Here is a 72,089-nt window from a genome sequence, read left to right on the forward strand (position 1 = left end):
AGCCTCTAGGAAAAGATGCAACAGACTTCATCAAGCCTCAGCTGCAGCCAAACCTACAGTTACACAGTGTTTATGTTCTACCAGGTACTCCATGGAAAGTGCGGCTCTCCAGCCAGGAGAAGTGGCTAAGCCTGGGTCCACCTCCAGCCCGCTGTTAGCCTCCCCACCTCCCTGGGTCTGGCTCCAGAAGCTTCCTTGCTGTCCCTTCCACAGGGCCTCCTGCCACCCAGCCAGAGCCTGACCAGGTCCTAAGGTCTCTCTCCACGTGTCTGTTGGTGGGTGGGTCCGCCAGCACAGGCCTAAGCAGAAGCACTGCTACTGCAGCCAAGCTTCTGCCCCGCCCAGAGACACCGCCCCCTCCAAGGCCCCCGCCCTTCAGCTCCTGCTCACCTTGCCCCTTCCGCCCCCTGCCCCCTCTGAAGGAGGCCCCATCCCCTCACTTGGCCCTCCCTTCCAGCTCCAGACAGGCATGCTAGACCAGGAGTGGCAGCACATGGGGAGTGTAGAGGATTTGGAGAGTGGCCTCCCCTGACCCTGTTCCTTTCCCACCTGGATGCCAGCAGTGGCAGTGTCCTGAAAGACTCACCTGGCTAGGGGCACTAGAGGACCTGAGTACTGCAGGACCTGAGTCCTGCTATCCAGAGGTCCCTTCGCAGACTCCTGCCAGCTGGAAAGATGCACAGGCCCTTGGAAAACCCAACAAAGGAATCAGCAGTGAGAAGAGGGAGGCACAAGACTGTGCCTCTCTCTGGGAAAAAAAAAGCAATATTCAGTTTTAATTATTTAATACCAACATTTTCCCTGTCTTCCACATACTTTCTAAATTAATGCAGTAGTGAACCTTAATCAGACTTCTCTACTTTTAATGTATTTCTTCTTTGGTCAAGAAAATTTTCAGGTTTAGAATAGTTATTGATATTTACATAAAATCCTAACAATTTAAAAAACTAAAAGTTCTCTTTAACATGTCTTTTTCAGAGTTAAAAAAAATTAGGGAGAGGAGGGGAATTCTAGGATGACTGACAACAAGCAAATTTTCCGTGTAGTTTAAATCATTATTCATTATAACCTATATTAAGGGATAATCCTTGCTCTTTAAAAATTAAAAACATTTCCCAGCTTGTGGCTAATTACTTAAAGCACTTACTGTTCTTAGCAGTTTCAAATAAAGTTCAGAATAAATTATAGAAATCATGTATTCCATAACTGGAGGACAGTGTGGAGACAAGAGCAGGTAGTTCAGTAAAGGATCACTGTGTTCCTTAAAAATGTCAGTGTTTTATTCTGATTTACAAATCATCTGAGGATGGAAAAACCCAACATTCCTTTTTCGCTTTTAATTTGAAAAAAAATAAAAGATTCAATTATAGTATATAATATAGGATATGATATAATGATCCAAAATCATATTTTCAAAGTCATATAGATCTCTGACTTAGAGTTCATGATAGTAAATGAAAATTTTTAAAAGCTGTAATACCAAACAGGCATAATGTTGCATGTCTATAATGCCACCTTTGCAGGAGGCTGTGGCAAGAAGATAACAAGTTTGAGGCCAGTCTAGGCAACTTAGCACTTAGCAAGTCCATCTCAAAATACGTTAAAAAAAAAAGACTGGGGACTTAGCCCAGTAATATAGTACTCACCTAGCATATTCGTGGCCCTAGTAACACACACACACACACACACACACACACACCACACACATACAAATATAATACTCAATTGTTATCAAAATAACCACAATGATAACATCATCACCATCACTATCATTTTTTGGTAGCCTGGCAGGAATTCTCTCAATTTTTACTCCTAATCATATGATGAGGAAGTTGATACTATCATCCCATTGTACAACTGGCTAATTTTGAAAAAAAAATTATACATCCCTAATATACATAAAAATCTTGAGAGAAAATACACTAACACAATGTTGAAAGGATTGTGTGTTTAAAATATTGATCCAAGGAAAATATAATACTAAAATCATCAACATTTTTTTGATTTTACATTTTTTAACTTTATATTAATGTTGAGCAATATTTATTTAGGAAATTCAATAAATATTTTAAAAGTTAATAAGATTTATTATAGAAAATCACTTAGTATTTAAATAACAAATGCTCTCCTGAATATTTTGGAAGCTTTGGAACTAGAAGAGTCTTCTTATATGAAAACAACATTTTACATTTTGGGGGGATACAAGGGTTTGAACTCAAGGGCACTCAATCACTGATCCACATCCCCAGTTCTATTTTATATTTTCTTTTCAGACAGGATCTCTCTGAGTTGCTTAGCACCTCACTTTTGCTAAAATTTCAAACTGTTAATTTAAAAATACCTATGAAAAAAGACAGCTAATTTGAAATGTTTGAATATATTGTTATTGCATTTTTAGATCAAAGTGTTTAGAAGAATTTTATAATGCAAGACATGTATGAAAAGAAACTTGAGGAATGGACACAGTCTTTAGCACCAAAGAATATGAGCAATGTGCTTTGGAAAATCATGTGTGGGATGAAAAATACATAGTTTATGTTACTCTGAAGTATTTACGTTCTTGTATCACACATGAAGTTTTACCCGAGAGAGATGGAAGCATGTCTATGTCAAATAATTTGTACATAATCTCAGTCATCAGTCATATGTGTTAAATATGATAATCTTTTATATTGTTCCCTTATAAAAGATGTCTATAAAATTGACAATCTTGAATCCATCTTCAATGGAGACAGTGAAAAACTAACCCTATCTTCAAATTATGTCCAATATAGGGTTACAAACTAGATTTATCTTGTCACTTAAAATGGGAGTATGGAGAGATAGAGGAAACAATAATTTCCAAGTAAATGGGTAGCAGGAATCAAAAGATCAATTCCTGAGACATGGTACAGCAAAGAAGTAAGCCTTATGATCTACTCAACTTACTTCATTCAGAGTTCCCAGGCCATCAATTTGGACAATGAACATTGAGGGACTAGGCTGACTCTTGGATTGAGGATCTGGGGCTTAGATTGCAGGGGAAGAAAATGACTAGAATTTGCAGCACATAGGTTAAGAAGTGTGGGAATGTATGCATAGAGACATGCTGGAACCATGTTGGGGATCTCCCTCAATTTTGTATTTGATCAGTAGATATGTATAAATAATTTGGGAAAAAAATCAGAATGATGAGAGATCACAGTGTCCAGGACTCACACAGGTTTAGTAATTGTACCCTGATTCACCTATTACAGAGGAAAATGTTATGATTTATTGTACCTTAAATAGAGTACACAAAGTTCTTTCACTCAGGGTAAGAAATAAAACTCATTAATGTTAGCATTACCCCATTCTCTTTGACCTGGATTTGTGTGACAGAATCCCCAGCCAGCCTTTCTCTAAGAACACTGAAAAGAATAAATACCTTTCTGAGTAATCATTTGCATCCTAGAATAAAGATCTCCACAGCTTATGATGGTGCTCTGTGCTCAGGAAGGACTTGCAGCCAGACTCTACCCCAAAGTGGATGGGGAGCCTGGGCTAAGGCCAGTGAGCAGAACCACCGGGACTGGGCCCTATGGGGCTCACAGCAAGGATGAGCATTCCCTTGCTGTCTCTTGGGTGCAGACTGGTGATCCTCTGTGTGTGTGTGGGAGGGGCACAGGTCCTGAGAAGAAATGAAGACCTTAGTGCAGCTGTTGTGGAAGGACAACATCCATCCCAGACAAAGATCTGATCTGGGACACAACTGTCCCTTTTACAGACCAGGTTACCCAGCCTCAGGAAGTGTTTCAGCGAACAGCAGCTGTGGTTCATGTCTAGCCTTCCTGACCTTCAGGTAAGCCACAGCCCCACCATGTCACTCCCTCACCAACCCTTCAAACATGAATGCTCTAATGGCCCTGGGTGACTAGGAGAATGGCTGGCTGGGGATGCTGTCACACAAATCTAGGTCAGCTGGATTTGCTAGAACATGACCAGGAAATCAGTGACCAGTAATAGCAACAGCACACAAAGACAGACACACAGTATGTTCATCGAGGCCTTCATGGCCACTCCAGCCTCACATGGGGAAACTGAGGCATGGCCTCACATTGTTTTTTGGGTTCCCAAATATGGTTTTTTTCTTAATTTATTCACAAAAAGTTAAATTTCAGAGTTTATAGGGGCTGTACATGGGCAGAAGTCTGGAAAGCTCTGTACACAGGGCTGAGTGAAAAGGGAGCCTCCAGATGGAAAGGTACTTTTAGTAAAAAAAAAAAAAAAAAATTAAAATGGGAACTACATCCACTCCACCTTGCTCCTCAAATAAAAATACAGAAAAAGAGATAGCTCAGGTGAATGGGGACCCTTGGACTTAAGGGTGTTTTAAGGGTTTCACAGATGGCAGGGCTTACAGGGGCTGTCCTAAGTATTGGGAGGGCCCCTACATTAGTTGATAGAACAGCACATAGCCTTCACTGGATGCCACTTGATTTTCACTTACAGGGGAGACACAAGAGACATCATAGACATGCCAACCAGTCTGGCTTTGGCACAGGGCTGTGTAGTGGCCAGAGTGGACTCTGCCTGAGTGATTGCAAAGGGCATAAAGCTCATAAACAGGGCTCACAGTTTTGTCACTGGTAAAGTCCCCTAGGCTCATTTGCTGCAGTGGGAAGTCTACATCCCCTGAAATTTTTGTGATGGTGCCTTGGGAGGTGGAGAATCGGTTCAGATGGAGAACGAGGATTGAGGGGAATCTTTGTATTGTCAACTTTTTGGTACTTTGTGTTTTCTGGCAACATCGGTCACACACTGGGGCATTCTCCAACTCTATCTCTTCTTCCTTGGTGAAAAGGTTGAAACAATCCCACAGAGAGATCTTCTCCCCAGAAAACCCTTCCTTGGGGATGGGCAGGGACAGATCAAAAAAACCCTCAAAGGTCATGGAGCGATACCCACAGGCCTGGCACATGCAAAAACTTTTCAACTGGCCCACAAACAGGTCCACAATCTTGCTATCCTCTCGTTCTAGGTAATGCTTCCACATTAGGTTGGCTCGATCATCATCACTTAACTCAGGTTCTTTGAGCAGAGTCTCTCTTCTGAGAGGTGGAGAAGGAGCTGGATCATTGGCCAAGATTGGTGGAGCCCGGCAACCTTGTCTGTTGAGTTCAAGGTGTAGTCTTTCCATGAGGAGTCTCAGAAACTCTTGGGCATCCTGCTGGTTGTTTCCAGAGAAGAAGGGAATGTATTTCTGGAAGACAGCTTGGAATTCAGTAGGATCCACAGCTTCACAGGAGTTAGGGTGCCAGAGGGCACCAATCACATCTGCAAAGGCTTCAGTAAGTTCTTGGTCCTGGCCCATTTCAGGCACCTCTTGACGGAAGTCTCTTCATAGACAGAAGTCTCCAAAAGGCCGAGTGCTGCTCAAGCACTGTAGCACAGCATTCAAGAAGCATGTATTTCCTAGATTTTGTAGGCCAACATGACCAGAGCCCAGAAGTAGTGTAAGATGGGCAGATGTTAAATGGGCTAAGTTGGTCCAGAATGGGATGGGCAGAAACAAAGTTGGGGGTGGTGAGACAGGCAGGGGAACCCCATGATCTGCCTGAAGGGGATGAGGCCCCAAGGTCTCTCGTGATCCAAGTTCCAGTTACTTGAGCCATTCATCAGTGGGAACTGGCAGGGGAGAAAAATGTCATAACATAGAGTTTGGCCCAGGGGCTGAGTTCCGGTGCTCCTTGCTGCAGGCCCAGGGTATAAATTGTAGCTTAGATCTCACATGGGATTGGACATTGACAGGGGTTTTCAGGTCCTGCTCATGCAGTGCTGAGAATCCATGGACATTGTGGAAACCCAGGCTGGACCTGTCCCACCATGAGGTGGTTTGAAGGCCAAACAGGGCCAGGCTCTAGCTCAGGTTCACCCCACCCCTTTACTTCACACAAACCCCTGACAGCCAGACAGCAGCTATGGCCAGAGATGTTGCCCAGATAACTCCTTCTGCAAGGACCACTGCCATCTTTTTTGGTCCAAACCACTTCACTGTCTCTCACCAAATATGTTTTTTCTTACTTTCTATAGTACCCACATGTGCAGATCCAAAATTAGACACATGGTTTAACCACAGGTTTTTTTCTTCCCAGGCTTATAATTTTATAAAACTAATCAAGAGGCTGCATTTGAAGTGGACTGGTCACTGATACCACTCCCCACCCTCCTGGGCAGGCTGGCTAACCAACTCTGGAGGAAGGTGGCTCCACAGGCCCTGAAGCTTGAGCTCCACAAACTGGGACTAAGTGGCTGCTGGACAGACTCATGGCTCTTTTTGCTGGTGCTCTTGCTCCTGTTCCTCCCCTGGACTCATGTCAGTAGTCCTTGGCCTACAGGACAAGGAACTGCAGACCTGGGGATGGGATCCCTTCCTCCTGGCTCATGCAGTGGCCATATCTTACTGCAGTGGACCATTTCCTGTACTGGGGTTCTCCTTCCACAAATCTAGGGGCAGGCATGTTCCCTATTTCACAGATAAGAAACACGACTGAGGTTCAGTGATTTACCCAATGTCTAAACCCCAAATCCAGGATCCATATGTTTCCTAATAAAGCAACAGAGCCTGGGTATTTTCCAGATATGGGACAGGGAAAGACTGGACTTACCTTGCCAGCCTAGCTTGAGGCTATACTCAACATACGGTGGTGGGATCTCACTATATCTTACAAGACCTTTGTGTGATGGAAGCACTTCATGTGAGCAGCTATAAGAGCCAAAATGAGGGCTCTCTGGGTTCCTGGGATTATGGATATTATGGGAATTCCCACCTGTTTTCTGCATGGCCTGCAGTGTGAAGGGATCTGTGCTCCTGGGCAGGTAGTCATCTTCAGATGCAGCATGATTCAGCATGATTCAGATGGCCCACATCCACTCCTGCTGGCTGAAGAGAAGACAGTGAAGAAACAGCCTTTACTGACCAGAAGAAACAAGGAGGAGGTTAAAATCTGTATTCAAGTCAAGATAGCCACCACTGTGTTGTGGAGCATGTGGAGACCAGGCAGGAAGACAAGTGGGAATGGGAATAAAGGAATGGTCTAAGTTTGTTTCAGCTTTCCTGGATCCAGCATCTGGGGTAAGTCTCCTGTAAAATGCTCCTAGTGGCTGGGTCCACCCAGCCCTGAGGTCCATTGGGCATGGACAGCCCTGGCTGCAGACTGCATGGGCTATATGTGCCTCCAGCCTCACCACGCCCTGCCAGCCTCCCAGAGCTGATCAGGAGAATGTGGGCAGTCCTGTCCCTGAAAGGTGGGCTCGGGGCCATGGTGCATGCCCAGAAACTTTCAGTACAGGTCACAAGCTGCACTGGAGGTGAACAGCTCAGCTGCCTTCTCAGCCCTGGCCATACAAGCAGGCATTTCACAGTACTCAGTGCACCAATCTGCTTGTTGTCACCTTGGTACACATCTGAGCCTTCCACCTGACTCATCCTCTGCTGCACCACTGCTATTCTAGTTGAGACTCTGTGAATGAGGCTGTTGCAGGGAGTAGCACAACCCAGGCTTTCCTGCTCTGACCACCAGATGAGTCAAGGTGCCAGTGCCTCAGTCCTTCCAGACCAGGGACTGTGCATTGACCAGGGCCCTGACCTGAGGTATGAGCCCAGACAGGATCCTTTGAGGGAGGGAGCTCCCAGCAGTGGGGATGTACTGACAGCTCTTAGGATGTGGACTTACACCTGTCCAAACAGTCTGCAGAGACATTAAAAACACACTCACCTGTTGAATGCTAACTCCAAGGCTCCTGGACTCAGCAGAGGGTCTTGCTCTCTCCATGCCCCACAGGAAATGCTTGCGGGCCTCAGGGAAAGTATCTGTGATAGAGGAAATCAGACCAATGTGGCCCCAGCTGGTTGTGCATGGACCTTCCCCATGCCCTTCAGTCACTCTGGGTCTTACTAGTCCTCCAGAGGACACAGGCCCTGATCCTCCAGCATATGATTCACCTCTGACACATCCTGCCACAGCTGAGAGTTTGGAAGTCCCTCCTAAATACAGGGATTGCCCCAGTTGAAATCTACAAAGACCTCTTGATTTCTGCCTTCTCTCATTCACTTCCCCTTTTACTCTAAAATCCTGCTTAACCAGCTTGACCAGAACAGTGGGCAACATCAGTTTGAGGCCTGTGCAGCCCCCACAAGCCATACTGAGAACATGGGCACAGGTTTATATATGTGTGTTTTACCTTCCCTGCTGGAGTTGAATTCTGGGGTGGGGGGGGCAGGAGCTTGTTTTCAAAAACCTCTGCCTTAGTTCCAGACCAGGGGCATGAGCACAGAGCTCCAAACCAGATGAGTCATCTCTGCCCCTGAGGATGCTGAATATGTGTCCTAATCTCAGGCCTCATATGAAGGGGAGATGAAGCTCTGTCCTGCCCAACTCTCCTAAGCAGCAGGTTGGAAGAAAGAAGGCAGTGCAGGTTGCAGGTTCTCAGGTGGAGTGCCAATGGGAGGACCCGATACTGTTCCTGCATCAAGAAGATGAGGAACGCACAGACCTGGAATGCACACAGGGAAAACCAGTAGCAGTAGAAGGAAGGAGCTCAAAGAGAAATTGAGACTTAACATAGAGAGGTAAGTGTCTCAGAAATTACCCTTAATTTCTCATGTTGTTGTATGAGTACTTCTAGGTTTGGCTGCATTCTGGGCTGAGGTAGATTTCCTTTGAAGTCTTTGGTTTGATTTATAAGTGAATGAAATGCTATGATTTGAGCCACAATGAAGCCTGTGACACACTGCACTGTGGTTAACCAGGAGGGCCTGTTTCCTTCAGTGAGCAGGAACTTCTCCTAGAAACAGCTGGGGTGGCATGGAAGGCCTGCATCCCAAATGTCAGTGACCACAGGTGGATTAAAGTCTGCCTGTGGCCTGGGTGCTGAAGGCCAGCAAACTGTGAGTACCCTGTCCTTCCTCCCACTCCCCTGACCTAGCTGGGGTTGACACTGACCTTGTGGAAGGAAGCTGCTGTCCACTGCAGGGAAGTCTCTGTGTCTGGGTATGGTGGCTGCAAAAGACAATGATCTATCCTTCTTCCTGACCACAGGGTCCTGCAAAGGACAGCTCTGCTGAGGTGTTTCTACCTGGCTTGTGTTGTGGGATTGGCATGGGGTAGCCATGACATTATTTCCTGGAGCAGCTGCTGCCATGGTGCTGTGGCATCTATCCATCATGAATTTCTTAAGGATCTGGAAGGCTGAGAGTGGTGTGATTCTGAGTGTTGTGCAGCAGGATGAATCCTCCCTATGTCTCTCAGGACATGTGAGAATGCCTATGGTCTGGCTGTTGGAGGTCAGGTACTGGGAGAAACTGCCACTGAGACATCTGAAGTCCAGGCTATGCCTCTGAGGCTTGGACTGGATACAGAGGTCTTGGACATGACCACAGATCCAGCTAACACAGTGCCCACTGCCCTGGGAAACTTCTGGCTGGCCATGTCACTCCTCATTTGGAATGAAGTCCTTGAGTTTTGAGAGAAGCTGTCACTCCTGAAAGAGGAAGAAGGGAAGGTCAGAACTGACTCCAAAAAGGAATCAGGGGTTGTCAAAGCCCCATTCACCCCGTTGGACTGGAGGAAGCTGGCTGAGGCCTGGCAGCTCTGAAGTCTACCTGGGACATGTATTGCTCATCTGTGACTTTCTCTCAACCTAAGATACAACTGCAAACCCATGATTCAAAACATGTGGGATGTTTCTCCTGAATTGCACTCCAGTGCATCCACTAGCTGGACACTCAGCCAGTGTTTGCCTCATCATCCCATGAACCTTTGTTAAGCTGGGTCAGCCTACTCTGCATCCCAGCAGGTGTCTCTATGCCCCTCACACTGCCTGTTTGCTGACAGAGTGTCAGTCTTCACTGCACCCCCAAAGGATGTCCACATTCATCTCATACTGCCTACTTGCTCACTGTGGCTGTAATCCCTGCAAACCAGCAGGTCTAGACACACCACTCACACTGCCAGATTGCTCACTGTGGCTATCTTCCCTGAATCCCAGAAGGTTTAGATACTCCCTTCACACTGCTTGCTTGGTAGCTGTGGCTCAGTGTTACCTGCACTCCAGCAAGTCTAGACACAAACCTCACAATGACTGCTTGGTCACTGTGTTTGTCTTCTCTGCACACCATGAGTTCTAGACCCACCCCTCACACTGCCTGCTTGCTCACTAACATTCTTCTCTGCACCCCAGCAGGTCTATAAAGACCCCTCACACAGCCTGCTTCATTACTGTGGCTTTCTTCCCTGTACCCCAGCAGGTTTAGACACAACCCTCACACTGCCTACTTGGTCAATGAGGATCAGTCTTCTGTGCACCTCAGCAGGTTTAGACACACCCCACACACTGCCTGCTTGTTCAATGTGGCTGCCTTCCATGCACCCCAACAGGTCTCGACACCCCAGTCACACTGCCTGCTTGATCATGGTGGCTCAGTGTTCCCAGCACCACAGCAGGTTTAGACACACCCATCAAACTGCCTGCTTGCTCACTGTGTCTGTCTTCCCTGCAGCCAAGCAGGCCTAGACACACCCCTCACACTGCCTGCTTTCTCACTGTGGCTCAGTGTCCCATGCACCCCAGCAGATCTAGACACACCCTACACACTGCATACTTGCTCACTGTCACTGTCTTCCCTGAACCCCAGTAGGTCTAGACACATCCCTAACATTGCCTGTTTGCTCACTAAGGGTCAGTCTTCCTTGCAGCACCCCAGCAGGTCTAGACACACCCCTCATACTGCCTGCTTGCTCACTGTGGCTGTTTTTCCTGCACCACAGCAGGTCTAGACACATCCCTCACACTGCCTGCTTGCTAACTGTGGCTCAGTATTCCCAGCACCACAGCAAGTCTAGACACATCCCACACACTGCCTTCTTGGTCACTGTGGCTCAGTCCTCCCTGCACCTCAGCAGGTTTAGACACACCCCTCACATTGCCTGCTTTCTCACAGTGGCTCAGTGTTCCCTGCACCCCAGCGGGTCTAGACATATCCCACACATTTCCTGCTTTGTCACTGTGGCTGTCTTCCCTGCACCCCAGAAGGTCTAGCCACACCTCCACACTGTCTGCTTTTGCACTGTGGCTGTCTTTCCTGCACCTCAGAATGTCTAGACACACCCCTCACACTGCCTGCTTGCTCACTGTGGCTGTCTTCTCTGCACCCCAACAGGTTTAGAAACCCCTCACACTGCCAGTTTGCTCACTAAGTGTCAGTCTTCCTGCACCTCATCAGGTCTAGACACGCCTGGTGGCTCACTGTGGCTTTCTTCCCTGCACCTGTCAGGTCTAGACACACCCCTCATACTGCCCGCTTGCTCACTGTGGCTGTCTTCCCAGCACCCCAGCAGGTCTAGACACATCGCTCACATTGTCTGCCTGCACACTGTGCTTGTCTTCCCTGTACTCCAGCAGGTCTAGAAACACCCATCACACTGCCTGCTTGCACTCAGTGGCTCAGTATTTCCTGCACCCCACCAGGAGTAGACACCCCTCACACTGCCTGCTTGGTAAATGTGGCTGTCTTCCCTGAACCCCAGCAGGTCTAGACACTTCCCTAAAATTGCCTGCTTGCTCACTGTGGCTGTCTTCCCTGCACCCCATCAGGTCTAGACACACCCCTCACACTGTCTGCTTGCACACTGTGCTTGTCTTCCCTGTACCCTAGCAGGTCTAGAAACACCCCTCACATTGCCTGCTTGCTCACTGTGGCTCAGTATTCCCTGCACCTCACCAGGAGTAGACACCCCTCATACTGCCTGCTTGGTAAATGTGGCTGTCTTCCCAGAACCCCAGCAGATCTAGACACATCCCTCAAATTGCCTGCTTGCTAACTGTGGCTCAGTGTTCCCTGTACCCCAGCAGGTCTAGGCACATCCCACATACCCTGCTTGCTCACTGTGGCTGTCTTCCCTGCACCCCATCAGGTCTGGATACCCCCCTCATATTGCCTGCTTGCTCACTGTGGCTCAATGTTCCCTGCACCCCAGCAGGACTAGACACACCCCTCACACTGCCTGCTTGCTCACTGTGGATGTCTTCCCTGCACCCCAGCAGGTCTAGACACACCTTCACACTGCCTGATTGCTCACTGTGCATCAGCCTTCCCTGCACCCCAGCAGTTCTATACACACCCCTCACACTTCCTGACACCCTTGCACCCCAGAAGGGTGTCCACACAACCTTCAAACTGCCTTCATGCTACTGAGTATCAGTCTTCCCTGCACTTCAGCAGGTTTAGACACAACTCTCGCACTATCTGATTGCTGACTGTGGCTGTCTTCCCTGCACCCCAACAGGTCTAGACACGCCCCTCACACTGACTGCTTTCTCACAAGCAGGCAGTGTGTGGGATGTGTCTAGACCCAGTAGGTCTAGACACACTGTCTTCTTGCTCACTGTGCATCATCCTTCTCTGCACCACAGCAGGTTTAGAAACACCCCTCACACTGTCATCTTTGCACTCCAGAAGGGTGTCCACAAAACCCTCACACTGCAAGATTGCTCACTGTGGATCACTCTTTCCTGCACCATAGCAGGTTTCCCCTAGCCACTCACACTACCTGGTTGCTCTGGTAGACCACATGGAGGAGACACGTTGGAAGGCAAATATTGAGAGGTTGAAAGCAACCTGATATGGTGTCAGAGAGCATCCAGCAAGCACAGCCAACTCTAAGTGTTCACAGGATCCAGCTCACAGGCTAGAATTCAGTACACTAGAAGATGTCTGAACCAAGTCACAGATCTGTTTTCTATCATGAGTTACAGTCTATGAAGAGGCATTCAGAGGGATAAATACCTCTCCATAAAATGTAAAAATCTAAAGCAAAGTTTCCCATTTGGGAACTATATTTAGGTTAGAAAAGGTGTGGATCACTGTTTTTTAAACTCAAGTGGTAAAGAAGAACAAATACACAAGACTCTGTCAGGCTCCACATTATTCAGTCCTTCTCCTGGGCAGCACCCTCTGGGAACCTTGTTCCTTCCCCTACATAATTTATTCTGCTTCACAAGAATTTTGTTTCAATATGGGTTTGGGGAACTGGAACATAAGATTCTGATTTACAGGTCTCTTTTTTCATTCTTTATGTTAGGATTCTTAATAGGATTTTGTTTTTGTGAAAGAAAGTCGATATTCACAATAGCATCTCTCAGCTTTTGGAGGCCTCAAGGGTCTTGATGCACCTGAGATCTCAGAAACATACCAAGGTACAGCTGTCTCTAGAGGGCCAGGGCCTCTCAGGCCTACCCACGGAATATCTGCCTAGTGGAAACTCCTCAGTTCTCAGGTCACATAGAGAAGTAGCCACCAGTGTGTAAGAAGACAAGCAGGCGTGCAGGCCAGTGCTGTCTTCTGTCAACATGAGCCCTTGATGGTTGGAAGCTCCACTTCTGTTCCCAGGCTTCACTGGCCTCCCTAGGCCTCTGCACTCCTTATGTCCCAGGCACACATCAACATCTGTGTGTGATAATGATAGTCAACCTTATTTTGTGTTTTTCACAGTTTACTTTTTAATATTGTTTTTAGTTGTAGATTGACACATTACCATTACTTTTATTTACTAATTTTTAGGTAGTGCTGGGGATCGAATCCAATCCTTCATCCATGCTAGGTGAGCATTTGACCACTTAGCCACAACAGCAGCCCTTCAAAGGTTATTTTTTATAAAGAAGATAAAGTAATTCAGAAGGAGAAAGAATTAAGAACAAAAATAATGTTGATTGCCCATCAGAATCAACTGGGGACAGGAGGCTGTAGAATGGAACTCTTTTCATGCCAAAAGAAAATTAGTTTTGAAATTTGAAGCCAATAGAGTCTCTCATAAAATGAAGATCCCCAAGCTGAAGCATGGTGGTCTTACTTGTAAACTCAGCATTCAGGTGGCTTAGGCATGAGGATTGCAAGCTCAATGCAGCCTCAGCAATATAGTGAGACTGTCTCAAAATTTAAACAGAAAGGGTGTCCTATATGCATACATGATTATATAACCAACGTAATTATACATCATATACAACCAGAAGAATGAGAAGTTCTTTTAAATATATATATTTCAAAATACATTCTACTATAATGTATAACTAAGAAGAACAAATACAAAATGATAAAAGAGGGGCTTGGTATAACTCAAGCTCCTTTAGATTCAATTGCCAGAACTGAAAAAATGAACATGACATGAATTTACATGAGATAAATGGACAATGTGTCACAGGGGCCTCATGTGGCTGCAGAAGGTGAGGGAGCAAAGAAGAAAGGAAACCAGAGGAAGCCTCACTCAATAATTTATAAATTTTGCTTTCCATAATGTTTTAATCCATTAAGTCCCCTAGATTTTCAGTCTTGTGAATATTTCAATGAAATGAACACAGGTGCATTACAATCACATGCTAGTGATATATACCTTTTATATGTATTTTCCAAATACATGGAAAAAGAATATATATATATATATATATATATATATATATATATATATATATATATATATATATATATATATTCAAATGCTGCCACCATTCTCATATTACTTATATCAATAGAAGAGAACTCTAAGAATACAGCGTTTATTTCAAAGTGACCATCAATGATGCTTCATAGGTGTCCTGTATGCTAAACAATGGGTTAAATGAATTGGAGGACTTAGAGGAGGTGGGCTCTCTTATGTCATGAACACTCCTGGGGCTACCTTTCCTTCTGGTCCCCTGCTTCTGCCTGAAGAGTACCCTGATCATGCCCTCAAGGCAGATCTCCTGGAATCTCTCTCACCTCTCTTTCTCCTCAGAATATCTTTGTTTTTACATACCTTAAGGGTCCTCTCACAGAACAGACTTTGGGGGGTTTCTCCATCTTTCCATTAATCTCAGGAGTGTTTTCCTTTCTCATGTGGAGTGCTGTTAAACAGGGCTTTAGAGTGAGCATCTGACAACTGGAGTCTGGTTGGCCTCTGACCCTTCCTTTAAGAATGATTTTTATATCACTTCATCTCTGTATCTTGGGAAAGTCTGCATTCTGTCCTGAATGCTGTGTTTGGCATGCTGTGTGGACTCTGGGTTGTCATAATTCTTTGGAGAATGGACATTTTTCTTTCTGCAGGAGAGTGTCTGGTATCTGTCTCGCCTGGGTGTGCCAGTTAATCTTTGTCCCAGACTTTGCTGTATTGCTTGGTAATGGACCCTGGGGGCTGTTTTGCTCTCAAAGAGCAGAGTCAGAGAAAAATCACAATCATGTCAAGAATAAGACTCTGCATGGTTATGCTAGAGCATAAGGAAGGCAGCAATAGGAGACAGAGCCCAGGGTAGCACAAACAGGAACATCCATATGGCAGGCAGGGGCCAGCCTCCTGCTGCTCCTACACATGTAGCTTGTTTTAGGTCACACTGCACTCTTCATGGGTCTTCCCTTGTGACACATGGTTCACCACCTGAAGTCTCACCACAGGTTGTGTTATTTCACTCAAAGAGGAGGTGACTATATTTAGTGGCTATCATGCATGTAGGTGTGTCCCTTGCCATCTGCAATCTGCCCCCTGCCATCAGGGATGATTCCTCACTAGGTTCTGGAGAAGGATGAATCATAGCCCAGCTTTAAAGATTGGGCATCCTGATGTCTCTACTGTTCACACAGTTTTGAAAACTGAGATAACTTCCCAACCAACCATCTACTTGTGTGTTATCTTAACTCTATATCCTAGAAGACTCTCTTTTTAATGTCTAGTTTGCTAGTGCATCTGATAATCCTGAAAGACTGAGTCCTTGGGCCCAGCAATGCTGCCCCAGCTGTGTGTGGGTCCAGGTCCTCTGCCACACTCCTTCGATGGCATGGACCATATGTCTATCATTCATCTATCATCTGTCCCGAGTTCCTGTCTTCCCAGAGCTGTAACAGTAACATAAAATCCATAATACCAGGAAGGAAGTTTCAATTTCTCTGAAAGATCATCAAAACTGGCTAGAGTAGGGGCCACACCAGAATTCCAAGCTACTGAAGGACTTGGGGAAGGAAGATCTCAAGTTCAAGGCCAGCCTGAGCAACTCTCTGACACCCTCTCTCCTAACTAAAATTTTAAAAAGGCTTGGGGTGTGGCTCAGCAGTAGAATGCTTGCGTAGCATGCACAAGACCTTGGGTTTGTTCACTATTGTCTCAAGAAATCTGGCTAGGGTAACCCAGAGAGGAGTGAATTCCTGCTGGAAAGATTAACAGGTTTACAGAGGGAGCCGACACAGAGAGGGCCCTGACTTCCACTCCAGCAGGGACACTGGCACATCTGCCCTATGACCCTGAGCAGGGTCTCAAGAGTGAGTAGTGCAGTGCCAACCTTGTGCTGGGCCTTCTGCACTAGGTGTGACCTGCAGCAAGCTTAACAATGATGTCTGTCACTCCCAGGAAGGTGGTCTCAGGACCCCCAACTGCCTGCATCAAAAGGAGCATCCCACAGTTCCTCAGGGGCATGCCATGAACATTAGTTTCAAGGCATAAATGTTAAGTACTTTGTATAGAAATGTGGTTTTAAAACCTGGAACTCTCCACTCCTTGGTGATTAATGGGAGGGGATACAGCCTGAGGACAGCAGGACGCAGGACTGATCTGTCATGGACTACTTGATGGTCCTGGGAAAGCCTTGCATTAGCTCTTCCCATTCTGAAGATGAGTGGATATGAAGTCCAGGAGTTGACAATGTAAACAAGATTGCAGACAATGACAGAACCTGAATCTGGACCCCACCGTGACTGAGCAGAAGCCCCAGTGACCCTCTACACAGGACCAGGGAGCTGCCTAGTATAGGGGCCCTGACTTGCTGGCCCTCTTGTCCTGGACTTAGCCCCTCTCTCCATGAGTGCTGGAGGTTGAGCTGTGGACCATCAGAAAAAGGTGAAGGGTTTTTCTGGGGGATCCGGTACCATCAGATGGAGTCTAAGTTGAATTCAGTGGTGTGTGTGTTATCCAGTTACTCAAGATTCTGAGACAGAGGACTTCAAATCCTAGGCCAGGCTTGGCAGCTAGTAAAATGAGGACAAATCTGAGGTGTAGCCCCTACTCTGGCAGCCAGCATCCCCAACCTGAGGCCATGCTGCAATGGAACCTGCCCTGCCCTGGACACTGCTGTCCGAGAAATGTGACCAAGGCCCAGGGTTTGGTGGCTCAAGAAAGATTGTGTATGAAAACATTCCCACAAATGACATGAAGTGAGCCACCTCAATCTGCCTTAATCTTTGTAACATTAATTAAATATTTCTAAATCAACTAATAGGAAGCATGACTTGAGATCTGCTGGCTCTGGGAGCAAACCAGAACTAGCTTTGGCAGAGCCAAGCAGCTCCATGGTTTTTATTGCTCAAACAATGGTAATAAAACGAAATATAAGTGTGTGCAGGCTACAGGCACAGTGCCTCTGAGAGGCAGCTGGGGCTGGAAAACAGAGGACTGTTCCTGGCAGGGAGTCCATGCAGGTGGAACAAGCAACATGAGGCACAAAGTGCTTTAAGTGTGGCTGTTACCATTGAGGCTCAGGATTTTATTTTACTTTATAGCATGTTATGTCATCTTATGTTATGTTATTTGTTGGTATCAGGGAGAGCACCCAGGGGTGCTTAAACATAGATCTACATTCCTCAGCCATTTGTTTATGTTTTATTTTGAGACATTATCTCACTAAATTGCTCAAGGCCTTGTTAAGTTGCTAAGTCTGGCTTCAAACTCACCACCCTCCTACCTCAGCCTCCTAAGCCTGTGGGAAGACAGACATAAGCCATTCTGCCTGGACAGACTCTGGACTTTAAATTTCATTTAATTTAAACATTTTCAATCTAAGAAGCACTTGTGGATAGCAGTCACTACAAGAAATGGCACCGCTCTAAGCAGAAGCATGGTAGGACTGGTTCCTACCGGCATAGGGCAAGGCAGCCAGGTTTTGTTTTCAGTTCTGAAACTCCAGACCCTGATGTGTTTGTAATTCTTGACAAAAGGACATTTTCAGGGACCCAATCATCACTTGCTACTGCCAAGCAACTGTGAGGGTTAATTTAGATGGCATTCTGTCATGTGCTTACCTGAAGAGAGGTCTTCTCTCTGGGCTTTACAGTTGCAAAGTAGGATCCCAGGAGCCCAGGGTTGGTGTGGTCACTGGACATGTTTGTTCCAGCTTATTCAGGGGCACAGGGGCACCTGGCCTAATGTGGTCATAGGACCAAACATGTCATATCTTATAGCTCTCAGGCAGGAACACAGGAGCCCCTGGCCCGGGGTGTTCACAGGACCCTGCCTGTCACATCTTACAGATCTAAAGAAGGGACACAGGAGCTCCTGGCCCAGTGTGGTCACAGGACCCTGCCTGTCGCATCTTACAGATCTAAAGAAGGCACACAGGAGCCCTTGGGCTGGTGTGGTCACAGGACCATGCTTGTCCAATCTTATAGCTCTAAAGCAGGAATGCAGGAGCCCCTGGGCTGGTGTGGTCCTGGGACCATGCTTGTCCTATGTTATCCCTCTACAGCAAGGGCACAGGATCCCCTAAGGTGGTGTGGTCACGGGACCATGCTTGTCCAATCTCATAGCTCTAAAGCAGGCACACAGGAGCCCTTGGTCTGGTGTGGTCACGGGACCATGCTTGTCCTAAGTTACCCCTCTACAGCAAGGGCACAGGATTCCCTAAGGTGGTGTGGTCACAGGACCATGCTTGTGCCATCTTACTGCTATAAAGCAGGGGAACAGGAGTCCTGGCTGGTGTGATCATGGGATCATGTTTGTGCCATCTTGCAGCTAGAAAGCAGGCACACAGGAGCCCCTGGGCTGGTGTAGTCATGAGATCATGCGTGTCCCATGTCACAGCTATAAAGCAGGGGCCAAGGCGCCCCGAGGATGGTGTGGTCACAGTACCATGCTTGTCCCCTGTTACAGCCCTAAGGCAGGGACACAGGAGCCCCTGACACTCATCCCTACCTTGCACTCTGTGGGCCATGGCTCATGCACTGGTCCAAGTGGAGGTACTGGTGGAGGAACTCGTGTGGGGCTCTGGAGGACCATCTGGGCCGTCCTTCCTCCCCCACAGAGGAGCTGCATGTGATCAGCATGGGCTTCCTGCAGTGTGCCAGGGCGGAGAGTCTGTTTTCTTGGCGGTGCTGCTGACATGAGCGGTTCAGCTGAGCTGTGGACGGAGTGGAGTGCTGACTGGCTGAGGAATCATTTGTCAGGGAGTCTGTGGGTAAAAAGTCAGGACAGGTGGGTCAAGTACAGTGGCACATGCCTGTGATCCCAGTGTCTTTGGAGTTTGAGACAGGAGGATTTCAAAGCCAGCCTCAGAAACCTATAGGTGCTAAGCAGTTCAGTGAGACCCTGTATATAAATAGAATCCAAAACGGACTGGGGATATGAGTCAGTGGTAGAGTGCCCTAGTGAGAAGGTGGCCATGTCCTAAAGTGGATCCTCAGAAGGACAGATACTAAGTACCTTGGTGACACCCAGACTCACCTTCGCACCTTACATATTCCTGCCCTCCCTGCAAGCATGATGATTCTTTGGTCATCTATCTCTTCCTGCTCTGAAGTAGCCCCAAGGTGTGTGGTCAGCCTTGGGCAGGGAGGGCTCCCATGTTGATACCAGCTTAATACGCCTCCTCAACCAGGTCACAGCATGTGTCCTGCCGTGTATGTCATCTAGGTCCCTCCCACCTGTCCCTGCAATACCCCAGGGACAGAAGAGCACTCTCCAAAACAGTCCCAGAAACAAACCCCACCTGGGATACAGAATCTTCATATTCGTTATGGTAACTCTTCTCCTTTGTGAGCATCATCCCCAGACTCTTTACAAAGGGAAGAGCTGTCAGGAAATTGTTTCCTTCTACCTGAAGTCAAACTGTGTCCCTCCCAGCCTCATCTTGATGCTGCAGGCTTTATCTTGGGTGATTTTTTGTGGGTTACATGAGAAACTGGAAAGTGGCAAAGGAAATAAAAACACAGGGTTGACACGAAGGGTTAAAAAGAGATGGCTGAGTCTTAGCACTCAAGAGGCTAAGGTGGGAGGGAGGCTGGAGTCCAGCAGCTCAGGCTAGCTGAGGTGAAACCTGAACAGACCACCTCAAAAACAGAATGGACAAATTGTTTAAATTGTTTTTAGATGTTAATGGACCTTTACTCTATTCATTCATTTATGTGAAGTGCTAAGAATTGAACCCAGGGCCTCACACATGCTAGGCAAGTGCTCTACCACTGAGCTACAACTCCAGCCTCAAGACAAAAGTTTTGTAAAGAAAAAAGATCCCAAACGCCATGAAAATCTTTTCAGTGAAACCAGTGTTGAGGTGGGTCCCTCTGCATCCCTTAAGAAACGAACGATACCAGGGTGTGTCTGCTGGGACCTTGCAGGAAGTGTCTCATGGGACTGAGAAATGCAGGATCTCTTCCTCCACAGAACCACCTTTCAGGAATACCAGCTAGAGACGCTAAAGACCCATCACGCACGCCTAAACCACTGGGTGAGAGCAGAGAGCATTTGATCCAATTTACAGAAAGAGTCAGAACCTCTGTCAAAGACTTGCTCATATCATCCGGGAGGTGATGTGAATTTCAGCAGGTTCACCTCAGAATGCTGAGCCATATGGGTCAGTGAGGAGGGAGCCGGGGTCCGGATAGGACCTAGTGGAAGGTTTTGGGGGGAGCTTCCAGTACAAAGGGGCTGATGCACACAGGAGTGGTTCTGGCAGAGGCCAGGTTCACAACTTAAAATCATACCTGGCTGAGGCAGAATCCCACTGTCACCCAGATATATGTCCTGGAGTCAGCCCTGGCTAGCTCTAAAATCTGTCAGTTATGACCTGTTAGCTGGGTTTATATTATGTCTCTGATGTCAGGGAGAAGCGACAGGCAGAGCTGCTGTCACATCCTTCTGTGACAGTGGAGGGACGGTGTGAGTGTAGGCTTCTCCTCACCAACCACAGGTGGGTCCAGAGAAAAGATGTTGGAAGGCTCTCGACAGGCCCAGCCATGCAAGGGGGCTCCTCAGGTGAGTTTGAGGCAATGAAAGTGGAGCGCCTATGAAAACACAGCCCAGGCCAAAAGAAAGACCCTCAGCTCTGCAAAGGTTCAGAGTCAGGCAGTGAGTAAGTGCAGTCTCCTTAAGAGAAAACCAGAAACTCGTGTCAGAAACATTACTCAAACGGGCTCTTCCATGAGCCGAGGTCAGATGCTGACTCCTTGTTCCTTCACAACTCCCAGCTCAGCTGAGAAACCTGAGTGGTGACAAGGTGGAGGGTTTTTGTAGCCACTGTGAACTTTTTAAGAAAGCTGCTGGGCTGGGGATATAGCTCAGTTGGTAGATTACTTGCCTCACATCCACCAGGCTCTGGATTCAATCTCCAGCATCACAAAAAAAAAGCTGCTAAAGGTACACACAGTAGACTCTCCTCTGAGAAGGATATATCACCTGCTCGCTTCAGGAAACACCTCAGAGTTCTGAAGCTCTCACATGCCACTCATGTCCTCCATGCAGCAACTGAACCTGCAGCTAGCTAACAGAACATCCCCTCGTGAACAGGAATCCAAGGGCCCCAGGGAACACACTCTGTAGAAGACCGTGATACTGACCAACTACTCAGTCGTCCCATTACCAATCTTCCTGATGGTGTAAAACCTCACCTCACTGAGCCCTTGGTACCCACGACAGTGTCCCTGCCCTGGAAATGAACTCACCAACGCTGTCTGGCTTGACACCTGTCCCTACACCAACATGACCCCAAATCAACTGACTTTGAAGTCAGCTGAGCAGATCTGCAGCAGCATCAGGTACAACAGGGTGCAAGACATGCATGGAGAACCAAGGAGCTTCCCACCACACAGATCACACAAGGCAACTTAAAACGGACTGAAAAGCTGAGCTACTCTTTATGGAGTGACAGAGGAAATGGATGTGTGATGCTTCCCAAGGAAGGTGAGAATCAGAGATCCTCAGCAGCACTTGACCCCAGGCCCACTGCCCACCCACTTTCTAAGGCCTGGTGTAATATGAAAACACAGTTCCCTCCTTTCAAAACTCACAGGACCTCAGTACTACAGCAAGAAGGACTGGCATGACTGCAGCCCTTGTACTTCTTCACTACCTAACTCTGCTCAGGGCACAGTCCAGCCAGCTGGTTCCAAGTCCTGAAAAGGTTGGTGTTCAGTAACCTGAAGAAATTCTTGTAAAAAATTATAGGTAATTCACATGCCATAAATACCACCATTTCAAAATGTAAAATTCTGTTATTTTTAGTGTATTCCTACAGCTGTCTATGTGTCACTACAATGTCCAGACTGGCTGACCACTCCAAAAAGAAACTTGTCATCAAAATCCAAAAGTAAATTACCATTCCTCCCTCACCTGTCTTCCCACAGGTGGAGGTGGTGCACCCCTGGATTCTTCAACTATAATCATCACAGAGGAGCTGGGCATGTGGCACACCCTGTAATCCCATGGGCTCAGAAGGCTGAGGCAGGAGGATCACAAGTTCAAAGGCAGCCTCTGGAAAAGCAAGGCCTAAGGAATTAAGTGCAACCCTGTCTCTAAATAAAATACAAAATAGGGCTGGGCATGTGGCTCAGTGGCCCAGGGGACCTGAGTTCGATTTCTGGGAACATAAGGGCCATCTCACCTCCACAGAAGGCCAGTTTCTCTGTACCTTTGCTCTGCACCAGCCGCTGGAAGCCACAGACCTGGCAGATGCTCTGCACCCACTCACGCATGTCCTCATTTGTCTGTGCCACTGGTCTGAACGTCGAACACAAAGCCACGTGGCAGCCCCTTCTCACGAAAGGTCACGTATGCATGCACCTGTTCACAGAGGTCCAGGCTGATGATCCGCAAGGGCTTCTTAGACTGGTCATGCTTATAGTATTCCAGGACAGCGGGGTCACTGCCTTCCTGGCTGCTCCTCAGGATGAACCAGCATCTCCTCCAGGCCTGAATCCCACCAGGAAGGAGTAAAACAAGTAAGAAATTCACTCATTACTTCAAAGGTTTGTGTCCTAAAATTGATTTTGAGACAAGGTCTCCCTAAGTTGCTCAGGCTGTCCTGGGGTTTGTATCCCTCCTGCCTCTGAACTGCTGGGATTCCAGCCGTGGCCACCACCCACCAGGCCAAGGGCTTCAGCATTTCTCCTGGGTTAAGACTAGGGAGTGTGGAACCTGCAGTCTGCTCATGGCACCAAACCTCTCCTGTCCTAGAATAAAACGACACAGGCTTGACATGATGGAATGGTCCTCTCCAGCTATGGCCCAATTTTTCTAGTCCTCTTCACAGGAAAATTATTTTCTACACCACCACTCCTTTGAATGACAATAAACTTTTCATCACAAAGATGAATACCAAAGGAAACTGGCAAACATTTTTCAATTTCAAAAAGATAAGAGCTCTCATAATTCCCCATCCATTGGCAATCCTCTTCAGAATACAGAGGTAAGGGAGACATTTTCCTGTGAGGGCAAACAGATGACTTGCCACCAGCACACCTGTCCCCTGGAAGGGTCAGAAGAAGTCTCTGTCCAGAAAGGACTAATGAGAGGAGGGACTGGCAGGAAGAAAGCACCTAACAAACAGAAGTGCATGTTGACATAACAGGCACTCCTCTCCAAAGGTCTCATGACTCTGGTTTGATGATTAAGGCAAAAGCCACAATACCATTTGATGAAGGAAAAAACTTAGGACCAGGAAACATGGAGCAAAGAAATCCCTATCGAAATCACATCAAGACTTTTTGGACAAAAACAACATCACTGCCAACTTTGTATTGATAAGGCACAAGAATGACAACAGCTAAAATAGTTTAAAAACAAGAATAAGCTGAGGAGTTGGTCCACCAGACTTCCAGACTCATCCCATCTCCACAGTCATAAAGACCAACTGTGACCAGTGAGGAAGGTAGAGACAGGGTCAATAGACTGAGAAAGAGCACCAGGAGAGCCAGAGAAATGTGCCAGACCACTTTGCACAAAGCCAAGAGAGCAATTCAGTGAAGGAAAGGCAGCTTGGTCCACAATGGGTATCAGGGGCAACAGGGATCATCCACTAGCCAAAGGAAACGAGCTAAGTCACCATCCTTACACAGATATAAAGTGGGCCACGGATCTGAGAGAAAACAACACAGATGCACAGGGTGTGGTCAGCTCCTCGTCACTGTGACCAAAATACCTGAGGAGGGCAACTCTGAGGAGCAAGGGTTCATTTTGACTCACGGTGTCCGAGTGTGGTCAGCCAACTGCAGAAACCTCCTGGTGAATGGGCATGAAAGAGGAAAGGTGCTCAGCACTTGGCCTCCAGAAAGCAGGCAGAGAGAGAGAGACAGACAGTAAGGGACCTTACAGTCCTCCAGGCCACACCCTGGGACCCACCTTCTACAGACAATCTGACGTGCTTCTCTTCTTCAACACCTCCCATGACTTCCACTCCAGTCATTGATTTATGTTTTATTGTTGGTACTGGAGACGGAAACCAAGACCTCACACATGCTATGCTGGTGTTCTACCATGAGCTATAAACCAGCCTGCTCCATTCAGATTATTAATCTATTAGAAGGGTTAACCCACTGGTGGAAGTCAGGGCCCTTGTAATCCAGACTTTTCACCTCTTAAAACTGCAGCACTGCCACCTGAGCTTTGGGGGACATTCTAGACCCAAACCATGACATTTATGAAAACAGAATTAAAATAAATGGGGAAATCTTATAATCTATGGTTAAGCAAAACATTCCCAGATTTGACAATGAAATGAAACCTAGAAAAGGGAAGATGAATACAGTGAAAGTCCTGATTCAGTGGATAAAAATATAAGTTACAGACTGAATGAACATGCCTGTCATACCAAAAATGTGGGAGGCTGAGATAGGAGGATGGCCTAAGGCTCAATTCAAGGCCAGCCTCCACAACTTCCTGAAACCCCATCTTAAAAATAAAAAAAAAATACTGGGGATGTAAATCATTTGTAAATTGTCCTAGGGTTCAATTCTCAATACCCGCCACTCAAAGAAAAAAAGAGAAAATATAAACTCCACTTTGAACAAAGTACTTCTGTTTTGAATGTACAAGATATTCTCAAAACTCAACATAAAACAAAAACAAACAATCCTTAAAGAAAAAGGCAAGACTTGAGGGCATTATGCTCAAAGAGAATACAGTTACAAGGAATGTGTTCACTGTACTTTGCCATAAGAATTCCTGAACTAGGATGAGTGGGTCAATGGTCGAGCCATGAGATTGGTACATCCATGGACCAGGATACCACGTAACAAAGAGAAAATACACTGCTGACACACAACAGCTTGGCCAAGTCACCAGAGCCTCATGCTGAAGCATCTGAAAGGAAACAGGATAAAACTAGAAGGCGCTGCTCACAACATGAAAAATACTGAAATAACAAAGTTGAATGGTCCAAGCACAGGGCCAACACCAGCTGTGAACCACTGGAGGTGACCACAAGGGCATGAAACTTCAGCCTGATCTTCCGTGGTAACATGGCACCCCGCCCTGAAAATCCACACTTCGCCTCCAACCCTCCATGTGAACTTCGAAAGTGGCTGCGTTTCCAGGGAGACGCCTGGCCCCGCCTACTGTCCCCCCATTCCCCAGCACTCAGTACCAGCCCGCACTCACACAGAGTCGCAGCTTCTTCTCTGGGGGCGACTTCCTCAGCCAGCCCGAGTGCACCGATCGGCTGCTGTCCATGCTGCCCGCGGAGGTAGACCTGGGCGCAGAGTCAGTCGCAGAGGCTGGGAGAGGAGACCTGGGCAGGCTTGGGTTCTCACCAGCCACGGAAGTCCTCAGCACCTCGGCCCCTGACCAGCTGCCTTATGCACGTCTGGAGACCTCCAGGCCTGCCACAGAAATGACCCCTTCCCTCTGGGAAGGAGGGGTGATGCGAAGGCCCCCTGAGCCTCGGGGGCGGGGTGGATGACTCTGCATTTTCTAAGCCATCTGAATGCTAACGTAGAGTACAACATGGACACTGTGTAACAGCTAGACACCTGCTGGTGTGGCTGGGGCGGAGGTGTGAGATGAAGTCAGGTGCACCCCATCCACCTTTCCCTAGAGGTTGGTCTTCTGCATACCCGTGGACGTTTTTGCAACATTTTTGCAACAATCAAGACTGGCAGTTAGTTGGGGATAGGTCACATTAATTCAGAAGCTCCTCTGGGTCTAATTTCCTTAAACAAAAAGTCCTGAATGGTTGGTTACAATTCCATGTGGAAACAGAGTCTTGGAAGGATAGTGTGGCTCCATGTCTTCTGTGTTCACATTCTCCTTCTCTGGCTCTCCCACCCGCAATGCTACTGTGAAATGAACCTCCATTTGCAATCTATTTTAGTATTTAGAGGATTGAAATGAAGCCAAGAGAATTCTTTTTTAACAGAGAGTCCCAGCCAATCACAGTAGGGAGGTTTGAACTGACCAAATGAGACAAACACCATTTGCAACCTGCAAAGCTGACTTTGTAACCAGTTGAGTTGTTTTTGAACCTTGCATCTCTTTTCTGATTGTAAATGCCTCCTGATCCTGTGGCCCTATTCTTCTGCTTTTGTGCTGCTGGATTGTGAATTGTTCTTTAAAAAAAAAAAAAAAAAAAAAAAAAAAAAAACCTTGTTCAATAAATTGCTTTGCTTCACTTGGTAAAGTTTCTTCATTTAAAAATCACTTTTGGATGTTTATTATTTTATTTTTTGCCAACCTTTCCCATCCCTCCTCTGAACTTGTGTTATTCTTCCTTCTTAGATATTTTTTTAGAACTTTATTCATCTAAATGAACTTTGGAGTTTTACACAAAGTGCTCACTTTTTAAAGAAATCATGTTGGGATTTTAAAAGAACATGTATGAAGCTGTACAATTAATTTGGAAAAAATACATTGTAACCAAAATATATATTCCTTATTACTCAGCCATAAAGAAAAGTGAAATTGCGGCATTTGCTGGAATGGATGTGTCCAGGAAGCACAGTAAGTTTGAATTTCAAATCAAAAGAGAGTTTTATTTACCTGGCCAGCGACTGTCACCCACCACAGATACTCAACCTCTGTGGGAGGACAGCAGTTTTCTGGTCCATCCAAGAAGAATATAAGCACAAAACCTACAACTTAGTGACTTGCTGATGGTCATGTAAGCTAGCCAATCACAGAAATTAAAACATTAATATGAGGGACCTGTGGGCTCTAGGCAGGCCTGGGAATTTGCAGTCAGCAAGCAGGTGATAAACAGAAGCACTAATAAGTATCTGAATAATAAATAAACATATAGAAATAAATGTTTTTATGTATGTTTTTTTTATTTATCATAACCAGTTAGGAAAAAATGCATAGGTAAAAACATTGCCTTCATAACAGCTACAGCAAATTTATAATACATTAAAAATTTTTATTGATCTATAAAAAAATTATAAATCTTTTTGCTGAGATGTTTCATAGACCACAAGTTCTCATAGGAGGGAGGGCACGGGTCTGGAGAGGAATGCCGTAATATGTGGTTTTTGCTTAGTTGTGACAGGGTCTATGTTGCCCAGGCTGCCCTTGAACTCCTGGGCTCCACTGATCCTTTTACCTCAGCCTCCCAAGCAGCTGGAACAACAGGCATGCAGCACCATGCCTGGTTAATAAACCTTTCATGGCCATGACTCTGTTTTATATTTTCTTAATAGATAACTTCTTATTTTTTATAAGTTAAAAAATACTAGAAAAGGCAAGCAACATAGACTTTCTCTTCATTCCCCAACCCCAACTTAAGCCTCTGGAGATGGGGCTGCCCAGGGCACTCCCCTGCACAGCCAGATTTGGCAGTGACTCAGAAGCCACTTCTTGCAGAACAGAGACCTCCAAATTTCTTAGCATTTCTGCCAAGGAACAGATTTCAAATAAACACTTAAGACTTTTTTAATGATTCAAACTATTGAAGAAGCTGTACTTACACAATTCAGCAATGTCTTCACAGAATAGTTATGTGCAATAGTGTCTGAATTATTTTTCTTTATAGGGAAGCTGCATAAAAGATTCTACAGCAACCCGGCTGCTTAAAAGTGAAACAGAATTTGCATAATATAGTCATTTAACATATACCTATATAATTATTATGCTTAATGTAAAACAAAACACATACAAATACTTGTTTCTAATGGCACTACTACAGGCAAGGCAAAAGCTCTTTCTTGAAAAGTGACAAAAAATCTTTTTTTATGTAAAAAGCACAAATATACATATAGTACATAAATTGATAGTGAGCATATGTTGGTATGAAAATTTCAACAAAAAAGCCCAAAAATTTAAGGAAAAAAAAAGTGTTTCAGAGAGGATTTGGTTGAGACATAATGAACAAATCTGTGAAGAAATTCTATTTATGATCTTTAAATATCAACATCAGTATAAGACCAGAATTACATGAAAGTTTCTATAAATAGATGGATTTTGCAATAATTAGTATTTGCCAATTTTGAACAAAGAAGTAAAATACTGAGATTGGATAATAAGTTCAATATCAGGCTGGGGGTGGGTATGCAGCTCAGTGATAGAGTGCATGCATGAGGCTGAGGATAGCATGCATGGGTTCAATATTACAAAACAAAACCAGTACCAAAAAAAGTACAATGCTTTTCTTCAGATTAAGGCAAATGACAGCCCACTTTACCAGATGATTTCAATGTGAACTGGTCTCTTCCCTGGATCCTCATCCTGCCTGTATGTACACCATCTTTTGTCTCATAAAGTTTAGGAAAAGGTGGTTGCCCAATTTCATCATCTTATTCTCCCGCCTCAATAAACCTAGATCAAAACACCAAATACAAAAAGAAAGTCCCCAAGAGCTCAAAAAAAGTCATTTTGATAACAATTGTGGTTATAAACATGCAGAATTACAAGCTGGAAAAGGATCCACTTTTTCCTTAAGTACCTATAAATCCCCAATGTCTGGAAATTCCTGCTGTCACATTGTTCTTTCTATTCAGGAGACCCCTCCTATGGCAACTGAAGGTTACTTGGTATTGCTCCTCCTTCAGTAGAAGAAGAGTACTCATATTAATTTGTTAAACTGACAATCTCTTACTCTGAGAAGGAAACTAGAAACATTATCACAATACACTGAGACTGACTTGTTGCTCATGTTTTCTAGTAAATGTGACATGTGGCCCCAGAGTCAGTGAAGACTGCCCAGTCACCACCCAGTTACCAGCTCATTACGATCTCTCTCTCCACCTGAAGCCACTCTGGTAAGCAGGAGAATAAGGAACGCACTCTTGAGCATGCAATCTGATCTCTGCAACCTGAGGCCGGGCCAGCAACCTACCCTTCTGGGGAGATAAGTGTTCCTCTCTACTCCTGTTACTGTCTTTCTTGCAGCCACCTTCCCTAATGGACTTGCCCCATCACAGGAGCAAACTGAGGGAATGCAACAGAGACCAGCTGGTGAAGGCTCCAGAAGATGCAAAGCAAAGTGCCCGAAACAATATGCCCTTTCCAGGAAGGAAGGTGGAGAAGAGAGAGGCTGCCCTGCACCACGACTTTAGCTCCTGGGAATATACCACACAAACCTACAAAAGAAAAGGAAGATTTGGTTTTTATGTTTGATGTCAAGAATCTCTAGTCACATAATTGGACCAAAAGTTCTCTCTGGAAACCATCTCAGCCTACATTTTACCTTACAGAGAGGAGAGATGTCACCATCTGGGTGTGCCTAAGTTAAACACAGTCTCCCAATTAAAGAATTGCAGGAGGAATACAGGTCTCCCAGATTCTGTTCCACTGTTTTTCTTACTACAGTAGTCCCCTCATCCACAGTTTCAGTGCTCACTGGTTAAATGAAACTTGAACATATTAATAGGAAATTCCAGAAATAAACAATTCACAAGTTTTAAGTTATGCTGCATTCTGACTAGTGTGATGAAATCTCACCATCTCCTTCCATCAAGCCCAGAATATGAAGTATTCCTTTGCATTGCATTCCCATGCTGCATGTGCCACCTACCCATTAGTCACCCAGTAACCATATCCATTACAGAACTGGTATTGCAGATGCTTGTGTTTAAGTAACCATTAATGACCTCAAAGTGCAAACTATTAAATCATTGTTATTATTATTATTATTATTATTATTATTATTATTACTATACTTGTTATTATTACTCGTTTACTGTGACTAATCTATAAATTAAACTATCATAAATATTAATGTACATGGAAAAACCCAGCCTATATACAGAAGTTTTCACTTGGGGTCTTAGAACATATCACCCACAGGTTAGGGGGAGTACTATAAAACCATTGTGACTCCTTAACTAAGGAAAATTTTTAGAAAGTAAAAATTTAAAAATGCATTGCTTTAACTTCTGAAATCAGAAAGCTTACAAATGATTGTCAGTCATGTCATGTGTGAGACTGATATAAAACTGCAACCACACGTTTATCCTCTCCATTCACTTGCACGGCTTTTTCCACCCTCTAAGTTTGTTTGCTTCCTGTCACAAGCGGATTTTGGCTCTATGAAGATGTGTATTTTTATTTGTTTTGCTTAATGCCATATTTCCAAGACCCATCACAGTGCCTGGCACATAATAAGTCTTCAAAAACTACTTATTGGGTGGCTGAATGAATAAATACTTGCAGCTTCTCTTAAGGGGAACCACTTCCACTTAAATGACATTCCTAGACTTCCTGACTGAAACACAGGATCATCATACTCAACAGATGATCCAAAGCCTAGCCAATCATGTGTGTGTGTGTACATGTGTGTGTGTGTGTGTGTGTGTGTGTGTGTGTGTGTGTGTGTGTTTATTTTTCTCATCCCTCTTTGTCCCTCACTGGAACCTACTACTTTGGCCATGGCTGGTTGTGGCATCACACAGTGGACTATGAGCACTGATATTGCAAGAAGTCAAAGAGAGGCAGGCCATAACATGGTGTAAGCAAAATACAGAAGCATGCATTGGACCTAAGTCTAAAGCCACCAAAAGAGCAGTGTCAGCACTAGACTGAAAACTCCAAGCCCTCTGCTGAAGTGTCTACACCGGCTGAGGATTTAAAATAATTTTCTCATCCCAATACCCAAGACTATGACACTAATGCCTGGATTTGGATGCTGTGCCATTTCTAATTTCCCCACATTGATCTTACAAAACCAGTCTTTGTATGGCTATCTTCCACCTTGTGCTGAAAATCTTAACACCAGTGATAATTATAAACAACTGGCATTACCCATAAAGCCTCATCAGCTTAGGTGACAAAGTATGCTACATTGTGAGTAGTGTTCCAAGACACAGTGATTAAAGCTCATATAGAACATAACTGCCCCTCTTTCAGTATGCATGGCTTTATTTCTGTATCTAGACACATGCTGTTATAAAAGTCTTTCATTGCAGTATTTCGTTTTCAGTAGTCAAATTTTAAAAGTAGAACCATAAGATTATAAACCTTACAATCATGATAACTACTTCTAATATAAGTGACCAAACAAATTCTTAACAAGTAATTTTGTCTTAAATTGTTAGACCAAAGGTAAATAACAAATTGTATAACCAGCAATAAGTAGGTCATTTTTAATGGTGTGCAGAGATGCCTTTTATCCCCATATTTTGAAAATATCCATAATTATATTTACAAGCAGGGGTCACAGCTATATTTTAACATTTTTTTAAAAAGGAAAAATAAGTAGAATACATGTATATTATACTCATATTAAAAAAGAAGTAATGATAAAAACCAAAATAAATATAAACTATTACCTATAATGGAACAGAGAATAAATTTAAAGAAATAGAATCAAAGTCAAGCCTGTTGAAATATATCATGTTATATGTTATTGTTATTAGAAACCCAGAATCTCATTGTTAGAGACAAAATTAAAATATAAAAAATTAAATTTGAATTGACATTCTAAGAATTCATCACTTTTCAAATGTATTTCCTTGTTCTGCCTAATGAAAGGGCTTAGAAGAAATGTTGTCCTAAATTTTGAGATCCTAAATGCCAAGAAGCAAGAACACAGGTATCTGTAGTCATATTATATCTACTTTTCCAATTATTTAAACATTTTTATAGTAAAAAAATTAAAAAAGGACATTGGTGGGCTGGGGATGTGGCTCAAGTGGTAGCGCTCTCCCCTGGCATGCACAGGGTGCTGGGTTTGATCCTCAGCACCACATAAAGATAAAATGAAGATTTTATGTCCACCGAAATCTAAAAATAAATATTAAAAAAAAATTGTCTCAATTATCTCTCTTTTTCTCTCTCTAAAAAAAAGAGAATACTGGTCATTCTGATTCTAATAAAGATATCTGCAGGTAAACCTTGGGGCGGGGGTAATGATCTGAAGTCACTGAAGTGGTGCTCAAAGCAGACAGGTCCTAAAAGACATTTGGTTCCTCAAAGAAGGAAACCTCACGAAAATCCAGGTTTTCGTAGCTTTTCCCAGAAGACCTCCCACTGCTCTGACTCCTTTTCTTAATGTTGGAGTGGTGGGAAGGCCTTCCTTTCTCTTTATCCCCATCTCCTGCTGGCTCACAATTGCCATAGAGTCCATGTATAGGCTTTTCCTTCACTAGGAATGACTTTCTGTCAGCCCACCTCCAACGTGTGATCAACACATAGCCCTATGTGACTTCCAATCTTAACTAGGATCTTCTGAGGGAGACACTTCCTGAATTCCCAAACTTTATCGGGTTCTGTTAAGATAAAGAAAGCTTATTGCAGAAATAAGGAAGACTATTGTAACACACACTTCCCATACTCCTGTTTACTTCCTCCTCTTGTCTGGTGATAAAGGGATACAGCAATTAATTTTAGGAGGGGCATATCTAACAAAATGGTCAATAAAATGTTTAATTAAATTTAGTTACATTAAGATAAGGTGGTTTCACTATCCTATGATTTGAATTTCCCACCTACTTTTGAGAAAATGGAATAGACTTTCTGCTATACAAGAGTATAGAATATATGGATTGCATCTGCCTTGAGATGTGGTCACTGCTGGCTACATTGAAGTGTGATGCTTAACATTATGTGTCAACTTGGCTTGAATAAGTCCCGAAATTTTGGTGAAATTCCCATACAGAGGTTGCTATGAAGATTTCTTTAGATGCGATTGATATTTAAATAGACTTTCAGTAAGACAGAATACCTGTCATAATTGGATCCAATCATCTGAAGGCTTTATGAGAAAAGACCCAGTTCTTCTAAAGAAGCATGATCTGCTGCCAGACTTCCTTTAGACTGAAACTGCACCATCATCTCTTCTCTAGCCCACAGGAGTTCTCTGCAGATTATAGAATTATCAATTTCAGCATAGGCCTAAAACTAAAGCTGTATCCCCACTCCTCCCCCTCCCCCTCCCCTCCTCCTCCTCCTCCTCCTCCTCCTCCTCCCCCTCCCCTTTCTCCTCCTCCTTTCTTCTTCTTCTTCTTCTTCTTCTTCTTCTTCTTCTTCTTCTTCCTCTCTCTCTCTCTCTCTCTCTCTCTCTCTCTCTCTCTCTCTCTCACACACACACACACACACACACACACTCATATGCAAACAATCTGTTGATTCTGTTTTTCTAATGAACCTTGACTAATACAGAGAGAATAGAGGGAAGTAAGAAACTAATTTACCAAGTTCAAGAATCACTCTTTCTACTAGTTATTTTAATTCCCCAGGAAACCCTTGAAAGTAAGTTTAATTATTATTATAATTTAAGAGGAGAAAAACTGAGTCCCAGAGAAGGTAAGAGGTACTTTCCTGTGTAATGGGAAGCCATGCAAAGAACCTAGCACGACAGTCTTTATGCCTTCTGCCATTTTAGATTACCTGTCCGTGAGAGGCACTGGCTCAGGAAACTTGTATTAGCCAGAGACAGCACTATGCTCCAAAAATGAGAGAGACTCTTTGGATTAGAGGAGGGCAAAAATAAACCTCAGAGTTTTTGTTATTAAGCTGTGATTGTTGCTGTGGTTTTATTAAGCAATATTTTTTTCAGACATTGTGCTGGTTTTCAGAGATTATGAGATAGCCCCCCATTTTAAAAAAAAACACAAAAAGTTTTTTCTTCATTCCATTAGTGAACTAAGAATAGTTTTTATTTTTTTTCAATTTTTTTGCCCAATTTTCTTGATGCAGCCCCCACATTTTTTAAAGAGGGAGAGAGAGAGAGAGAGAGAGAGAGAGAGAGAGAGAGAGAGAGAGGAGAGAGTTTTTTAATATTTATTTTTTTAGTTTTTTGGTGGACACAACATCTTTGTTTGTATGTGGTGCTGAGGATCTAACCCGGGCTGCACACATGCCAGGCAAGCGCACTACCACTTGAGCCAGCCACATCCCCAGCTTGCAGCCCCCACATTTGTAAGTTTCACTGAGGCTAGACTAGGACAAATCTTTGTCCTCCAGATGTAGCATGTGTTTCTATTTCAAAGTCTGTGTCCAACGTGTACCTTGGGTAAGAACAATGAATGGAAGAGTTGCCAAAATTATAGTATCCTAGGGGAAAAGCAATGTAGACTAATTGTACTCTCTAAATAGTAAAATAAGGAATAGCCTTCTTTTCTCAAAGCCAAAATTATTTCTATATATCTCTAGTATTTAAAAGTTCCTAAGAAAGCATCCCAAATTTATTCTTAGGACTATCAAATATGATGGCCTTAAGGCACTACACTAGAGATAGAAATGAGTTTGAGTGGATGACATCTTATTAAATAGAAAGAGTTTTCTGATGTTAATATAAATGTACACTTTGATTGATTTTTTTGGAGACCCGTCAAAATATTTTAGATGAAAACATGAGTTAGTTAAAATATGATAATAAAATCAAATCTTTTGTACATATTTATGTCACTATATTTTTATTTTGGAACTGGTTTTAAGACTGAACTTAAATTTTATAGCAATGAGTTATCAATTTATTAATTCTGCTGTTTTTTTTCTCTTTTGTATTGATCACCAGCAAAACACAAGCTTGCAAGAGGAAGTGTCAATATTTCAGAATCGAGAATGGAGGCTACCCCTAACTTTTCTGACCTTAAATTCAGAGAAATATATTTGATAGGAGATATAGAAATCAAAAGAAAAAGAAAAAGAAAATTAGTACAACTGGGCTTAAAATCTGAAAGTAGTATTTAGAGATAAGAAATAAATTTGAGTGAAATGTATCTTAGAATAAAAGCAAAACCAAAATTCCAGTGAAGAAACCAAACCATATATGTAAGATGGAGAGAGTAAAACAATTCATTGGAAAAGCTAAAATTCTAGAAGAAATGAGATTAGAAAGAAAAGGAAGATTCAAAATGGATGGAAATGAAAAGAGAAGGTCGTGGGATCTGAATGCTGTGAGAGTTTCATTTGGCAGGGCAGAAGCCCCTCCATTACCTTCAGGTTGGATGAGTCCCCAGGCCTTTCTAACGAAAGAGCAGTACATGACCATGTCGCCCCTTGTGATTTCCTCATTTCTCTCTAATGATGACGCTTTCCAAAAGTTCTTCCTTAGCTCTGTTATTTGGAACTTTTTCCCAGTCACCAAACCTTAAAATAAGTATTAATTGGAGAAACTGTATTTTTATGAAAACAAATGCTGCTCTTTGATGATTTTCTCTATTCACGTTAGTTCCAATATTTTTACAACTTATTGCTATCTTTCCCCTTACTAAACATGACTATTTTGTTTTAATTTATTTTAGCATTTACATGAAAGAATACTTTGTATAGGTTTATTTATTCAGTGTTTTGACCTTAATAACACTCTCTGGGAATAAAGTTATTTTCAATTATTTTGTTATTGTTGTTTTTATAAATGAAATTATGCTCTTTTTATGCATGGTATTATATTTGAAGGATGACTAATGCAATAATGAAGCCATAATAAAGCTAATTCGTAGCCAAAAAGATGTTGTTTAAGCACCCACCAATATTGTGACTCTCTTTTAAGCTACATTTTTATGCACTTCCTTTTGTTTGCTGTTATTTATAGGGTCTTGAATTTCCAACTAGACTATAAAATCCTCCATGATAGGGAGAGTGTTTTAATGCTTTTATGACCCCCATTGGTATTGGTATAGTGCTCAGTAAAGTGTGCATTTGAATGAGTGTGTGTTGAATTGATACAGTTCTTAAACATGCACATAATTGAGGCATGTGACATCTCTGAGTTGCCAAGATTTTGAGTTAAATGGTACTTAAATGAAAGTAGCTAGCTTCCTTAAAAATGATAAGATTCTTCTAAAATATGATCATTCCTAATTCAATTTGTTAAAAAAGATGCAGTATTTCAAGAGCCAACAATTATAGAATATGACTTATTCAATTGCATTTTTGCTATTTGATTTTAGAAATCTTAAATAAATCCAATTTACTATAATCTTTTCTTTTTGGCAAAGAATATACATAAAGAGTAAGAATTACATACATTAATTTTTGGCAAGAATTCTTACTATATTGACAAGGTTCAGTTGTTTCTTTTAAGATATTTGTATTTCTTAAAAGCTCACAACAAACAATAACAATATGTGAATTATGTGAAACTGAAGTTCATTCTGTATGTTGTGTATAGATTTATCTTCTCATATACTAAAATATTTGCTGTCCTCAGCACATTTGTACTGGCTCTGGTGCAATGTAAACCTTTGGTATCTCTCAGTTTTCCTAAAAAATTTTTAAGTGGTTTTTTTTTTGTTGTTGTTCTAGCTCAGAATTCTTTTTTTTTGTGTGTGAAAGATCTTGACTTAGAATTAAAAAAAATCTGTAAGAATTGTAAAAACTTTCAGATTCATGTTGTTTTAGAGATTTATTGTTTAAAAAATTAACTTTTTAATACTCAAAGCTACTCTTTTTTTAATATTTACTTTTTAGGTGTAGATTGACAGAACACGATGCCTTTATTTTTACGCAGTGCTGAGGATCAGACCCAGGTCCCACCCGCCTAGGCGAGTGCATCCCAGCCCTCAAAGCTACTTTTTACGTGAAGTTGCCTGTGTGCTTCTCTCCTTCTCTCCTTCCCTCACTGAATCCTGATTTCTATGTTATCTATTTGTCAAAGCCATCAGATTTCCATCTGTTTAATAAAAATAGTGTGAATGAAATGTTAGTTTTGGTATAATTAGTTGGTACCTTAATAACTTTAAAGAATTTTTTATCAATTTCTTTTGGTATTTATGCTTGTAAGAAAAAATTAACATTGACTTTTATACAAATACTATTAACATTCTGAAAATGGTGAATCCACATAATGAAAGATTTTGTGTTCACTTTTGTGCCAAATACAATAATTAAACATTTTAGTGTAGTTTGTCAGGGCTAGTCTGTAAATTTTCACCCAGGAGATGAGGCCTGAACGTATTTTGAAGCACCTGTGTTCAGGGAAGTGAAAATATAATATACTGGAATTATGTGTAGAGGGTAAAGAGATCAAGAAAGTTCAGATCTGTCATTATTTAGAGTTAGACTTTATCCTTTAGTTGGTATAGAATTGTAAAAAAAATATTAAAAGACAAAAAATTAAAAATTGAACAAGACAGTGCATTATGTGAAATTGAAAACTGAACAGGACAGTATGTGATACGTATTGGAAGGTAATAAGAAAGATAATTCTTTTTGTTCTTTTTAGACAATTTCTAGGGTGGCTCATGGGCCCCAGGAGGAGAGATCAGAGTAAGGTGGAATTACATTATGTATTAAAAAGAAATAAGAACTCAAGAGAGAAAGAAGGAGTTTAAATTTACCTAATTAAATACCTTCCTTAGCTTTTTTGTTGACAACAGATAAATAATGTGCAGATGTAGTGACAAGGTGTAGAGCAAGGCACATCTCCCACAGCAGCCACATGAACACCCAATAATCATCACTCTTATGAACCAAAAGGATCTTTATTCTATTTTTATAAGTTATAATAAAGACTGTTGTCATGATGAAATAAATGATTAAAATTTAATTAATTTTATATAGGTCATAAAATCCATGCAATCAATTATATCTTGGTTAGTATAACAGACTGAATCATTTCATAACTTTATTATAATAATATCATAACTTCATGATATATAAAGAAATTTGATGTCAGGAAAATATCTAAAAGAATTGTCTGAATACTTCTTTTCTGGTATTTTTTTCCATTTTTCTGAACCTTTCATTTTGTTATAATTCAGTTATCAATTTCATTAATCAATGGACATGTATGCAGTTCTAACATATATTTCAAACTAAATGTACTTGAGAAGTTCACTTGAAGTATGCACTTTAGCGTAAAACAGGAAGTTGTATAAACTTATCTATGTCCTTCTCGATTCTGATCATCCTTATTGCTATTCTCCTTTCAGTACTCAGAATCAAACTAAATATCTCTGCTCAATCTTTGTCAGTGCCAGATTTAGTATTTATGCCATTAATTATTTGTGCTCTATTAAGTTTCTTAACCTTTTTGAGGCCATAGATTCCTTCTGTGAATTTTGCTTAAAAATATTTACATCATAAAGTAGTTTTGAGACTTAGATAAAATAAAAAATTATTTAGAATATAAAGTGCCTCAAAGAGATGCAAACTTTATATGTCAATAATATCTTGGTGTATCTTTAATATTACTTGTTTGAATTTTAAATCCTATCAGAAATATGTTTTAAAATTTATTTTTATAAAAGAGAAAAAAATCTAGCACTGATTGAGCATAGATGAATTTTTATAAATTTGAAATTTTAAATAAAAAATTTATGTGTTATCATCATAGGTTGTTTTCTCTGTATGGTTTACCATATCAAATTAAACAGCTAAAATTGATATTTCTAAATATGAAATAATAGCCAACTGTGGCTCTACAGTGATCTTTAAAGAATGTTATAATGAATGATGTTCTTATTAAGATAGTATGTCCAGACATCTATGCTGATTTTCTATTTTGAAAGCCAAGATGAAGAGCACATGCATTAAATTTGACATTAGGATAGGATACTTTTTCCTCAGTTTGCCCTTGTTTTAAATAAACTATTTCCCTCCCACTGTGGCAAAAGATGTGTAGAATTTAATCATACTTTACTCTTCAAAAAGTTCTTAAGAGTAAAAGAACTGTCATTTAATATTTTATGACATATTAGTTGTGAACTATGTGAATTCTCCTTTAACATCTAGATGAATTTTCCCTCTCCCCGCATCCCCTTAATATGTGGAAGAGCTAAATAAGGGTTGGAGCATTACAGAGTGTTTTATGGATCACTGCAATTATGTGCATATCTCCAAGCAATATAGAGCCATTATGCAAAACCATTGTGAACAGATGATACATTAAGAAGCACAGCTCTGCTGTGTAACTAGTCCTTAGTACTGAGAAATACTGCAGTTGAGATGGAATATGCAAATAGAAAATCCACACAAGGTCAGAGTTAGAAAGCCAAAATACCACCCTTTGTTGGTTTCAAAATGAGAAATCCATTTCTACTGCACAGTCAAGTTAAAATAGAAAAAAGAAATCAGTCAAAGAAAATTCAGATATTTCTCCCCCCTTTTTGCTTCTTTGTAAAATAATTCCTTGATTTTTGCCATTAGAGATAAATAGGAGAATTATTTGCACTGTGTATTATTCCTCTGGGATGATTTTATACTTTTATTTCCTAACATTTTTCCTCTTGTATTTACTCTAATGAGAGAAAATGGTGATGAACCATTACTCAAGAAGTAATCCATGATCATTGCTTTATTTATGCTTTTCCACTCTCTGAGTTACCTTGACAAAGAAGGTCTTTTCATTCTTTTCTTTCTCCATCTTAAGTACAACAATAATAATAAACAAATAAATTTATATACTTTATTTTCCTGACAGGATAAAATGATTAATAATTTGGTAGTTGTTTGTGTTCATCTCAGGTGCACAGGGGTCATCTCATGATATTCTGCATTTTGTCTCACGCTGTTCTCCTGACTCACCTTTTTATTATCTTCATCCCTCATCCCCACTTCTCTGTTTACGCAGATTTCTAATGAGTTTTATGTATGTACTTGGATAAATACTTATGATATAAAGTATGGCTCACTAAATAAGTCCTCTGTGCTTAATTCATATAGCTATAATTCAATTTTATACATTTGAAATTGTACAAATGCAGTATAATTACCTTAACATTGTCTCCAACATCTCCTGATTCTCTCTAATTCTGGCACTTCTGTGAACAATGCCAAAATAAAGCAATCATGTCTATGTTTTTTCCAAACTTTTTCAAGAATTGCTCTAATCTTAAATCTATGAGTGAAATAACTATATCAAAGGATATATTACATTTCACTTCATTTATAGCCAGATTTAATTCAATGATCTAAATTTTCATTTAAGTATTAATGTTTGTATGCAAAAAATTAGAATATTCATATATTTAAAGATTTTCTGAGCATGATGTAGATACTATTTATTTTATGTCTCCAGATATATGGATCTCTCTCTTTTCATTTTAAGAGAAAAATTGAGGGAAGTTACAGAGATTTTTTATATACTCCTTGCCCCACATGAGCAGAGCTGCCTCAAGTTAACATCCTGTGCCACTAATAATACATTACTATTTGTTATGAGTGTGTGTGTGTGTTATAGTCCTTGAAATTATACTGATATAATCAATACCCAAAATAGATAGTTTGTTGGAAAAGACAAAACTCTGAACATAGTAAAAACATCAGAGATTACCATCTATCAGTGAGAAAGGAGTAAGGAAAGAAAAGAGGATTTGGGTGGGGGGAGGGGGTTATGGCGTATTGAACTCAGGGGCTCCCAATCTCTGAACCATATCCCCAGGCCTATTTTGAATTTTTTATTTAGAGACAGACTCTCACTGAGTTGCTCAGCACCTCGACATTGTTGAGGCTGGCTTTGAAATTCTGTTCCTCTTGTTATAGCTTTCCAACCTTCTGGGATTCAGGCATGCACCACAACATCTGGCTGAGAAACAAGGATTTTGAGGGAATTGTAACTATTCTGTATGATATTCCCATGGTGGAACAATAGATTAATTCAAATTATAGTAGAAGCTTTAAAATAATAATGGCTAGACAGAGCTTTTAATAAATAAATATTTTACCAAAACTGATATTGGAATGGTAAGAAACATACAAAAACATGCTAACTGTCATTTGGCATTAGGAAAGTAAAAATTGAAAGCACAAATCGATACTGCAGGAATGGCTATCATCAAATGACAAATAATACTGAGTGTTGTCCAGAATGTGGAGAAACTGTATCACTTACACATTGCTAGTGGAAGGCAAAGTACTTCCAAAGCTTGGGGAAACATTGATTGACTACAGCAAAAGCTGTGCCCTCTAAACCTGGCTGCAGCCAAATAAAACTGTTTCCTGCTGTCTTCAGTGCCTTACGTCTTCTGTACCTACAACAGTAATAGTTTAAGATTCATACATTAGTCTGAAAACAATCAATAAATAATTAGAAAACTTGCATTTTCCACTTTATGCTAAAATGTACTGGGCATTTATTACATGCCAGACAGTCTTCTAAGCCTTTAGCAACATTTTCTCATTTAATTTCCCTAAGTTATAATTTTTCCATTGAGAAAATTATGGCACATAAAGATTATAAATTTGCATCAGTTATAAGTGGTGGAAGCAGAGTTTGAATCCAGGCTATATGACTTCAGAGTTCAGGCATTTTTAAAAAATCCTTATTTTGCTTATTTATTTTTATGTAGTGCTGCAGATCAAACCCAGTGTTTCACATGTGTGAGGCGAGTGCTCTGCCACTGAGCCACAACCCCAGCCCCAGAATTCATGCATTTAACTATTCTGCCTTACCTTTTGATAAGCCCAGGACATTTATGACCCCTAAGACATTGTTTAATGACCTTACAAATTACAGTGTCACAAATACCTGGGCTCCTTTAGTTCTCACATATGAAAATTGCTGAGAAATTATAACTCATTTTTCATGTACATCCCCTAGCTTGTAAGGGATCCAGCCTAACTCCCTGCAAGGTCTAACTGTCCATGTAAGATTAAAATATTTTTGAAAAGTGATGCCCTCTTCACCAATTCTCCCTACCTACCTGACTTCCTTTCTGCCCTCCTCCCTCTTTCCCTTCCTTTATGCACTTGTTTTTTGACGTGGGTACCAGGGATTGAACTCAGGGACACCCAACCACTCAGCCACATCCCAGCTGTATTTTGTATTTTATTTAGAGACCTGCTCTCACTGAGTTGCTTAGTGCCCCGCCTTTGCTGAGGATGGCTTTGAACTTTCATCCTCCTGCGTTGGCCTCCCTAAACAAACCACTGGGATGTCAGGCAAACACCACCACTCAGGCCATATATTCATTTTTATTCTGACATTTAATATCTCAGATGAGAAGACTTCAATGCATATACAAGGCACGCATGATACCAACTGTAGGAGGGACATAACCCAATGGTGCCAGTCAAATACTTCCCAAAGCATAAACAGTCTTAAGTCAGTGTGGACCTAATTAAACGTCCTCAAAACACATATGTGAAAACCAGACAGAATCAAAATGAAAAATGGACAAATCAGTCATTGTACGCAGATGAGGACACTCATTCAGGCCGTGACCGTCACCAGTGTGGATGCACTGGGTGCGTGCGGGGAAGGGCTCTTGGGAACGAAGCCTCCTCCTCCGGATTAGAGAGAGCCTAGTGGGAAAGCGCTCAGCCGCGAGTCCCGCTGCCTTGTCCCGGAGCTGGCCGCCCTGGGAGCCGTGGGCGAGGCGGGACGGCCAGACCCTGCCGCGCGGGAGCCTCCTCACCTGCGGAGCTAGCCAGCCCGGGCGCGGAGCTCAGGGATCCCGCCTGGTCTTCCCCTTCCCGGTGAACCGGCGGGATCCCGCACCTGTGCCCATCGCCCAGCTGGTGCCCGTGCCTCTGTGCTGCGGTTGCTGGAGCAGCCCCAGCTGGTGCCAAGGTGACCTCCCCTCTGCGCTTAGGCGGCCACCCTGCCACAGGTGGTGACCACAGGACCCCCGGAGATGATGTCTTGAGCGACTCAGGTAAAGCCTCTGGTGGTCTCTCTGCCTCCCTGGAGCCATGGAGCTGAGGGTCCTGGTCCCTTTGATACCTTTGGTGCTTTGACTCTGGGGACCAGGAGCCTTGGTGGTCCTGATGATTGCAAGCGTCCTCCTGGTTAGAGAGAGGCCTCCCTGAAGCTGTTTCCACCTTCTTTGGGGACCTTAATCTGAGCTGTGTCTATCCTCGCCCTGATCCCGCATCTTCATTTCAAGGAAAAGTTGGTGGCCAACCCGTGTCGGTGTTAAAGGGCTGCTGCATGCTTTCCTGGGCAGAAACCTGTTAGTGCCCAAGTGGAAAGGGACTCAGGCCCTGGTTATAGACTCAAGACACAAGAGCTGTACAAGATCCTACTTAGGGCACAAGAAGTTAGAAGGAAACTGTATAGATGGTGGCCACTGATTTTCTTTCTTTTTGCCCCCCCCAAAGTGCGTCTTCCTGAAAACTGGACCCAGTTTTGCCTCCTAGCCATAATACCAGCTTACTTTGAGATCTGAGTTGTGTTTTGTAACCCAGTGCTCTTGAAGATGAGGGTGAGCACTTAGGACCCCTCCATAAATGCAAATATCCTGGTAGGACTCACAGATTATTTCTTTGTGAGTATTTGCATCTTAAATGGACGGGAAGTGTTAAAAAAACAAGCTTTTACCTGGAGCTCTGAGAGTTCAGAACTCCACCCAAATACTAGAATAGCCCTTGTCCTTGGATCCTGAGGCTGGGCCTCCTTGGGACTTGAGAACCACTGTTTCCACATTGCACATGGATAAAAAGTGTGAGTTTCCTTCAGGGCTGGGAACCTACCCTTCTGAGACCACAAGTCAAAGCACAGATATTAAAGGGACAGAGCCCTTTCAAACTGGGGCACATTGCCACATTTTGATACATTGTATAATGTGCAGTGATCAAATTAGAATATCAATGACATCAAACATTTATCATTTCTTTGTTAGAAATATTCAAAAACCTCTTTTCTAGATCTTTTGAAACAGAATAAACTGTTGTTTACCATATTCATTGTCACTATAGAATATAATAATTTCTGTCTCATAATAAATTTGATTGTCCAGTTATTATGTTTCTCCATTTTTGTTTACAGATATGATCATATTTTACTTGAATATGCATCAATTATCAAATTATCAATTCCCATTATATAGTTGCCTTTGATTTAGTTTCAGAGTAATTTTATCCTAGTCAGTACAATTTGTTAAAAAAATTCTCAGCTTTGGTACAAATCTTAGGGTTAATATATCTCATTTCCATTTGAAGAAAGGATCTACTTGAGCAATGTTTAGCTGGGAAATTCTTGGTGTGTAACTTAAACAATCAATAAAATTATCTGAATACTGACTTAAATTATTAAGATGAAGAAAGAGGAAAAAGGAAGCACAAAAGAATGTTCTCATTTATGAGTTCATTTTCATTAATGTAAATATGTTATGCCACTAGGACTTGTATATATCTATGCTTAGTTACATGCAGTGATAATGATAGAGCTGGTGGCAAAATGTCAAATTGACAAAGAATGTTCAACTCCTGTGACAGCTGGTAGCACCTTTTGCTTTTTGGTTTTAATTCTGCTGCAGTTTTCATCTCTCTGTTACAATTTAGAGGTAGTTTAATTATTTATCATTATGTAATAAATCTTTAAAAGACTTTTTTTTCTTTTTGAGAATAAAATTTCTGATCTATTATAGAATTTTAGAATCTGTTTAGAATTTTTATTTACATTTTTATTGAAGGAGAACTTTCAGAAATACTTCATAGATTGCTAAATTATATGCATCTATACATAGAAATGACCACATAAGTAAACCAAACTGTGGTGAACATACATCAGATTTTTAAAAATTAGAGCCCCGGTTTCTCAAAATACCTATCTATTCAGAGTGGTCAGGGTTTATCCTTAGAAAAAATACTGACAGTATTCTTCAGATTATTGATGGTGTAGAATTTTCCAAGAGTACAGCACTATTCTCTCCATTATGAAGTTTCCAGTTGCTGACATCCATTCTGCATGCAGAAATCATGGTGCCTGGCTGTATTATTACATCTCAGTGATTGAAAAACACTAAATATGAAAAAAAAAATGTACAGCTCATGAAAATTAATTAAATACAGTTTTAGTTTTTATTAAAAGTGCTTTCCAGAATATCAAATCTGTTCCAGGCTTTTGAAACAAATCAGAGGAAAGGCAGTGAAAAAAACAAAACAATAAGAAAAACAACCTGAAAATAAGTCATTGTTCTCATGAACTAATAGAGAACATTTGACTCTTTTATTTCCTTCTTCTAAAAAGTTAGTAGAGATTATTACAATTACTCCCAGTAATGTATTATGCACTTGCTAAAATTCACATAAAACTTTGTGTAGCATTCTGAGCTAATAGTACTTAAAATATTTCTAATTATTTTCCATTTAGTGTTCATATGAATATTGATATTGTGATTTCAATGTTGAATATAATATTGTGGATCAAGAAGATATGTTAAATCAAAAGATGACATGTAAACTAAAAGTAATTACATATTTCCTAACTTCAATATAAATAAATTTAAAAAACCAATGAAATCCCAGTGATGTGCTTACTTATTTCTGCATTTCAAAGCAAATGAAACAGTTTACATCTTGTTATCATGGAAACTTGTCAAAAAGGTAAGTTTTTCCTACAACTAAAATAAGAATGAGCAGTATTTAAAGGAATACCTTCTTTTATTTTCAATATAAAATTAAACTGGAGGACCTGTTATTTATAAGTTGCCCAATGTTGGCTGCTCCATTTGCAGTTCAGGGAAATTGAATAATGTAACATGATAATGTGTATGGATTAAGTGCATTCTTATTGCTCATAGACTCTACAGTCTGATATTAAAACATTATAACATGTTGCCTTTGCTTTTCTACAATTCTCTGTAGGGTCACTCTTGTTTTCATCCCATAGAAGTAATTTTGACTAATGCTTCACTGGAAAGCAGAACAAGTGTATTTAGACATATATAGTTACCCTGACAATGAAGGTTCAGATTCAGTAACATTTAATAGAAGACAGTCTTTGAAACACACAAATATATGAGATAAGCTTGCAAATTGAATATTGAGGCATGAGATAGACTGATTTTAGTATTTAGTTTTTAGTTGTAGTTGGACACGGTATCTTTATTTTATGTTTTTATTTTTATGAGGTGCTGAGGATAGAACTCAGGGCCTTGCATGTGTTAGTGAGCTCTCTACCTCTGAGCCACAACCCCAATCCTATAGGATAGATTTAAATTTTCTACAGTCATTCTTAATTTCTGAATCATTTCTGAGCTCTACTCATGTTCATAGAAAACATTACTAGTTAATTTCTTGTTTTTGCCATATTCTCAGATTTAAACTAACAATTCATAATTTCACCCTAAACATGAATGCAAGACCCTTTCCCATTCAAAGCTTCCTACTGCTGATGTAATAAATTACCATAAATTCTGTGACTTAGATACATTTTATTCACCATACTACAGTGTGTGAATGTAGAAGTGGTTATGACTGGGCTAACCAAAGGTGTCAATATGGGTTCCTTTTTCCTCCATAGAAGGAGCAGAACAATACCAAACAAGTGTAGCAGAATTTAACTGGTCATTTTGAATGAGTTACACCAACGTGCTCAGGGGCTTGTTAATATTCTGAAGTTTTATATTTGAAAGCTTGCTATGGTTGCTTTATTGCAAATCAACAAGAATGATATGTAACAAAATGGCCCAAGCCAAGTGGCAGGAAGAAAAGACTTGAACATGAGTATGTACACTGATTTTGAAAGGCACAGTGGGTCTATTGGGATGACAGGTGGGATGGGGGGGCAGCAGGTCACAGGTCACAGCCAAAGCTACAGGGCATAGGTCCTGGGCTCCCGATGCCCAGGAGCAGCAGCTTATAGGCCCCCTCTTCCTGTTTCTGGCAGGTTCAGTTGAGTGGCACTTGGAGGTAGGAGGTGGGCACATAGCCTTCACCTCCCTGTTTCTGCTGGACCCATGTCCAGCCATTGCCTTTGTCCTCTTCCATCAGACTGAAGTCCTCACCCTGGGTCATAGAGATGGTGCCCTCGCTGGACCCTGTTGTGGGGTCGGCACAGATCTCTGCATTAGAAAAGCTTGAACAAACTAACCAGAGACACCAGAGCAACTGATGTCCCCCCTACCTCTCCACCCCCATGTGTTCTCACCTTCAAAGTGGTAAATGGACACACACTGGCCTATGGGGGATGCGGGCTCCTCAAAATCCTCATCACACGCCATGTAGATAGGGGCTTCCTGGCCGTCTTCTGAGGTGTGCTCCTCAGAGCTGTATGGGGCAAGAAGACAGGTGGAGGCAGGTCCTCTGTGTCTCTCTGGCCATACCTGCTCTGGCCTCGAGGCTCACCTCTCCTTGTTGACCTGTGAACCATTTCTGCTACTGTCCCTGGGGACACTAGATGGGGGGTTGTGAGGACAGGTGTGCTGGCACAGGCTGTCTCCTAGGTTGCTTAGGACCCGGCTCTCAGCTCCTGCCAGCCAAGCCTTGGAGGATGAGATCACATCATCTCCAGGCCAGGGTTCAGAGGTTCGCCCACCCTGCACCTGGATTCTTCCTGAGATCACCCATGCACACCCAAGATGTTGATGAGAAACAACTGGATCCCTGTACCCCACCCAGAAGTACCTTAGCCAGGCTGGTGATGACTCTACCCCTCCCCAGGGCCTTCCCCTTACCTTGTACTTCTGTACTTCCAATTTCAGCCATTTGATGTTGCTCAGTGTTTCTGTGATCTGGGGCTCCAAGCTGGCAGGGTCACCCATCTGGGGTGTCTTCTCATAACACACTTCATTTTCTTCAGAGACTCCCTAGGGCAAGACGGCGAAGAAAGGAGTAGTGGGTGAAAGGGGCTCGCAGCAAGGAGCAAGGCCACACACTGATTAGAACTCAAATGCGGGGGCCAGACATGGTGGTGTCAGCTACAGGGGAGGATGAAGTATTAGGGTTGCTTGAGCCCAAGAGTTAGAGGCCAGCCTGGGCAATGTGGCCAAACCCACAAAAAAGAGCTCCAATGCTAGTAGGGCTCACTGCCTGGGTTGGCATCTTGGGATGGCATTTCCTGGTGGTGTGAGCTTTGGCTATAGAGCACTATCTGCAGACCTTGACCTTGAAAATGGGAATAAATGCATGTGTGTGCCATGTGGGCTGTTGTGAGGACTGGTACAGTACTTGTACACAGCAAGTCCTAACAATTGTGTGTGTGTGTGTGTGTGTGTGTGTATATATATATATATATACATATATATATATATATATATATATATATATATATATATATATATATATATCTGGGGGGCTAAGAAGTAGCTCATGTCCGAGCACTCCACTGGCAAGTGCAAGGCACTAGGTTTCATTGCCAGCACTGGAAATGGACAGGAATGAAAGGAAACATAATAAGAGAGTCAGAATCCTATCTGTGCTTACCATCTCTTAGAAAAACCTAAGATATCCAGGAAGTCCATGTGAAGTGAGTAGAATAGAGCCTGGAGTACAGTGGATGTCCGTGATTCTAGCTGCGATTCTTGTCATTAGCCTCCCATTCCCATCTCCTCTATACATCTGGGTAGTGGGAGCTGTAGAGCACTAGTGGAATATGGCAGACCTCAGCTCAGCTTCCTTTCAGTCATTACCTGACCCATGTCACAGATGAAGAAAGGGAGACATGAAATGTTATATCAAGCTGCCCATTACCTCCAGGAGCTGGAATTCATGAGCAGGCTGCCTTGACTCTAGGCACATACCCTGTACTGCTGCTCCACCATAGAAACCCAGAAGCCACCCAGTGGAGGATGAAACTTCACCCCCATCTGTCCAAGAGGTAACTTGCAGACAGCAAACTAGAACTTGACCACCTCCTGGCAAGTGGCGAACATCATTCCTATTATGTGCAGAACTGGGAAGAGGAATTTGCTACTTGGAAAAAAGTGAGTAAAGATTTTCTTTTTATTCTGGCAGATTTTTATTTTTATATTTAAATGTTTGAATTATTAAATAGTTAGCCATATGCTTTTATTTCCTTTTAGCTCTCTAATGTGGTGGATTAGACTGCAAGGCATCTTGCTATTTTTTTTTCCTTTTTTTAAAGAGACAGTGAGAGAGAGAGAGAGAGAGAGAGAGAGAGAATTTAAATATTTATTTTTCAGTTCTCGGCGGACACAACATCTTTGCTTTGTATGTGGTGCTGAGGATCGAACCCAGGCCACACGCATGCTAGGCGAGCACGCTACCACTTGAGCCACATCCCCAGCCCCCAGGATTCTTGATATTGAATCATGTTTGCATTGTTGGGATAATGCCCAATTGATCATGTATTTTTTTTCTTTAAAAAATAACCTTTTTCCTATTCTAGTGAAGGAGACATAACACAAAATTTCCTCTTGTGATTACTATGAAGCATACAGTTCTGTGCCATTAGATACCTGCACCCAACTAACACCATCATGCCATGTATGGTTTTGTAGTACATCAATATATTTTCTTGCCAGGATTTTGTATCTAAAACCAGAAGTGAGGTAAAATGAGCTCGTAATTTCATTGACTTGAATTCTTGCTCACTGATTTGGCAACCCAGGTTTCCCAGCCTTCTAAATAAGCTGGCAGCTTTCACTCTGTTTGCTAGAAATCCTTGCATGGCAGCGAAAGCAACAGTTTCTTCCAGGCGCATGAAGAATCACCTATAAAACCTCCCTTCTGGTGTCTCTGTGACATTTTGGGGTGCATTTGAGTGTAAATATTTTATGGTTACTTTTTGCCTGTGCTAGGCAAGTACTCTACTGCTGAGCACACCATTCCTTTAACTATAACCCAGTGGCACTCTTCAGTCCCCTGCCTGCCCCTCTGCCAGGCCCTACCTCTGATTCACCTCCTTCTGCAGCTCCTGGTTGTGTTCTTCTAACTGATGCTGGAGCTGCTTTCTATGCTGCTCTGGGGGCAAGTGGCTAAAATCCCCTGAAGCCACAGTCTGCAAAGGAAAGAGAGGGTTGAGTCTGGGATTCTGGAGCTGAAGCTTCCAGGCGCTGCACACTCCTGAGGATTCAAGTCCACCTTCCTCTCCTTCCAAATATCTTGGAAGAAGGTCATGGACAGAGTGAATAAGGAGTGGGGCCCAGGGGCTGCAGGAAGCATGCCTAAGGTCCCCCACCTTGCTGATGGGAGGGCCAGTGCCACCTCCTCCCACAGTCCTCACTTACCCCATGGCCTCCTGGAAGTATCTGGAAGGATGAGAGCCACAGATTGACTGACTTCCTGATCTCACTCAATAAGACCAACGGGTCATAGACAGAGCTGGGAAGGGAGGCCATTAGGCAAGGTCAAGGACATGACAACCTCTAGGGGGAAGAGGGTTGGGGGGCGTGACTACCAGCTGGGTCCAGGAGGGGACAGGCAAGGAGGAGGTGAGGGCAGAAAACGAAGATGGACACAAGGATGAATGTAAGTATGGATGCAGAGAAGCAAAAGCAAAAAAGAAATTAAAAAGTAGTAAGAAAATCACAACTCAAGATGCATAACCACACAGAAAATAATTGGAAGGGCAACACAAAATCTGAGAGGTAACAGGGAGGTCATTAGGCTCAGAGAAAGAGGTCACTCCTCTCCCTACCCCATCTCCTACATCCCTTGACTATTAGGTCTAGGGGCTGGAACAGGGCTGCTATAGTCCACTGGGCTTTCTGGACTCAGTTTAGAAGGAGGTACAGGAGGCATTTGCATGAAGAAAGGCTTCAGACACAGGCCAAAGTGGCATGCCACTCATAGAGGGCTGTGGAAGACAGGAAAGGTCAGGGGTTACAGCTTAGGAGGAGAGGACTGAAGACCAGGATGGCTGGTGTCAGTGGGAGGGATCTAAGGCATACTAGGGGGTCAGGGGCTGACCAAGATATAAATCGTTGGTGTTAGGGTTTATATCTGTTGCTGAAAACACACACACACACAAACAAAAATACCAAAACTATAGGGCATAAGGATCCATCAGCTGGATAGAGATCTGGGGTTAGGGGCACTCCTAAAAGACAGGAACACAAGCTGTCAGTCCAGCACGAATTCCACCAGCAGATCTTCTCCCAGCACCCCGAGCATCTGCAGACAGATGCCGCAGGACCACATCCTGCCCTCCTCAGCCTCAGGGGACTCCCAGGCCATTGTGCTGCCGACTTGCCTTCCTTCTGTCCAGCCCAGGCAAGTAGCCAAGAGGAAGATTCTTGCCCAGGACTCAGCATTCCTGTGGCTGGGCTCAACCCATTAGGGCCTCAGCTGTCCCCACTCACTGTCTTCTGCACAAGACTCTGGGCCCCCACCTTGCTCTTCTTGCCAAAAGGCCAGCGCTTGGCACGACTATGGCCAGGGCCCTGGAACTTAGGCTCTGCATCTGAGTGGGCGTCCAGGCCATTTTCTGAGTGTGCACAGATCACAGGCTGCTGAAGTCTTCGAATTCCATGTCACCAGGGTGGGCATAACCTGACTTGTGCAGCTCTATGAGAACCTGGGTGTCCTGGGTGAAGGAACAGTGGGTGGGCAGTCAGGGGCAAGGCCCAGGGGTTAGTTTGGGAGATCCCCACAGTGCCCACTCATTGGCTTACTCAGGCACCCACAATTTTGGCATCCACAGCATCGGCAGCCACCTTCATACCCTCAAAGCACTTGGTAATGATGAGTAACACCTACAGTTCCGTCTCTGACAGCAGCCAGTACCCTGACCTACTGATCTCACTGAAGGTGGCTCTACGCTCATCCTTGTCCTGCAGTTTCTGTGGGGACAGGGAAAAGGCATGAAATACATGGGTGGAAGCAGATCAGGTATGAAGCATTCTGCAAACATGTTGGTGCCCTGACTGTCAGCGCCCAGTGTGGTGGGGAAGACAGTCCAATATGGAGTACCCATACTCCTGTGGGTGGAGCTGCAACACAGGGCTGGGGACTGAAAAGGTGACCCTTGCCTAGGGTCTCAGGAAAATCTTCTCAAAAGAGGGTACAATGAAACAGGGCTTTAAAGACAAAAAAATAAAAAAATAAAAAAATAAAAAACAGAAGCAGCACGGATGATCCCAGCACCCAGACTGGAACAGAGACTGGAAAAGGAGGCTGAAAGAGAAGGCAGATGGGATAAAAAGATTTAACATCAAGTCAGATGAGACCTAGATGTTGTTAGAGCTGGGGCCTTAGAAAAATGAGTACAAATTTCAAAGGGAAAGAAAGACATCCCTGGAAAACGCTTGAGTAAATGCACAACTCTGTTACTTCAGGTTTCCAATTCTATTCAATTTAGGAATGGGGACATGGCAGCTGGTGTTTTGATGTATGTGTGAGAGTTGGGCCTGGGAGCTTAGAGCACTCACATCAAATATCTTGGGCATCTGTGAAGAATACAAGTGGGCCTGGTCTTGGCTAAAGCGCTGTAACTGGGCCGCATATTCATTCTTGCTTTCTTCTGCCACATAACTCCAAAGGTGGGCTTGCTGCTTGGCCTGAGGAATGCAAGGCAGAGGTAACTGCCAGATTCCGGCCCTGTCCCACTCTGACCCCTCAAGCCTCTCACAGATCCCACATGCACCTTCTCCACATCGGCCTTGGTGGCATTGATATCCTGGTCTAGCCACTCAGCGGTCTGGGCTGCTTTCTCTGCCTCCCGGCAATCTCGCTCAGATTTACGTGTACTCTGTGGAACAGACAGAAGCAGAGGGAAGGAGCCTCTATTCCCACTAGGGGAGGTGTGAAACCAAGGACGTTAGGGACTGGTGGGAAGTCACCCAGCAGATAGAGATCCATGGGTATGCTGGAAGCACTTGGGAGAGGAGCCAGAAAGAGGGGGCAACTTTATGGATGGGCCACCCTCACCCTGCTCATAGGCCAGAGCCACCCACAACCTGTGGAACTCACATTTTCAATCGGTTTGAAGCCACTTTCCAGCTGCTGCTGAGCCTGCCGTCCTTCCTGGAAGTGCTATGGAAAGGAGGGTGAGAAGGCTCACCAGGGTTCTGGCAGGTGCCTTCGGCAAGTCCCAGGGAATGGGCACCTCACCATCTTCCTCTTCTGCTTCAACTCCTGTGCGTACTTGAGCAGCTCAGGACCCACTAGCATGCTGAGGTTCTCATCCACCAGTTTGTGCTGGCCTGCAACGTCATTCACCTCCTGGAGAATCTGTAAAAAGGACTGCTGCTGGCTAACCCTGGGACTGGGATCGGGAGGCTGGGATTAAGATTCTCCAGAGCAGGATGCCCTAGGACCTGTTTACAGATGAGAAGGGATATACTCCAAATATTTATCCCCCAAACAGTTATCAGTTATGATCCATATCCCTTATCTCCAACCCTTGATTCAGATGTGATTTAGAACTCAGATTTGGGGACTTTGGTAAAGGGGTATAATTCTTACACAACTTCTATGTGCCCCTAGTGGGGCTGGTGGCCACATTCTGTAATCAAACACCATAATCATATCTACAGTGAGAAGTAGTAGTACAGTCACTGGGTTATCATTTCTAGGATCCTTATACCTCTTCCCCACATAAACGGACCCCAAATTCCAAAGCTGCTCAAGTCCCTTCATCAAAATGACACAATATTTGCAAAGAACCTATGCCCATCTTCCCACAGACCTTACAGTATCATTAGGTGACTTATATTACCTAATTCAATGTCGATGTCTTGGCACAGTCTTTGCACTGTGTCATTTAGGAATTGATGACGAGGGGGAAACAGACTGTGTATGTTCAGTACTAGGACAATTTTTATTATTAGAACATTTTCAATCCTTGGATATAAAGGACCACAGTGGGATAAAAAGATTTAACTTCAAGTCAGTTTAGTTGGAGATTGCTGTCAAGTTACCAAAAAACAAGAGACACTTGTTTGATTTCTAGAGCTTTTTGTATTGGGGGACTGAGAATAAAGAGTCATGTTCTGACAGCTATCTTGGGCTGGACGCTTTTACAACTTAACTCATTTGCCTTCACAGTAGGCCTACAGGGTAGGTGCCAGGGTCCAAAGTCCCACTTCCCAGATGAGGAACACAGAGACATAGAGGTCACTTGCCAGAAGGCACTCATTTTGCAAGTGCCAGATCATCCCAATTTGGCACAGGAGAGAAGGAGAAGCAGAGAACTTGAGCTGTGCCCATGTGGCTGGCTGAAGAGTGGATTTAAGACTGCAGCTGGGGTCTTCCTCTCTCCATCCTTTCTTGGATTCAGGGTCACCTTTGGCAGGTCTCTTGGGTAGATATTTCTTCACAAGATTCATGAAGGGAGATAGAGCAGGAAGCTGAGTCATTTGTCTCAGGCCACTCATTGTCCCACTGCACCCACCTAGTGTCTCACCTCAGCTGCTTCACATAAGCTTGCTCCACCTGGGTGCGTGATTTCAGGAACTTCATGTGTCTGTCCAACAAGTCCAGTCCCCACTGCGTGTGGCGCTCAGTTACCTCAAACTGATCCTGATGGTGTGCATGGAGTGGGGAGGGCCAGGGTCACAACCTTGGAATCCCACCAAGAGCCTCAAAGCTCCGGCTCCAAGTAGGAGTGGCTTCCCAGCGTGGTGCAGGGCGAGGCAGAAAGCTGGTGGGAACGCGGCCCCTCCCCCGCCCCCAGGGCCAGAGAACGTGGCTGGGGCCCCTGCAGGAAAACAGGGTCTTGGTCTCCCGAAAGGCTATAGGGGTGTTAAAAGCAGCAAGGCACCTCCCTCATACAAATGTCCCCTAATCCTCCAGCTTCTGGAAAGTCCAGCCAGACCGGCAAGAGTCAAGGCCAGAAGGGCAGGGTTTGCAGCAGCTATTGGAGGGGGAAACCTCCACACAGCCAGGGGTCAGGCACCAACTTCCCTGATTCCGAGTCCTCCAAAGAGAGACTTAGCGTCCCCATTAACCCCACTACACCTCCAAAAGAAACCCCACAGTGGGAGAGCAGGTGGAGATCTAGCAGCCCTGCTGCACCCAGGGACCTAGGGGTTCCACCGCCCCCAGAGAGGGCAGGGTTCCGAGGTACAGCTGGAGCTTCCTTGATGAGGTGCCAAGGCGCGGCTGCCCTCGGGTGGTGCATTGGAGAAGGGCCCGAGGGGTCTGGGGCCAGCCTTGACCTAGAACTCCACCAACCCGTGCCTCAGTTTCCCTTAGCCTGCAAGCTCTCCCTGAGCCTCGGGGTGTCCTGAGACTCAGTGTCAAACTCTGAGAGGGCGGAGGGCAAGAGGGGGGGACCCAGGGGTCAGTGGAAGGCAAAGTAGGGGGAAAGTCTGCACTCCAGCCAGGTCTGCCAACTCACCCACAGCTGGGTGCCCCAGTCCATCTGCTTCTGCTGTGGAAGACGCTGCCGCCACCACCGCCACATCTGGTGGCCGCCCGCGGAGCCAGAGCCCTAGGTGGCGCACCGTCCCCGCCCCAGGTACCCTGGCCAAGTCCACTTTCGTCAAGTCACGCCCCCTGCACCGCTGGGACCGCATCCTGGAGCCCTAAGGTCTGGGGACCCCAGTGAGGTGGGTCCAAGGTATGCTGCACCCCACTTCAATGACCATTGCCGCCCTCCCACAACTGGACCCATCCCTTAAAGGCCCCCCAATCTCTGTGGCTGCTCACATCCTGCCAGGTCACCCCGGCTGCAGATGGTTCTTCCTTTCCCCCTTTCCCCCAATCGTTCCTTAAAGGGCCAAGGCACCAAAGAACCCCACTCTGTTGCAGGGAGAACCCGAAGTCACCTGGCTCTTGTTGGCTGACCCTGCTCCAGGCTTCTAATACCCTGGGACCAAGTGATCCTGCCTCCAGAGACAGGGGTGTGCCACTGCACCTTTCTTTTCCTTCTTCCACCGTGAAAGCTCTGGATTCAAAATCTGAGGCACTAGAGAGCCTGATAAAGGGAAGGATGAAAGGCATCAAATGCAGTTCATTTTTCTTGGTGTTGGTGCTTCCTTTGTTTGTTTGTCTCTTTGTTATGTGTCCCTGGGATTCCAGGACATCTAGCAAGCTAAGCCCTAAGCACATGCACTATCATGGCTGAGCTGTTCCTCCGACTGAAGCCAGAATTAAAAAATAGGTAGTCAGTGTAGATAAATAGGACCAAGTTGAGAAAAACAGACCAAACCTCTTTGAAGGCTGGCTTTGGGAGATTGAAATGTTAATTTCCTCAAAGCCTGGCCAATACTGCCCTTCCTCAAGAACTGCTAATAAAGCAACCCCTGAGTAGACAGGGACTGCTGATTAATTCACCCTGGGCTCCCCCAGCCCCCCACTCCATGCCAGCCCAGGTCACCCCTCTCGCACCCCTCCAACCCACCTATTTATCAGTTCTGGGGTTTCCCACCAGCATCTCTCAGTCAGCTGCATGGAATAAAGGGAAGTAAACAAGATATAGGGGAAGAATGTAAAAGAATAAAGAAAACTTTAGATGTATAAAAGAAATAGGATTTCCTCATCCCAAAGATTCTGCCCTTGGGTCCCTAATCCCTCTGGGTGGAAAGAACTCTGCCTGCTCTTCTATACATAAAGCTTCTTACTTTCTACTCTACACTAGCCTCAGTGTTCTTCTCTGGTGTCGGACTTCAACATTTGAGGAAGCAGGACTTGTCAAGGTAATGGGTAACCAGTGGCATCACTCCTCCTGCCATCATGGTTTTTCTTCTATGGAGGTTCAGTTCTGGCCGAGGAAGAAGGAGTGGGCACTCACAACAAGAAGACCCACCACATAGCAGGTAGGCTGTGCATTCTGACCTCTAGGAAGGGGAGATGGGTGGAAGTTGAGTTCAATTATGTGAAGTTCATCCCACCATGACTAATTAATGAAATGAGACAACCCTAGCCCCTGATGCGTGGGTCCTCATCCTTAGTTTTCAATATTTTGAGGGTTGCCACATAGAGACCAAGTGAGTAAAGCATTCTTCAGGACAATATTTAGTACATTCCTACTCTTTAAACTATGCCTCTCTTTCTTTGGTGTTTCTTATTTTAAATTTTGCTGTGATAGAACTATAGCAGTTTTCTGAACATTGGGAATCATTCTACCAAATTATGGAAATTGAGAGTGTGTAGATTTGTGCATTTATAGGTGGTTGATCTAATATGATTATGGCCCAGTGGACCCTTCAATTAGAACTTGGTATCAGGAGTCTTAACAGCATAAAATAATTTATCCTTCTTAGCCTGGAATGTAGCAAACACTGGATAATATCTTAAATGGAAGGGATATTTAAAGATCAGATTGGTGCAATTTGGCAATATGATCAGTTACACTAATCAGAAAGTCAATTAATGTTTCCTGATTGATGTGTTCTTATATCATACTGTATATATAGGTATATATATGAATATATATATATGTGTATATTTATACAACTACTATAGTAGTTGTAGATGGAGAGAATGCCTTTATTTTATTTATTTATTTTTATGTGGTACTGAGGATCAAACCGAATGCCTCACACATGCTAGGCAAAGGCTCTGCCACTGAGCTAAGGCCACATTCTGTTATATGACATTTTTATCAAACCATCTGCAGTTGATTATTTCCATCAACAATCCCTGTTCTGTTCATTGTTAGGGGTCAAGTTGGCTAGGGTGTAGCCTCTATGTTTTGATATCAGGTTATTTTACTAATATGATTAAAGTTTAACATCTGCTGACTTACAGGGTGATTATCTCAAGTAATCTGAGTATGCCTGATTTAATTTATTTAGAGGTCTGGGTACCAAAACTGAGGTTCCCATGGAGATCAAGCAAATCCACCTGAGATTAGTAATTTGTACTGATGCCTGAGTGTTAACCTTGCCCTTCTCATTGTCCTAGCTTTTAATTTTGGGATTGCCATACTTGTCCCCACAATCACATAGATCATTTCCTCACAATAAGTCTTTAATTTTTTTATTATTGACAGATCTTTATTTTATTTGTTTATATGTGGTACTAATGCTCTATTTGTGATCAAACTCTGGTTCATTGTGTAAAATTATTATATTTTAAATCAACTGGCAGACCTCATTATCTGAAATTATATTTTGTATTTGTCTAAAAGAAGTTACAATTTCAAAAAAAATATTTATTGAGTTTACCAAAATTTAGTTGAGTTAAATCCACTGTATTTTTGGTGCACTGCTGTTTTGGTCTACTAATAATTTTTATTCACTATGTGATATTCTCTGATCAATGTTAAGGTAAATAAGATAAAGATTCTACATTGAAGAACTTTCTATGAAAATATATTCATTAATTATTGTAATATAAATTAGAAAGTACATGAAACAATAGGCAGCTAAATTACTTCCTGATCTCTGATGAAGATATTATTTCCCATTAGGGTGATGTGATATTCCCTCATATTATATAATAGAATTACTTCTCTATCCAGACCCAACCTTTGACTTCAGTGTTGAAACAAGCCATGGAGGTACTTATAATATATTCATCTATGTAGGGACACTTAACACAGACCACATGTTCACTTCTTATTAGCCAAGTTTATTCCATAATGATTGTGTGTCATGATATTTTTATCAAACCATCTGCAATTAATTATTTCCATCAACAATCCCTGATCAATTCAGTTGATATGAACCATATTTGAAACAGTCTTAAAATTGAAAGGAGCACTAGCAAAGACCATGAATCTTGTAAAAGACTTACTTGTGGGGCTGGAGATGTGGCTCAAGCGGTAGCGCGCTCGCCTGGCATGCGTGCGGCCCGGGTTCGATCCTCAGCACCACATACAGACAAAGATGTTGTGTCCGCCAAATACTAAAAAATAAATATTAAAATTCTCTCCCTCTTTCTCACTGTCTCTCACTCTTTCTTTAAAAAAAAGACTTACTTGTATCACATGTGGTTTCTTAGTATTACCAGCATATAACTTAGAAATGAGAGAGAGTGGAGGAGAAGTAGTTCAAAAATCACTAATAACTTTTATTTTTTTCATCTTCAGGGAAGAGAAATTGGATTTAATCTTATCTGCTCTTGGAATATCAGTTTTGCTGCATAAGATTCATTATTATAATAAATGGGTTATTAGACTATGGGAAAATTATTAAGATATCCCCTACCAGATATTGTACTACTAATTTAGCATGACAATTTGGGGTATTTATTTCCCCCTTTTAAAAAATTAAATAGAAAAAAAATTCTTTTAATATGGAAAGCATAATTATAATAATATTTTTTAAATATTTAAAATTTAAAAACCCATGGTGAGAAATATTGACAAAGTGGTAAAAATCAAAACAACTTGAAAACATATGTAATATTCATTGAAATTTATTTTATGTCAGAATAATTATATTTAAACTGACATGGTAGTATATATTCACCAGAGAAACTTTCCAAATACCAATTTCTCTTTATTTCCATAGATGTTTCAGTAGTCTCTCTATAGCATAAGTTTCAGACTGATTGCAAACTTGGTTTTAGTGAAGAAAATGTATTTAGAATCAAGAAAATTGAGTTATCCTTATAAACATAGGATTTGCCTGTAACTTTCTATATGACCTTAAGCAAGATCTGACTTCCAGTTTTGTCCATTTATTTGTATTTGTGAACATGGATTTTTTTTATCATTTAGTTCATTATCTTTTTAATTGTGTGCATATTGAATTATAGAACACTGAAGTAAAAATCCACTGAGAACAGTAGTATTTAAAATATTATTTTGTTATGATATAATTAAATGTGTGTGCATGTGTGTGCATGCATGTGCATGTATAAGCTACATTTTTCTATGCTTAAAGGTTTTCCTTTCCTTTAAACATTAATTCTAACAATATTCTCATAACATATCTCTTGAACATGTCAATTTCATGATAAAATGTCTCCTGTAATAAAATTTCAGTACATAAATCCTACTAATTTTTTTAGTCAGATTTCCATCACTATGAGCAAAATACCTCACAAAAACAACTCAGAGATTTAAGAGTTCATGGCATCACTTTTTTTAAACTTTATTTATTTATTTTTATGTGGTGCTGAGGATCAAACCCAGGGCCTTGCACATGCAAGGGGAGCACTGTACCGCTAAGCCATAACCCCAGCCCCAATTTTTCTTATATATCTACACATATATAACAATTTTTATTATTTGCTTATTCTACTAAGTGCAGGAAGCTTCATTTAAAAAAAAAAATTACCGGTGGCACTAAAAACAGTAAACCATCACAGGAAACTAAATACTTTCTCTTGTCCCTGTTGGCACCTCCAACTCTTTACTGAATGCTGAATAGTATTTTGCCAGGTATCCTATGTTGATCTAGGTAGAGTCACAATATTACACTTGAATTTTTGTCCACATATTCTGATTAACCTTATTGTTTTTTTGCATTTTCCAGGTCCTTGTATGTTTTTATAATATAAATAGGAGAAATGCATTTATAAAGCTATGTACATTATGTCAGTATAGGAATACTTTGAAAATACAAATGTTTTTAAATATTTGTGGTATTTACTCAAAGTTATTTAATTTATTATCTGATTAATTAATGTATTTATATATGCTGAAACTATCATTGACTGATTGGAAATAAATAACTACAAAATATACTCAGTATTTTTGGTGATTAAGTTCTGTACAGTCACCACAAATGTTCAATTTGAGAACATGGAAATATTGTTTTTGTGGGAAATACATGTTTTATTTTTTGAGGACCTTTATCACCATTTTCATCAACAGATCATGACCTAAGCTTGTATTATGTGTTTGTATTTATTAGCAAGTCATTTAATGTATATCATTGATTAATTAATACTGAACTTGTTCCTAAACTGTTACAATTCACTCACATACAACGTTTATATAACACACATATATTTTCTATATGGCACATCACCCTTTTGCATACAAACAATAGACAACTTGAAAAGAATAAGGAAAAATGCAAAAAATGTGAAAATAGTACTTTACTGCAAAATTATATTTATTTAATGTAGTGAAGGTTAAATAAGACAGCAGAGTGTTACAACATTACCTTTGCTGAGAAGTTGCTTACCAGGTGGCTGGAAATTTTTGCTGCCTAGTGTATTGATTTTTCAGTTTCCAAATAAAGCATCATGTGTAAACACATTTTCTAATTTATAATCCATCAAAAATGAAGGTTGACTATATTCATTTATATTTATTTTCATTTATCAAATTATTTAATATTTCTTATTATATAATCTAAAATGCTTGAAAATAAAACATTATCAATATGTATTGTAAAAAATTCAAATGACTTTAAAAATAAAATTCTCCCAAATACTTATTTAAAAACTTTAATGTAAATCAAGATAGATTATTGTAATTATAACAAAAACAATTCTGTTATAAGAAAAACTTATTAGCAACTAACTGCCAGTCTGTTGAGATTTTGTTAACTATTATCAACTTTCATATATTTTTCTTTATAGAAAAACTTATTAGCAACTAACTGCCAGTCTGTTGAGATTTTATTAACTATTATCAACTTTCATATATTTTTCTTTATCATGTAGATTTTCTTCAAAGCTTTACCCCAATTACTATTGGAACAATTATGTTATTGTAGTAAATCTCCATTTACTCTACAATGTGTTTTAATCAAAACAAATTAAAAAGTGCATTTTGTACATTATCTGTCAACATAATGAAATTCTCTAATTCATTGACAGTTTGGGTTACACATTGCTGTCTTTTGTTATAATAGGGATTATCAAATTTTTCTACAAAGATATTTTATCAAAGTATTTCCTATTTTCATTGAATAAAATTTTCCAATGCTTCATACTTCCAAGATTTTAAAAATAAATCATCTATTAGAGATAGGTGGAAAGGTGTTTTTTTTTTATGATTACTATTAATAGGTTTATCATGGAAAAGATGACCCTCAACAACAAAACTCAGAATTACCAGATGTCGAATTAAGAAATTTATAAAAAAAACCTATGTGTAATGTGTATTTGAAATATGTATATTTGAATTATGTATTCTATATGTATAAAGAAGTCAGTTGGTATGTTCTCAAAAGAAGGATAAATCAAGTTTGTAACTTTCCAGCAGCAAACAGCTTTTTGAGACATACAATAAATGTACCCAATCAGGGCAGCAGCAATCTCCCAGACATGGACATTGAGGACCATCTCCAGCTAGAATCTAGAGTAAAATTTTTATTATTTTAACATGGCTTGTTATGGCATTGAGCACAGTGGAAATGAGTCTTTTCATAATAAAAAATTGCCTTCTGTTATGAACTTTATTCTTGCTACTTCCCATTTCTGATAGCCCTAAATAGGAGAAGTAGAGCTAAGGAACATCTCACCAAAAATTTTTCTTTTCTTCTGATATGAACCTTAAAAATTTTATGGAAGGTCCACAAATGGCTCACCCATTTTTCCAATGGATACATCATTTGTCAAAGACAGGCAAAACATTATCAATGAAAAAAAGAGGAAAAATAAATAAAAGATATATACAGAATCAGTAAATCCGCATTAGCTACAATCACAAAAATGGGTTCCCATAAAAACACAGGGAGGACAGTTATTGAAAAGCTGGTACTGACTCCTCAAGGCCAGACCAATTTGCTATAAGTTAGGATGTCTCCAAGAATAAGCAGAACAAGAGAAATAAATAGACCATGTCTATAATAATGAAAACAGTTCATTTAAAATGGTAGCATTGCTTCAAAATTCAAACTAGAATTGTTTCTTATAGCATACTTGTGTAAGTGTTGGGGAGTATGAGACAAGGTAGACTGAATGCTCTTTCATTCTATCTCTACTGTATAAAATATGGGAACAATTATGAAGTGAGACACTGCTTTTTTTAATTTTTTATGTGGTTTATTACATTTATGCCCTTTGATATATACTACACAGTTGGGATATAATTTCATTTTTCTGAGTGTACATGTTGCAAGATCATATTGGTCAGGCATTCACATACATACATACTTATTATGTCTGTTTCATTCTACTATCTTTCCTATCCCCATATCCTATCCCCTCCCCTCCCATCACTTTCCTTTCCCTAATCTAAGGTAAAGTTATTCTTCCCTAGTGCTCCCTGCCTTTTTGTGAATTAGCTTCCAAATATTAACTGACCAAAATATTATGTTAAATAAAGTCCAATTTGAATTTTTTAAATATAAACATTGAATAAATTAAAATTAAAATATGTATTTAGTCAATATTAAATCCTGTTTTGAGAATACATAACAAATTTTCTGTGTTCATAATATACATTTAGTGATGTAACTTAAATCTGCAAAGTGAATGACAACTTCTTTATTGTTAAGAAGAATCAAAGCACAGTGTGTATACCAAATAAATAAAAACATTAGTTACGAAGTGATAAAATGAATGACAACTTAAAACAAACTAGTTTCTAAAAGTATTTAAACACATCACAGCAAACATGTACAGGTCAAAGAGTAAGACTACAAAGAAAGCATTTGAAAAATAGTTGTACAAAACTAATGACACAAATAAGGTATTACAATAAATGTGGAATAACATTTGTGAAAACAAGTGTTTGAGAAAAATCTTTAAATCAATACTGTAACATTATTTGGTAATGTATGGATATGTAATTCAAAACATAGCAAGGTCATTGAACTTTTAACTAAAATACATATACTTCCCAAGGATAAAAACACATTAGTAGTCATAGGGGTTGACTCACCATTCTCCCTTACTTTAAACATATAATAATGTAAAAAAAAATCAATAAAATAAACAATGAAATTGCATAAACCAGGTTAAGCTAAGGAAACATTTTATGTTTTCCCTCTTTGTGTCATCATAAAGCTTAGAATCAGAGTCAGATAATATAATTTATTTCTAACTGTCATTGGGTAAGTAAACTGCTGTTATTTTAGTGAAAATTATCTTGTGTTTGGGACTACATTTCACCTTTCTGTCTCCTGGTCTATATCTCTTCATTACAATCAAAAGAAAAAAAAATTCAGATATGGACAAAGTGCCTTTTAGTTGTAAGTTGCACATTGAATATATTTCATCTGTAATAATTAACTGTGATACTAGCTTAATAATAGGTGTGATGTTTTGAAGGGAGGTAATGTCCCTCAATGGAAAACAAAATGCAAATAGAGAAGGTGACTTAAATTTGGTTCTCTTAACTTCCTTTTTCTCAAAAAAAATTAGTCTATTGAATGTTAATCATGTTAGCAAAAACAGCAGACACATCTGATTTCCTATTTACACAGAAGAAAGCCGCATACAGTAGGCATCTTCTATCTACAAAAGAATCAGAGTGCTTCTTGTCACATACTCCATACAAGTATTGCTATACAAGTTTCTGTTCCTCTCTCCACAGAGCTCTTTCTGCCTGCATAGGTGGGTCCCCTCTCCTTCTTCAGCTCTTCAATGATGGCAAGCAGCTCCACAGAGTTGCTATGGGGTACCTGGGTGTGGCCTAGCAGTGCTGGCCCAAAGTGGCTCAGCAGCTGGAGGTACTGCGAGGAAGCTTCCCTGCTGGTGGGAGGCTAGTGGACGCTTACACCACCTTGAGGGTGGTGGCCAGCTTGAGCACGGCCACATTCGGCTTGTACAACATCTCCCCCTGGCAGCGGGCAAGCCTGGTGCAATGGGGCTAGGCCTGGAGGGCAGTGGCTGGGTGGGGATGCTGGTACACAAATCCAGGGAGGCTAACTGCTGGAACAGGAGCAGGGTATCCATGACCAGTAATAGCAACAGCACCCCAAGGGCAGATACACAGCATCTTCATGGAGGCCTTCAAGGGCACTCCAGCTTCACATGGGGAAATTGAGGCACAGTCCTACATTGTTCTTCAGGTTCCCAAATATGTTTTTTCTAGTTTATCTATGGTACCCACATGTGCAAGATCCAAAATGGGACAAATGGTCTAACCATCGGTTTTACTATCCAGGCTTATGATGGTATAAAATAAACCAAGAGGCTGCATCTGAAGTGGAGCTGGTCACTAGAACCACTCCCCACTCTCCTGGGCAGGCTGGTTAGCTCACTGTGAAGAGAAGTGGTTCCACAAGTCCTGCAGCTTGAGTTCCACCCACTGGGACTGAGTTGCCATTGGCCAGATCCAACAGCACCAGTTCTGCTCATGCTATTGCTCCTGTTTATCTGCTGGGGCCTTGTTGCTGGTCCTTGGCCTGCAGAACAAGGCATTGCAGACCTGGGACTTGGAGCCCTTCCTGTTGGCCCATGCAGGGGCCATATCTGACAGCAGTGAATGCCTCCAATGTACCAGTTCCTGCAGTAGGGGCTCTCCTTCCACAATACTAGGGGCAGGCACTTCCCCATTTCAGATAAGAAACTAGACTGAGGTCCAATGATTTACCCAATGTCAAAACCCAAAATCCAGGGTCCCTCTGATACCTAATAAAGCAAAATAGCCTGGGTATTGTCCAGAGATGGGATAAGGAACAAGGGTGGACTTATCTTTCCAGCCTGGCTTGAGGCTGCACTCAACAGAGGGGGGATGGATCTCACTTCCTGACAAGGTCTTTGTGTGAAGGAAAGACTGCAGGTAGGCACCCAGGAAGACCAAAATGAGGACTCCCTGGGCTCATGGACATTCTGGGCATTCCCATCTGTTCCCTCCATGGCCAACAACATGGACTTTCCTGTGTTACTAGGCAGGTAGTCATTGTCAGAACCAGCTGTATTTCTATGGCCCACATCCATTCCTGCTGGCTAAACAGCCATCACTGACCAACAGAAATGAGGAGGAGGCCAAAATCTGTATTCAAGCCAAAATAGCCACCACTGGGTTGGCCACACTCTGACTGTGGAGACTGCTGAGGCCAGGCAGGGAGAAAATTGGAAATAGGAAGAGAAGTGTGTAGGTCTTTTCCAGCTTTTCTGGATCCAGCATGCATCTGGGGCAAGACTGGTGTAAAACGTTCCTGGTGGCTGGGTCCCTCCACCCCAGAGTCCCAATGAGCATTGACAGCCCTGGCTGCAAACTGTATGGGCTGCATGTGACTCCAGCCTCACCATGCTCTGCCAGCCTCACAGAGCTGATCAGGGGAAGTATCCTGTGGGCAGTTCTGTGGGCCCATGGTACATGCCCAGAAACTTCCAGCACAGGTCACAAGCTGCAGTGGAGGTGATCATCTCAGCAGCCTGCTCAGACCTGCCCTACAACCAGGCAATTCACAGTCCCCAGTGCACCATATCTGCTTGCTGTCACCTTGGTAGCCATCTGAGCCTTCCACACCAACTGATGTCTTCCACTTGAGCTCTATCCTCTCCCACCTGACTCAGCCCCTGCTGCACCATTCATATTTTAGGTGAGATGTTGTGACCCAATTACTGACTTTGGCAAGTTTTATGCCAGACCCAATGATAGTAGCATCCACATTGCATGACTTATCATTTAACTAGTTTCTATGTTTGGGATTTGACCCAGGGCTGCATGCATGCTAGGTAGTAAACTAACAATGAGCTATACCTCAGCTCCTAATGAGGCTGTTGTGTGGAAGCCCATCACCCAGGCTTCCCGCTCTGCTCACCACCTGAGTCAATGTGCCTGTACCCCAGTCAACCTCAGCACATTCATTCCTTCCAGACTAGGGACTCTGCACCAACATGCCATATTCCTAACCCAGAACACCCAGACTTTGTCCCTGTTTTTCATGAACATAGAGGGTGAAGTGTCAGGAGAGGTCGGAGAGATGCAGGGTGGATGCCCAGAGGAGGGCCCTTTTGTAAAGGGCTTCCCTACTGCTGAGGGTAGGGGTTTATCTTGGGGGCCCTTGGCTAGATTATATAGCGGCCTGGAGAGGAGGCAGAAATCAGAGAACCCTAGATATGTGACCTCTTTACATGCTATTTGGACCTTTTGTGGAGAGGAAGGATATCCCTTTAAGGCCAAGAATTAAGTAGGAGAACTGTGTCATCTGTTGAGTGCCCTTTGCATGGGCTTTGGACAGGCTAGAAGAATTTGTAGAGGTTTGTAAAAGGTGCATAGAGTAGGATTGGATTGGAGCAAGAAGAAAGCTTAGAAGAGATCCCTTAGAATGGAGGGATCCAGGGACCCAAATAAGGGCTATCTGCTTTGGTTGTCTAAGGGATAAGTGGGCCAGGCCTGGGTGCTATATTTGATCCAAGAGGCATTGTAGGGGAGAGTCGACCGGCAGAGAGGACACATTACCCATGTAATGAGGAGGGAAGAGGATGCAGAGAAGGAGGAAACTGATTTATTGGCCAAAGGGATTTCCCTGCTAGAGCCCAAAAATCAGGAGTGCCTAAGTGGCAGGTTTGAGCTGCAGAGATTGGGCGTCACCGAATCCTGACAGTTGAAGCTCTCCTCCTGGATGGAGCCAGAGCCATAGGAGACCTTGGCCAAGGCTTTTCAGGACCCCTCCTGGAGAGGCTGGATACTCCCAGGGCCAGAAAGAGGGGAGAGGCTGGGCAAGAGAGAGGAAGGGAAGGTTAAGCGTCTCTCTAGCAGCTGAGTTTTAAAGGTGAGAGGACTAGGACTTTAGGAATCTGCTCAAGGAAAGAGTACCTGAGGGCTACCGTAGCCTTAAAGGCTGTGGTGGGGTGCTTTCCTTCCCACAGGTGGGCAAAGAGATTTGCTGGACAATAATCAACATATTGCAAGAGGGTGGATTTGGGGCACTTGGGGGGGGATGAAAAGATTGGAGGTCAGAGGTCAAGATTTGTCCAAAGAGGTGTGGACTATCTCGAAATCCCTGAGAAAGGACAGTCCCATCCTTATCTTTCCCATCTTATCTTTCTATTTGGTGTGTAGCATGAAAGAACGATCAAGGTTTGCCATCAGAAAAAGTGCCCATCAATTGAGGAAGAGCTCTGCATATTTATAGAGCCGGGGATGGTTTGACAGTTATGACCGTTTAATGGTTGAAGCGTTTGACAGTTGGCATGGGGTACTTTTTGATTGGTGGTTAAGGATCATGTGAGCCAGCAGGGCTAGTCTGATTGGTGGGTAAGTATCATGTGATCCAGTAGGGCTAGTCTGATTGGTGGGTAAGGACATGTGAGCCAGCAGGGCTCACCATTGGACAGCTCTTCTAGGGGAGTGGGGAAGTTAGTGTTTGGAGCCTGGGTAACTCCCAACATAGCATATATTGGTCACTATGTTGCTAGAAAGTTAAAAGACGGTCCTCTTCTCTGGACACTTTGGGAAGAAGAGTACTTTATCTCTTCAAACTGGTAGGTGCTACTTTAAAGAAATTACTGTTTCAATGGTCCTCTAGTTACCTGACACTAATGCATCTCTGTCACCTCACCAGAATTCAAATAGTTATTTTTTTTAACATGAAAAGCCTTGGGACGGGATGTGGAAGATTTCTTTTCCCTTGTTTAATGAAACATTTACTTATGGATTCACATTGAAATTATATATAAGCATATAGTGGATATAAGTTGCTTCTTTTCAACCCAGTGTCTCTTTTAAGTGATAACAAGAAACACTCATGATAATTCTTTTTCCAAATTTTAAATGCCAATGCATCCAATTTTATACTTCTTTTAATAATTATTATAAAGGCCTTTTATTTTAAAATGTGGCCTTGGAATGGAGTAACATTGCCAATATACCAACTGGAAATTTGAATTTCAATTTCATATATGAATAATAGGAATTGAAAATGGCCATCCCAGTTAGTTTGCTTTTCACACCTCTTTTAAGACCAATTTATTTTCTAGATGAAAGAAAGTTATCTTTCTATAGTTTTAGCCTAATGTTAAATTAAACTGTTCACAAGTAGAATGTTTTAAACACTGCTACTCAGATTTTGAATTTCCAGAAAAAAAAATATTGTTTGGTATTTATATAGAACACTCTATACAGAATAAACTTGTATTCATTAATTATACATCATGAAGTGCAACAGTGATATGCTTATAATTTTATAGATATCATATGCAGTATCTTAATTTTTCTTTTCCTCATCCACACCCAGCCTTGTCCCAGGTCCCAATCTTTGAGGAAAAAAAACTCTCTCTCCTCCCATTTGTAATTCTATATAACTCCCTTTATATCTGTTTCCCTGACCCACACCTCAAGATTTGAACTTGCAAAATATTCAGCCAAAAACATCTTTCTGGAATCAAAGAAAATAGATAATGTAGGGCAGATGTGGCGTATCTCAGTGCAGCCTCCTAGGGTCCTCAACTCCCTTAATGGAGGGTACACAGTTTTCACCTAGCAGATTTCAGTTAGATGGAAGAAACTAAGTTCCTGTGTCACTGCTGTTATACAGTACTATTTTCCTGAAGTTCTAGAAAACCTCTCAATTAATGCCCATGTGAAATACACAAACAATAACATATAGACTAATATTCAGATCAGTCAGTTTCAAGACTGTTTGGTCTTAACACCATTGCTACAAATTCACCCCAAGGAAATGAGATCTGTAGTGGTCTGGATTTTTATATTTTATTCAATGCCTTTCCTCTAACTTCTCAAACAGTACCTGACATATTAAATGGTTAATATTTTCTAAATAAATGAATCTGCTTACATTCTGGATTAAAACTCACAGCAACAAAATTTCCAGGCTGCTTTGTAGAATGCTGAAAAATTTCTTAAAATTCAGTTCTTTGCATACCATACAAGAGTCTGGCACACTGGCTTTGAAGCAAAAATTAGACAGGCAGTCAGTATAGATAGGTAAATCAAGTCAGGCCACATCAAGGAGGTCAATTTGAGAAAATTGGAAACTGCCCCTGAGGTATTAAAATGTTAATTCATTCACAGCCCTTCCTCCACCCTTATCAAGGACCTGCCCCTGCTCCAACATGTCCCTAAGGTAACAAGTCCCAGGAATTGCCCCTCCCTACAGAGAGTATAAGGTTGTTAATGACTGTGTGCTGGGCTGCTGCATCCTGCCCTTCCCCCTTCAACCCCCCCTGGTTCTCACCCTTTAGCCATTCCACCTAATGTGTGCTGGGCTGCTGCATCCTGCCTTTTCCCCCTTCAACCCACCTGGTTCCCACCCTTTAGCCATGCCACCTAATGTGTGCTGGGCTGCTGCATCCTGCCTTTCCCCCCTTCAACCCACCTGGTTCCCACCCTTTAGCCATGCCACCTAATGTGTGCTGGGCTGCTACATCCTACCCTTCCCTCTTCAACCCACCTGGTTCTCACCCTTTAGCCATGCCACCTAATGTGTGCTGGGCTGCTGCATCCTGCCCTTCCCCCTTCAACCTACCTCATTCCCACCCTTTAGCTATGCCACCTAATGTGTGCTGGGCTGCTACATCCTGCCTTTCCCCCCTTCAACCCCCCTGGTTCTCACCCTTTAGCCATGCCACCTAATGTGTGCTGGGCTGCTCTATCCTGCGCTTCGCCCTTCAACCCACCCGGTTCCCACCCTTTTTCCATGCCACCTAATGTGTGCTGGGCTGCTGCATCCTGCCTTTCCCCCTTCAACCCCCCTGGTTCCCAACCTTTGGCCTTGCCACCATGCATTTCTGGGTCTAATCACCTAATGCACTCCAGAAAGAGAAAGTTAAGGGAAAGGAGCAGGAGAACAAAGAAAGCCTAGGGCATATAAAAAGATAGAACACCTGGCTTCTCAGGATACCAGCTGTGGCCCCTTCCTCCCTCTAGGATAAGTTTGTGTTACCCCTTAATAAATAAACCCTGCTTTATCAGCTGTACCCTGCCTTTATGGTTCTTCTACCACAATACCCACATTACAGATGCAGAAAATCATAGACTACTCCTTAAATCCACTTTTCCCTTGCACATTTTTGTCTCTGAGCAGGTACTTCTCTGTGCCAGGTGCATTAACTTCCATGTACCTACACACTCTTTAAGATGCATTTCAAAGTACCACCTGCTCTTTGGAACCTGTCTCCATGCAGCAGAGTGAATTCCTCACACCCCTGTACTCCACAGCCCACACTCCGCCAAAAGCCTCACCCATAGAGGTCCCCTCAAGGACAGCTGCCCACCCTCTGTAGGAGCAGAGATCTGCCAAGGTCCACCTCAGGATGTCCCAGGAAGGCCGCATTGGGGGCTCCATCTCCGTTCAGGGCCCAACCTGCCGACCCTGCCCGAGTCGCTTGAGACCCTGCTATCAAGCACGAGTGGCACCGCCTCCCAGCAAGGGGCCTCAGCCCGCAGCTCTGCCTACACAAGGAACAAGGGAAAGCGGGTCAGTGTTGAGGGCTCTGAAGAGCAGTAGCCCAGCGCCTTCCCTTCCCTCCTGCAGGAGCCAAGGACCAAGGGCCAGGAGGGCTCCAGGTACCCCGTGGCCCCTTTTGTGCCATGGCCCCTTAGCTTCCCTGGCCACCCACCTCTGCCCTGCCCGGCCTACCATCCGCAGGCCCAGGACCGGCCCTGTTGGGAGTGCCCGAGCTTTAAAGACTAACTTCCCCATCCCCCCAAGAAGAGCTGTCCAATGGTGAGCCCTGCTGGCTCACATGATCTTTACCCACCAATCAGAGCCCCGCTGGCTCACAAGATCCTTACCCACCAATCAGAGCCCTGCTGGCTCACATGATCCTTACCCACCAATCAGAGCTCTGCTGGCTCACCTGATCCTTACCCTCTAATCAAAAAGCACCCCATACCAACTGTCAAACCACCCCTGGCTCTATAAATATGCAGAGCTGTTCCTCAATAAACGGGCATTTGCTCCGATGACAAGCCTTGTTGGTTCTTTCAGGCCCAGTACCTGAGAGGATGGCCTGCTCTTTGTTGACCACCGTCCAGGCCCTAGCTCCTCCATGGCGCCCACGTCCTTCTCCCAGATCTGGGTAACCACCTGTGCCAACACCCTGCAGTTACACAGGGCATGCTCTCCAAGATGGAGGGGGCACATAAGGTCGCTGATGCTCATGCTGCGTCACCAGGAGACACGTTTCTGGCCAGCATGGGGTGGGCCCAGCGGCTGATTGAGCCTCCCTCAGGGGAACCAGAGTGCCACCTGGAGGCCTGTGGAGGGCATGACACCCCTCACCGCATCTCCGAGCCCCTTGACCAGAGGCATCTGCAGAGCCTAGATTGGGTAGGCAGAGTTAATATGTCCAAATGGCCACACTTCCAAATTCCACATACCGATCCAGTGTACTTCTCATAAAACCCCAATCAGTACATGAATTTATTTGGAAGGATGAGAGACCCAGATTAACCATGTAATCCTGAGCAAGAAAATGAATGCAGGAAGCATCACAATACCAGCCAGAGAACCAAAGAAGAAAGGAATAGAA

General features: G+C 42.7%; 3 pseudogenes; all 3 read right to left on the minus strand.

Annotated features, from left to right (window-relative positions):
* Positions 1-4,408: 4,408 nt before the first annotated feature.
* LOC143641125 (ubiquitin carboxyl-terminal hydrolase 21 pseudogene) lies at positions 4,409-22,714 on the minus strand (annotated as a pseudogene).
* A 14,988-nt stretch (positions 22,715-37,702) lies between these two features.
* Positions 37,703-37,811, minus strand: LOC143641146 (small nucleolar RNA U13; annotated as a pseudogene).
* A 9,075-nt stretch (positions 37,812-46,886) lies between these two features.
* Positions 46,887-55,263, minus strand: LOC143380093 (cdc42-interacting protein 4-like; annotated as a pseudogene).
* Positions 55,264-72,089: the final 16,826 nt, after the last annotated feature.

This window comes from Callospermophilus lateralis, unplaced genomic scaffold (assembly GCF_048772815.1).
Source record: "Callospermophilus lateralis isolate mCalLat2 unplaced genomic scaffold, mCalLat2.hap1 Scaffold_86, whole genome shotgun sequence".
Lineage (NCBI taxonomy): Eukaryota > Metazoa > Chordata > Mammalia > Rodentia > Sciuridae > Callospermophilus > Callospermophilus lateralis.